This window comes from Uloborus diversus, chromosome 5, assembly GCF_026930045.1.
Source record: "Uloborus diversus isolate 005 chromosome 5, Udiv.v.3.1, whole genome shotgun sequence".
NCBI lineage: Eukaryota > Metazoa > Arthropoda > Arachnida > Araneae > Uloboridae > Uloborus > Uloborus diversus.
In genome coordinates, this window is record NC_072735.1 from 16,429,313 (window position 1) to 16,491,151 (window position 61,839).

The 61,839-nt window shown below is 34.5% G+C and overlaps 1 protein-coding gene across 1 annotated transcript; it reads left to right on the forward strand.

Moving 5' to 3' along the window:
• Positions 1–23,899: 23,899 nt before the first annotated feature.
• LOC129222463 (stathmin-1-A-like) lies at positions 23,900–58,970 on the forward strand. The gene is made up of 4 exons (XM_054856976.1): positions 23,900–24,028; positions 50,882–51,057; positions 57,541–57,732; positions 58,965–58,970. The coding sequence occupies exons 1-4, from the start codon at positions 24,019–24,021 to the stop codon at positions 58,968–58,970; spliced, it is 384 nt and encodes a 127-aa protein (XP_054712951.1). The 5' UTR covers positions 23,900–24,018.
• The last annotated feature ends 2,869 nt before the right edge of the window (positions 58,971–61,839 follow it).

Sequence of the window (61,839 nt, forward strand, 5' to 3'; positions counted from 1 at the left end):
TCAAATTAAATTGTTCAATTTAACAGTAATTTTCTGAAATTTAAAAAATTGCATAATAGAAAATCCTTGAAACTTTTCTATAAAAAACGAAAATAACTTATTCATTGATTTTATATAAATACATAAAAATAGTTACTCACAACAGAAAAAAAAATCGATCGCTATTAATGATACAAAAAAGATGGCGCATTACGAAATGGAAGGGGGGTCACCCTCTGATTTTGCAGTAACTCACACTTTGGCCCCAACCTCGGCCTAATATTTGTAGTACAGAACCGCTAAAACCAACACCTCGGAAGAGTTTCTGAATCTATTTCAGCACTTCCGAAGAAAAAATTCAAAAGTCCCTTCGATTTCCGAATTGTGCCACCATTCAAAACGTCTTTCTTTAATCAATTTCTTAAATTAATGCTCTAAATTCTTTCTAAACAATAGATAAAGTTTGAAAAAAGAAATCTCTAATTTTATGAATGGTGTTAGTTTTAAACAACTCAGGAGTATAACTAGAGTTTAATTTCAGAAATTGAGGGAGTGGGAGGAGGGGCACACAAGTGTTCTCGGAAATTCAAAATAGTCGTAAAAAATAGAGTTCAAAATAATCATAAACATTGAGCAAAAAAACCCTTCCGAAACTTGCACCCGAGTTTGTATTGACTTGCAGTGGCGGATTTAAAATACAGAGTGTTTTAAAATGAATAGCGGGGTTTTGCCATCTCATATTTGTTTCCATAGTCTCCAATTCGGCAATATATCACCAAATGACCGTCAGTCTGAGACGCTATCTTAGTTTTGCATTGAAATAAGTAATTAATAGCCACAAAAAATGAGTAAACAGGCTTTTCAGAACACCCGATCGAAAACAAAAAGGGAAGTGCACAACTGGAACGTACGCACACCCCACACGCGAAAACTTATCCTTCTACAGTTTACTATTTTGGAGTTATGACTTATGAGAGATACTACGTACATCCAGCAGCAAAAAACAACGCAATAATTAACTTGTTTGGTACCTGAATGCAGTATTAAATACTCTTTCAGGGGTGACTCAAATAAAAATTCATACTGAAATTTAGTAAACAATTTTATATGAAAACAACCTTTACTTTGTATTAAAAGGTAAAACATCAAAGGTCTTTTTTTTTTTTTTTCAAAAACATCGGCCAATTCCATCGGCTTTTCGAAGTTTTTAAGGCCGATGGGCCGATGTTTCTTGCAATTTAGCATCGGCCGCCGATGCCGATGCCGATGGCTAAATTGTTGAACCATCGGCGCCGATGCATCGGCCAGGCCGATGCATCGGTCGAGTCCTATTCTTTACACGAATTTTTTTTAACTTTATGAGTTTTTGAGCTGATTTTTAAAAAATTTTGAGCCCCCTCTCCCTTAAAATTGGAAAAAGTTAAAATGGGCTTTTTTTTTTTTTTTAAAAAAAAAGGAGGTAAGTAAGTGAATTTAGGCTAGGCTATTTTGGTGCCCCTAAATTTGTGGTGCCCAGGTCCACGGACCCACCGGACCGTGCATTAATCAGGCCCTGGGTACGGCAGAATTAGAGATCATTCTTGATGTTTGCAGCTACTTTGATAAATGATCTGTAACGGAACTCGTTTAGGGACTTTTCTGTGGCTAGAGCACAGAACCGGCTAGAACACACCATGAGAGATACATATGACCCTAGCAGCCTCAATGGATTCAGGGGAAGAAGAACTGTTGCACTGTTGATATACCTTATATAAGTGTTGTATGATTTCGGATTTCTGCTATATTTTGACAGCAAAATGTTGTGATCAGTTAGAGATTTGGCTATCAAGAGAACAACCAGGAGGACTTCCCCTCCAATAATAGCTACCGAAGAATTTTGCCATCTGATGATAGCCGTCTTCGCAATATCAGCATCACCTAAAGCTCGGAGCATATTTGTCCCGTTTTTCAACAGCTTCATCATTAGCGGGTTTGTCAGCTGACTGTTACTATGAAAGTTGGACAGAAACCTTCTTGTTTGACCGTTGTTTCAATTTTCTAACTGACATTGATGTTCATATGGTCTATACTCTCGTCTCATTTTGCCTAACAGTTTTGTAGACTATATGTGACTTCAGTAACAACAAATTCAAATTAAATCAATGTCGTTATCATTTTCCTTAAACAGCATGTATTGCTGACTTTCTGCACGTCATCAGTCCACCAATTCATACTGCATATACGTAAATTTGGAAATATTCGTCCGATTCCTCGGTAAAGGGCTGTCTATAAATGCTAAAATTTTTTTCAACATGTTTAGCCCCCCCTCCCTCCCTTTGTCACAAAGTTCGTTTTACAAGCTACTTTTCATAAATGTATTCGTATTAAAAAATGCTTGATGTCACACTTCTTACTCTTTACTTTCCCCTTGTCACAAAGTCACAATTTCACAACCCCCTCCCCTTAAACATCAATTGCGTTGTAGTAATCCCTAAATACTTCTTTATTGTCCATCAGGGTTGTCGAATTAAGTGAAGAAAGAGAAAGTGCGCGATTTTTTCGAGTCGGTTTGAAATTTGTGAATGGCAAATGTTCCATTTTTTGCCATGAAAGTGCTTGTTTAAAATTCTGTAACTTTTGATTGGTTGAATGAAATATAACAAAATAGCATACCAAATTGAAGGAAATTTAAAGCTCTACAACTTTGTCAATGACAATTTTCATGAATATTGATCCTTGGAGGCACAAGGGGCAAATTTTTGACAAAAAGAGAGAATTTTTCCAAAAATCATCGATTTTTCATAACATATACCCGGAAAATTATTGGAAATTTGACAAGTATGTGTAGAAACAGTTTCATAGAAAGTTTACTTAGCTTGAATTTTTTTTTAAACTCATTTTTTCCGCCGTTTCCGACATTTTCTGGAAAAAACACAAAATTTTTTCCCCTCCTCCCTTCCACCTTTAGCTCACCCCCTAGGGGCGGGAACTTTTAGTATGTATACTTACTAACTACTCCTAACAATATTCTGTAGTCAAAAATTATCGCATATTCAATGCACGCTATAATGTGTTCAGTGGCGGATTGGTTGAAAAAATCGGCCCTGGCATTAAGAGGTGTAGCGGCCCCATAGCTCTTATCGATATTAAATTTTACCAAATGATTGGGATGTCACTTAAATATGAGGAAATTATTCTTAACAACTAAATGTGTTTTATTCATACAAAATTTAACATATATGAACACTTCTGCTCTTTAATGGTGAATAAATTGATACAGTATTAGCTTAACCTTATTTTGGGGGGAAATTGTGATTGTAAAGTATTTTTATAAGCCCGGAACTTGATAGAATAGTTCCTTAATGATAATACTGCTTGGCTAGTATGTCCTTTTCAGCAGTCATAACAAGTAACTTAATTGGCCTGTTATATGAAACTGATCTACCGATGTTCACATGGGTGAAAGACTGGGGCCGTCTTAGAACGTGATGGGTCCCTCGACACAAACATACATTACTGGGCCCTGTCATAAACATTCCCTTTTTTATGCTGCCATATCCTGGCGACTTCCGAACTCGATGCGAGGTCAAAAACCTGGTGGGAGGGGTCGGGTACGAGTTTGGCAGCCCCTTAATATTTTTTCAAACGCATGTATTACAAAAAATATGATAGAGTGGATTTAGCTTTCTGGCTTCTGGGAGTCATTAAAGTATTAGCAATATAAACTTAATGGAAAGATCAACTTTGAGTCTGAAATAGGGGGTCTAGGGGGCCTCTCCCCCGGAAAATTTTTGAAATTGTAGTCTTAAAAACTCAATTTTAGACAATATTTGGTGATATTAGGGGAACGTAGGTTCAGGGTTTCTCCTGCTGCAATTTTTCAGAAGTGGAAATCCAAAAACAGAATTGTAAATTATCTTCGATTAAATGGTATGAAGAGAGGTTTCGGGGGCTCTCCTCTGAAATTTTTAAAAATATATTAATATATTAGTTCTGAAAATGCAGTCTTAGAAGATCTTTGGTGATTTTTAGTGGAGATAGATTCCAAGCCATCCACCAGAAATTTTTCAAATTGAAGTCTTAAAAGCCTTTTTTGGTAAAGACTAGGAAACCGGCAGTTACTCGAAAGTTAAGTTCCAAAAACGAAATTTTTGCTGACCTTCAGTGATGTTAGGAAAAGGAGTTTTCAGAAGGCTCACCCCGGAAATTTTTCGAAATTGAAGCACTAAAAACGCGATTTAAAAACGTTCTTCATTGATGATGCCGAGAGAGAGGAGGGGACGGGGCACTTTCCCAGAAAATTTGTGATACTGTTAATTTAAAAACAGTTTTAGACCATCTTTGGGAATGTTAAAAAAATGGGAGAGGATCGAGTACTTTCCTCCAGCAAATTTTCGAAACTGGATGCTCCTCAATGGTATTTTAAAATTGCATATTTTTAAATAATTTTACGGAAAAAATATTGTGTCACTTTTATTCCAATTGTTATAAACAAAGGGCAAAAGCGGATCCGGGAAAAAAATGACAAAGGTCAATTTTTTCACAAGCCTCTTTCTACACCGTTCACCATTACGATATTTTACCCTCTGCACGAGTTCTATTCCGAGCCGGGCCCCTATTCTCCAACTGAACTGACATGACCTCACGTCGACCCTTGTTGTAAGTTGCATTTTGGATTTTATAGCAATTGTGAACTGTCATTTATAAATAAAAGCGCCAAAGAGACCAAAAGTATTTTAACTTTTTACGACTGCTAAGGTTTCCCTGTTTTTTTTTTTTTTAATTTATTCATTTATTTTTTATTGTACCACTAAAAATATATTGGCAGCCCAAGGGCCAGACTAGCTAAAAGTAAAGCCCTAAGCCCACATTAATTTGGAGGCCCCCTGAAGACTATGCAGTGTTTGATTTAAATTTTTAAAGCACGAATGCACTTTTGGAAGCCTCTTTGTCTAATCACACAACTATGTATAAATCACTTATTTGCATTTAGGAATCCTCTTTGGGCCCCCTCATAATCGTGACCAAGTAAATTCGTTACGGGCAGAATGATTAAAAATTCCCCTTTAAAGAATTTTCCAATTAATAAGTCATAATTTTTATTTTTTTAAAAATACATGTATTTTTCAGATCATTGCAATGCTATGCATAATTCTTCAAAAAAAAAAAAAAAAAAAAAAAAATGTGGGACCCCTTAAGAACATGGGGCCCCAGGCCTAGACCTAGTCAGCCTGTGTGGTAATCAGCCCCTGGGCAGCCCCATTTCAGAAATCCCCCTCTCACCCTCTTGTGGTGACGGCCCTACCTTCCTCCACCCGCAAGCTTTAGTCCATGCATAAAGAGGAGCTGAGGTTATGTTTTGCGAATTTGCGATATTCCAAACACATGCGCACAAAATTTACATTTTGCTGTTAGTAGACAGGCCCGAAAGATTTTGCTGTTAGTTGATCGGCCCCAAGCATGGCCGGCCCACCGGGCAAATGCCCGGTTGCCCGCCGGCTGTATCCGCCACTGAATGTGTTCATTGACTGAACTGTAATAACATGAAGATCTCGGAGTTGATCCCTCTTGGGTCGGAAAATCGTATTTTAAATGCTTGATCTCAGGGGGTTAATTTTGATCCATTAAAATTAGAAAAAAAAACATTAAATTTTGCAATAAAAATCGCAGTATCATATATAATATTTTTTTTTTCGGGGAGCTAGGGGGGGGGGGGGGAGGGAGTGCTTTAATAACACTTCATACTAGAAAAGTAAGGTACCATTTTAAAGTTTTTTTCATCACCACCAGTTAAAGATAAAATGCAATTTATCCTTTGTGTGACTTTCGAATAACTACGCTTCATAAAACTTGGATTTTTGGAGCACAGCTATCGAGTGCGAATGCTTCGCGCGGGCCAGATAGTACATTTTATTTTTCATACGTGTTTTTTTTTCTGTAGAAATACAATGACTTTCTCAATACTTTATCAAACTTCGAATGAAATATATTATTTTGAAGCTTTTTTTTCACCGCTTTTGGCGAAAATAAATACAGAATTACATTTCTTTTTTGCAAAAAAAAAAACTGTTTTTCATTTTTCATTGCATTTGTTCAATCCATTGCATCCCGAGATGCAAACCCATTGCTTCAGTTATGTAGAGCGTTGCGCTAATAATGCAAATATAGTGAGTTCAAATCCCGAAAGTCCGAAAAATATTGTTTTTAACGAACGACTTATTTTCTCCAGAAGGACCAGAATTATTCTGGTCTGGCGCTAGTTATTACCTTACAGTTTTTATTTTCAAGATGTTTCGCGTTACTCGATAGATGGCAGCACAAGTAATCATCTACAGAGCAGTAACTTGTTTTTCATTTTTCTCCGCAATACTTGTTTTTCAGTATAAGCTTATCTCAGCTGTTCTTAAAGGATAATAATAAAAAAAAAGTTTCCTTTCTATTGAAAAAATAATAATTTTTCTTCTTTAAGCTTTATTTTATCCTTCGTGCTAAAATTCTTATTTATTGTACACTGGTCCTCCCCAAACCACCGCCCCCCCCCCCCCCACAAGAACGAGAACCCCTAAAAAAGAAAGAAACTCAAAAAAAAAAAAAGATCCCCAAAATATTTGAATGGGTAAGTGAATCCCTAAAAGTTCGTGGCGCTAACTGCTCCAGGAACCCACTTCACCCTCATGGACCTCCCCCCCCCCCGCATTCAAGATGTTGCTGGCAAACGAATTTAAGTAAACTATTCAAACTATTATTAAGAATTTATTTTATTAAGAATATACAGTAAAACCTGTAAAGTTGACCACCTTCGTAAGTTGATCCTGTCTATCTTGACCACCAATATGAACCAAATTTGGCTGAGAATCATACAACAAACCTTTTGTAAGTTGACCACCTGCCTAAAGTTGACCACCAAAAACTGCACCACAAGTAGTCAACTTACACAGGTTTCACTGTATTATTAAGTATAACGAAGTAAACTATATAGTGATTGAGAAATGGTGTCGGAATAAATTGTAAAATGGAAGAGAGAAATGAACGCCATGGGAAAAGAGAACTTTTTACACTCTTAATAATACGAGCGCAGGAAAACTACTTTTGTAACCTTAAAAATGTCATCTCAGCACACGAGACAAGATTGTAAGTAAGAGCATGAAAAGCCTATAAAACCTGCCTAGTAAGCAAAATCTAAAGCGTTAATCATCTGCGATGGTGATTTTTTTTATTTGTCGCTTCTCGCTTATTTAGGTGTTAAAAATTGTTTTTAATGCATATTTATTTTTAAACACACATACTATTAATATGCACACGTATTTTATTAGGTAACTGTTATCTATTTTCGTCTTAAATATTCTTTAATTAATTTACTTAGCATAAATTACTAGAAAAGCAGAAAATATCAACACCCAGCCATTGGAAAAAGAACGCCAAGCGCGCAAAACATAAATGTCTTCGTGTGCCAAAAAGTCTTCGGAAAACGAGATGACAGATTAGGTAATCAGATTCAATGTAAACTACAAACTCAGCGAACCATAATATGTATTATCGTATTTCTTCAAGAATAACATCTGGTGTTTCTATAAATTTCTTTCTCCAAAAGAAGCATTAATGTTCAGCTATTCGAATTATTAGCCTGCGGTATGATCGAAATACAATGTTAAGCTTTCAAAAAATTTAAAATACTTATAAATACAGTCGACTCCCCACAACTCGAAGCCTTATAACTCGAATATTCTGTTATCTCGTAGTTTTCGTTCGGTCCCGAAATAATTTAGTGTTTTCAATGCAAAGTTGTCCCTATATCTCGAATGTACTCCTTTTAAGTCAAAGTTTTAATGACAGTTTCATTTCCATTTTATGCATATAAAAATGCAGCCAAAATAAAAAAAAAATAAAGTTATTTTTCCTTTAACGAAAATCGAAAGCATTGCTTTGCTTATCAGCTTGTGTGAGGGGGATAATTTATTTACAATAGTGATCAAATGCACACAATGTAGCAAGATTAGGTGAAGAAGTAGCCGATTTGAGCACTGTGGTAGTGCTCTAGTGGCTGACGACCTAAAATTTTATTGCTGGCGAAACTTTGAGATTTGGATTTGGTTTTTGGATGACTCAAATAATCTGCTTTCAGGACAAAATGCATTTAAAAGCAATACGAACTGAAATCATCAAGAAATTAATCCTATGACATACAAACTTAATGACGTTTCAAGACGCGATAAAAAATGTAAGCTGTCAAAAATCACTTCCTTTTTAGAAGTATCTTAATAAAGTTCATTCCTTATGAAGACATTTTTACTTAGTACTAATAATTAATTTTATCAAAACTATAAGTGTAACAAGAGAAAATAAAAATTATTCTTCAGGAGACTGGGAAAGGAACTTCCGACAGGAAGGTTTTAGCTGGTCCTGTGGAACTTCGAGTTATTATGAGTTGTTTGTAGTTGCCTCACACGAGAATCTCACGACAACGCAGAAACAATGTGTAACACCGCATTCACGTTTAAATTGTTTTACTATTACAAAAATGAAGGTTATATAGCCTTAAAAACATAAAGCATCATTTTCTGCATTTTTGTACTCCACAGGCAGTGGCGACTATTGGGGAGTATAAGTAAGTTAGGGTAGGGGGGGGGGGAGACAACTTAAAACCGTTGGACTTTTCGCGGCAGACAAAAAAAAAAAAAAAAAAAAAACGAGCTGATGTGGGCATCACATGACTTCCTTTTACTCCAATTTAATGTCATTTCCACATTATTGACAATTTTAATGTGATTCAATTGTTTTTTTTTCTAAATATCACCAACAGTGGCCAAAGTGAAACCAAATTAAAAAAAAAAATCCCCAAATTTATCGCCAAGTTGGCGACAAAACTTGGCGACCAAAAGACTGGCGATATATTGCCAAGTATCCGACAAATTATAACACTACTTGAGCTTACATCGAAATTAACAATGATTTTCTCCCCAAAAAGGGGCAAAAGATCCCCTTAGGAACATCCAAATGCAACTAAAAGAGAAGGTTCACAACTAGACTCCACTAGGAGTCTACGTGCCAAATTTTAACTTTCTAGGACATACCGTTTTTGAGTTATGCGAGATACATACACACATACACACATACGCACGTACATACATACGTACATACGGACGTCACGAGAAAATTCGTTGTAATTAACTCGGGGGTCGTCAAAATGGATATTTCGGGTGTCTGTACGTTTCAAGGCATATATCCACGTGTGGTCGAGTTGGAAAAAAAAAAAACTCAACATTTTTTCGGGGGTGAGAAAAATGGAAATTAATGCCGAATTTTTGAGTGAAAATTTTTTTGCGACTACAATACTTCCTTTTTTGTAAAAGGAAGTAAAAAAGAGAGAGAGAGAGAGAAAAGTACACAAAATTTTGTTGGGCTGGTTTTGAGAGCATGTAAGTGGAAATTGGTGTAAATCCAACAACTTAACTCAAGCTTTTTTTGAGATTTTGATGAATTATCTAGGCAAAAACTTACCCCGAAGAAACACATAGACATGAATTAGACTTACATTATTTACTCCAAAGTATTTTGTGATGTCACAAACACTTAGTAATAATTTCATTTAACAAGTATGGCTTATTTAAGTAAAACAATTGATTTACTGATATCTAAACAATGAATACACGAACGAGAAGTTGCTATTTAAGAGCCATTGTCTGTAAGGATCGGGCAGGTTGTGATTGTAGACATTTTTAATTTTCTTTATTTTTTCAAATGTTGTTCCTTATCATGAATGTAATGTTTGTGCAAAATATGAGCTTTGTCTGCCTTACCGTTTTTGGGAAATTAAATTTTTAAATTTAGGGGGCGTGGCACATTTTTGCGTGTTTTTCAAATTTGCAGATTTTAAACTTCTTGTTACTTTAAAGGCCCCTGTAATGACATGGATTTTTAAATTCTATACTATTATATGGTCTTCTTAGATACTATTACAGCTGTCAAATCGGTGTCACTACGAGGGCGACGGCCACAAAAATGACAGAAAATGAATTTTTTTGCTACATTTAATGCCAATTTTCTCAAAACGCCTTCATGATGACACCAACGTTTTTACATAAATTCCTAGCTACACTTGCATGCATCAAAAATCCATTATAATATTAAAATCTGTTCGCGTCCGTCTGTCTGTCTGTCTGAAGATCGATCTTCTCGAGAACCGCTGCGAATCGAGAGTCAAACAAGATACCGATCAATTCGAAATTTTCCAAAGAAAAAACAATAAACCAATCTCGTAATTGTGCGACTTTAATTAGCGGAGATATTAATTAAAACGTTAATTAACATAACGTTGTTCAGGAATTTTTATTTCTTTCATGTTGCCATTTTGCATATGGGTGAGCAAGTAAAATTCTGATAATTGTTTTAAAAAAGATTTTTTTGGCTGCTATCCAAATCTTAAAACAACGTTTCCATCCAGAATTTCATTTTAAATTAGTTTAAAATTGGTTGATCTATTCGAACATAGTCTTTATTTTATCGTCTGTCCTTTTTTTATTTTTTACATTCAACGTTCTTAACTCTTTTCAGCATATGAAAATTGTTTCTTTAACTATGTTTATTGATTGTAGTGAAAGTTTATCATTCACCCGCCTCATATTTTGGTACAATTAGGATGTGCGACTAATGATGTTTATTTTGTTGGACTTTTTCCCGTCACTTAAGTGAGTTTTCAAATTGTAATAACTCTCTTTATCCTTCCTGTTTCTATTTTTGAAATACAGTTTGTATCGTCAAAAGAACATGTTAAATTAAGATTGTTTGGATTTCTTTAAGTGAAACAGAGTTGAACAAAAAAGATTGTTTTTAAGGATTTTAACCAAAGCTAAATTGGAATCTGATGACTTTGTATTAAATTAATGCTTATTGGTAGTTATTTAGTCTTGGTGCTTTAGTTTCACGTAATCAACCAAAAAGTATGTATCATTCTATGTAAAAAGCTGATTGTAATTCTACATAAATAGTTCAGATATAGTCTATCAGATTTAATTCATTTTAACGTGAGCACAGATTATAGTTGATAATGCATATATTTTCATCTTTTGTGCTAATTGAAAATACTCATAACTTGTATCATTGATAACTATGATTAACGTTAAAGAGATTTTTGACAAAAATATGCTCTACTGGTGTTTTGTAAACCTTGCATTACGCGTATTTATTTACTCCTTAGCGCTTTAGAAACTGATGTCAGAGTAATACAAAAACATCAATTTTACATCTCTTTCATTTTTTAAGTAGCCCGTGCAATGCCGGGCACGCAGCTAGTATGTAATAAAATTGGTGTCACTATAAGGGCGCCCGAAGATATTGGAACTTTTATGTGATAAATTTCACAAAAATGCAAATGTTTAAAATCTAACTACTACTCTCGCCCTCATAGCAGAGATCTGAAACTAATTAAATTTGATAACCAACATGTTCGTCTAACATATGAACTATAAAAATCGGTGTCACTCAGTGTATATAAAAATTATTTGTTTGTCTATATTTATAAAAAGGTCATTCGCATATACAGGTGCATTTTTCTTGAAGAAAAATAATAGTTTTACTGCTTTAATATTTGCATGATAGATAATAATGTATGAAGATAGTTATGTATGAAGTCTCCACATTTAATGCGAATAAGAATAGAAGTGTAATTATATCACAAAATTTATTGAATGCCACAGTAAATAAGATGTGAAAGCAATTTGCACCCGTAACAGACTTGATCCAAAACAAACACAAACAACGAATCAACTGCATCAGTTGAAAGTTAGTCGAACTCGTTTATAACCAGATCTAATTAAACGAGAACTCGGATTTAGCGAGGGAATCATAAGTACTTGAAATACACCCCATGCTCAGTCATTTCAGCCAAGGACTGCAGTTTCGTGCTTATTAGCACTCATCAGCCCGGCATAGGAAGTGACTGAGCTGGAGGTGGAAAACCTATTAAGGAAGCCTAGAGTGCCAATCGAACTGGTAGCTAATATAGAATTAGCACTGACCAGACGCGTGACCGAAGCAGTGGTTCCAGCTACCAGTTTGATTGGCACTGTTGGCTTCCTCAAGAGGTTTTCCACCTCCAGCTCAGTCACTTCCTATGCCGGGCCGATGAGTGCTAATAAGCACGAAACTGCAGACCTCGGCTGGAATGACTGAGCTGGCGGTGTATTTTATGTATTTCTGCCTTAGCCCTGGCTATAGGGCGGTAACTTACCAAAAAAACCATGCCTTGCCTTCAATCTTCGTGTTGAACCGAACCATTGCTTCGGTCACACGTCTGGTCAGTGCTGATTCTATATTAGCTACCAGTTTGTTTGGCACTCTTGGCTTCCTTAAAAAGTTTTCCACCTCCAACTCAGTCACTTCCTATGCCGGGCTGATGAGTGCTAATAAGCACGAAACTGCAGTCCTCGGCATGAATGACTGAGCTGGTGGTGTGTTTTATGTATTTCTGCCTTAGCTCAGGCCATAGGGCGGTGGCTTACTAGAAATAAGTACTTGGTTGGTGCAATGTTAAGACTATGGGATCATAATTCGCTTTCAACGAGAAAACCCCACTTAAAATGAGCCATACTTAATATTTCATAAAATTTGCATTGACTTCCAGTTCAGTTTATCCTTTCTTGGGAAAATTCCTATAACTTTCCAAAGTGAACCGAAAGATAGGGATGAGCCATTACTACTCCTTAGAAGACATGTTGAGAGCTCTTTTTTTTTCTTCCTTTTACAAAAAAGAAAGTATTGTATTCGCGAAAAAATTTTCACTCAAAAATAGACTTTAACTTACATTTATACACCCCCGAATGAATGTTGAGTTTTTTTTTCGACTCGACTACACGTGAATAAGTGCCTAAGAACGTATAGACACACGAAATATCCATTTCAACGATTCCCGAGTTAATTACAAGTTTTCTCGTGACATCTGTATGTACGTATGTGCTTATGTATGTCGCATAACTCAAGAACGGTATGCCCTAGAAAGTTGAAATTTGGTACGTAGACTCCTAGTAAGGTCTAGTTATGCACCTCCCCTTTTGGTTGCATTCAGGTGTTTCTAAAGGGGTCTTTTGCTCCTTTTTGGGGGGAAACCAATGTTAATTTCGATGTAAACTCAAGTGGTGTTATCATTTGGCGGACATTTGGCGATACATCGTCAGTATTTTAGTCGCCAACTTTCAACTTTTGTCGCCAATTTGGCGACAAATTCGGCGACTTTTTTTTATGTTTCAGTTTGGTCACTGTTGGTGATATTTAGAGAGTAAACTATTGAATCACATTAAAATTGCCAGTAATGGGGAAATGACATTAAATTGGAGTAAAAGGAAGTCATGTGATGCACAAATCAGCTAGTTTTAATTTGTGGAGTAGAGAAGCGTTTGTGAACATAGGGTAACGGCACCAGTTACAGGCATATACTTAAGACATCGCTCTCAGGTTAACTCATTTCTCTGAGCCTTTCAATGTATTTAGACTTTTGAAACTATTTTTTTTCTCATGCAACTACACCTCATCTAACGTTTGGCTGCTTCTGAATCCTTTGAACTAGTTAATTCTGTTTTTATTTGCTCAATTTCAAAAAAAGATGCTACCTCCAATAACAGATACCGAAAAATCCGGTGGAGATCAGACACCGATCTGATGATACTCAGCAACAGAAGAAGGGATACAGAATAAGTATCAGAGATAAAATCCCCCCTTTCTCTTCAAAATGTACAAATGTTCTTAATTTTTAGAACTAAAGCCTTAATAAATTCAAATGAACATGAAACACCAGCTGACCTCGTGGTAGCTGTTACCTTACGCCACTGGCTTGTAAGTACCAACTGGCTCATAAAATTCAATCTGATAACACTAGATGCTAGATTGTGGCACCGTATTCGTGGATCACAACAACATCAGTTTTACCCGCCTTAAAGGCTTGTAATTTAAATCCAAACTTATGGCTGTCTGTTACTGGACCCTTGTCTGTAACTGGTGACCTTACCCTATTTGTTGACTAAACATAATCACTTCAGAGGAAAATGCAACTCTAATTCAAACTGACGCAGGTGAAAACGAGCTAATGTGTGCATCACATGACTTCCTTTCACTCCAATTTAAACGTAATAGTGCCTCGGAGTTAGCAAAAAACCACTTTAAATACTTTCATTCCAAGTCTGCTCCGAACCGAAGCAAAAAAACATTTTATACAGATAATTTTTCCCAATATTTTCAGTTTTAATGAGATTCAATGGTTAACTCTCTAAATATGGCCAAATTGAAACCAGATTAAAAAAAAAAAAAAAAAAAACAAAAAAAAAAACCGCCAAATTCGTCACCAGGTTGGTGACAAAACTGGGAGACCAAAAGCTTGGCGATATATTGCCAAGTGTTTGCCAAATCATAGCACCGCTTGAGTTTACATTGAAATTATTGATTTTACCCCAAAAAGGTGTAAAAGACCCCCTTTGGAACATCCGAATGCAACCAAAAGAGAAGGTGCACAACTAGACCTTACTTGGAGTCTATGTGTCAAATTTCAACTTTCTAGAACATACCGTTCTTAAGTTATGCGAGATACATACACACATACACACATATGCACATACGCACATACATACGTACATACAGACGTCACAAGAAAACTCGTTGTAATTAATTCTGGGAACGTCAAAATCGATATTTCGGATGTCTGTACGTTCCTAGGCACATATCCACGTGTGATCGGGTTGAAAAAAAAAAAAAAAAAAACTCAACACCTATTTGGGGGTGAGAAAATTGGAAATTAAGGCCGATTTTTGGGTGAAAATTTTTTCGCGAATACAACCTTTTTTGTAAAAGGAAGTAAAAATATGAAAGTGACAACGTTGACGACGAATTTGAAGAATTTCAAGCTGAACCACACTTAACACAGTCAATGGTTTTCGATATGCAGAAAAGCTTCAAAATATTTTCGACGCCAGGGGTGCCAATGACGACGTATTTTTCGAGGCACGAGTATTTTTTGAGAAACACAGCTCAGGAAAGATACAATAAAACAGTTCAAAGAAAATTTATCAACTTCTTAGTTATTGCGCAGAATAATAAGTACAACTAGGCAAGTGTGTTTAAATTTCATGATTTTTACCACCAACCCGTTCTTTACGAGCACTCGGTTATAACGAACAAATATCGTGGCCCCTTCGCGCTCATTATAAGCGAATTCGACTACATGAACATTTGCTTTTTAATTTCAAGTCATTCAGGTGTGGAAAAACGGACGTAACTAACGTTCTACAAAGCAGCGATGATCAACCTGCGACACACGGGCTGCCGACTTCATGCGGTCCGCCAAATTTTTTTCGATCCGGTCGATATAACGGAACATTATTAGCTTAAAATTGCTTGATATCAAAAGGCTTTTAAAAATTTCTTTGATATTATTGGGGGGGGGAGGGGAAAGAGGGGGAGTCATATGCTGGAGCTGCAATGCGCCCACCAGATTGAGAAATTCGTTTACATTACACGCTCACTCACAAATTCAAATGTTTTATTGATTTATTTCTTTATTTTTTGACCACATTTTTGTTCACGTGTTAAATTTTTCTTTTTTCATTTTTTAACCTTCATCACGCGAAGAAGGGCAATGCCATTTGCTGGATTGAAAGAGTGAGAGAGGAAAAAATGTGTGGTCTGGTCAATAACTCACGCGCTCTGAATAAGACTGGCACAAGACAATCGAGTAGATTTATGCGTGATACAGTTCAAACTGCAGTTTAGAGAAAATATAAAATAATGAATATGTAGGCTCAAAAAATGTCGTTTTTGTTAACAAATGGATCAATAGAAAATATTTTGGAAAACTTGCTTTTTGAGATATTTATAGTAATGTACTGGGTTGGAATAACAATCAACCATTGGAAACGTTTCTTTTGATAGCTTGTTTCCTAGACTATGTTTCAACTACTTCTACATGTAATTCAGGATTAAGAAATGAACTGAAGTTATAATAAGAGAAACAAAAGCCAATATAAAAGGTAAAAAAATAGATAAGTTAAACACAAAAGAAAAACATATACAACAAATGAAGGACTACTCTCAAAACACTTCTGAGTTTCAATCAAATTCTTAAAACGGGATAGATCTCATATTAAAACGTACATACATGGTTAATAACATTCAAAAACTTGTTTTTCTAGCTAAGACTTTTTTTCTTATTGGACAATTACTTGCATTATTAAGGTTTCATTAGTTCCAGTATGTATGTCAGCACTTAATTTTTAACGGAAGAAGAGCAGGAGATATGTACTGCCGTGATTAAATATTCAGGTGGTTTGATACATAGTTTGCAGAGAAATTTGTTCACCGAATTACAAAAGTTCGCCCAGAAAGCTGCAGATTTGAAGTAATAACAGCTGCAATTCGGCTAACCAACCGTAACTACGTCTCTCAGCAAACCATAACTAAAATTTTTCAATGGTTTCACACCGTTTACACACACAGTAGGGTAGATTGAAAAAAAAACTATTTTTTTTTAAAAATTTTAAGTCGCTATAGTGCGGAAAAGTTGCAATCGGGAAAGACTATCGTTTATTTGTGATTTTTTAAAAAAAAAAGAATTCTTCAGATTTTTTTTTTTTTTTTTGATGCTGTAAAAAGGCGAAGTTGCAATTGGAAAAGACCTTAGTAAATTTGAAGTTGGATAGTATCTTTTGATGACGAAAAAAGCCGGAAAATTTAAAAAAAAAAAAAGGAAAGTAACTGCTAAGTGATTTTTTTTTCAAAACTTTTCCTCAATGTTTCTTTATTTATATTTCTTTTTTTTTAATGCTATAGGACAAAAAAAGTTACCACGGGTACTGCAACATAAGAAAAATAATTAATTTCCTGATTTACAGGTGACCTTAAATTGCCATCACCCATTAATGCAAACGAAAGTAATATTTTTTTATATTTTTCGTGAATTTAGCACACTAATATTAACTTTCAATGAATAGCTACGATGCCAGTAAAAAAAATGTTCTGGATAGGCCGCAATTGATGCATGGGCCGACTGGATCCAGGCAAAAGAACTCCCGATGTTAGTCCCTCCCCCCCGTCACATTGAGTTCCTTTTTCTAAAAATATTGATCGGACTATTTTTTTAAATTCTTATTTTATGTCTTTTGATCATTTTTAAACAATATTTCATTAGCAGGGTGTATAAAGAAAAATAATCTTTTATTTTCAAATTAAATACCCAAGTAAATGGCACTTTCTTCTTCATTTACTTTTGTTTTCATTTACTTTCATTTTCATTTACTTTCTTTTCATTACTTTTTTTTGAGCAATCACGACTGCTTATTGTTCTCATTTGACTGTTTTTGGCGTTACGCTGATTTTATTTTCCCACCAGCACCCTTTGCCAGCACCACCGTCACGTCGACCGGCCTCACGATGCTGCTCCTCTTGCTAAAAGCGTCTCCAGGTTGCGTCCATATCCTACACACACGCATACACTCACACACCTACACACACTCATGCCTGCGCACAGACACAAACACATATGCCTACATACATACATACACACACACACATAAACACATACACACACGCACGTACACACACAGCACTGCATACACAACACGCTCACACATGCATACACACACATACACGCACACCCACACACATGCGCCTACACAAACACACGCGCATTCATACACACACACGCTCGTGATTGCGAAAAACATAATTTGTATTCAAGATGCCAAAAATTCAAATTAATATATATATTTTTTTATTTTGCAACAGTTTTTTTTGTGATATGAAAACGGAAGTTATTTAACTGTCACTGAAATACCGAAAGCTCACCACAGTTTGATCTGGTTCTGGGAACTAACTTAGTAGAGTGTATATAACTCAGTTTTTGCTTTTTTTTTGCCAAATTTTATTTTCGAGTTGCTATAAAGCAGAAAAATTGTGATGGTTAAATTACAAAGCTAGTAAAAATAGTTATTAAAACGAAATAATATCTTCAGATCTCGTAACGAGCGCATGTCAAAAAAAAAAAAAAAAAGAAGAACTTCAACTTTTTTTGTGTATGATTTCTCCCCCCAAAGTTTTACTGTGATTTTACTTATTTATTTATTGTTTTAAAGCTATATGGCAAATGCGCTGCAAAAAGAACGTTACAAAAATAATAGTTTAGAGGATTTAATCAGAGAGCAATATTGACAAGGAATCTTACATTCGCACTAAAATTTTCATTTCTTACAAACAAGAATCGTTTCAGACAATTTTCGAGAATTTTGAAAGTCAAACAAGTTGTGAATCATCAGTTGCTTACTAAACAAATTCTTCTCCAGAATTATAGACATTTTAACGTCACTGCAGATCTTTAACAATTGGCAAAATTTGTTTTGAATTTACGAAAATAAAAAAAAGGAATTTTTTAAAAATTAATTTTTATGGATTTGGGGTATCGAAAGACGATTTTTAAGCAGGAAAAACAACTAATTTTCTTACATGGTAGTTCCCGTTGTAACTCTTGTCCTATAGCATTAAAAAAAAACATTTAAGTGTTTTTTTTTTTTCAATCTCAAAGAAAAAATGAAATTCTCCCTTTTTTCGAACTTTTCGGCTTTTTGTAGGATTGGAAGAAATTATCCGATTTCAATATATTTGTTTTAAAAGTCAAATAACATATCCTTTTACAGCATTAAAAAAAAGCTGAAGCGAAATTTTAAAGAAATCACACTCACATCGACGGAAAAAAAACGAGAGGATTTCCATTTTTTCTAAATTTTTGGCTAGTTTTGCAAGATATTTTCCGATTTCTACATACATATGTATTTGTTTTTAAGTCTCCGCCAATATCAACTTTTTCGCGCCATAGCGACTCCAAAAAAAAAAAAAACTTTATTTTCGCTTTTCCCTAAAATACAACCGTCTTCAAATTTAAAGATTTAAGAAGGTATTATGAACATTTTGTATTTTTTTTCTCCATTACATTTCAGTCGATCTCAAAACGGGCCCTCCAGACTGACGCCTAGGGCCTTTTCTCACCCCCTCCACCCCCCACACACGATATCTGGCTCTGCTCACGGATTCCGCATCTTATCCGAGATGGAATCGAATAATCCATCTTGCAGAGACCATTAAGGAGGCCCAGACGACTGCAGTGAAAGTGCCTTGCCAGGTGAAGGTGGGATGGGGGAGGGGGGAAGCACTCTTCCCAGTGCCCACCCCAGCTTCGGTTCGATGAAGAGCTCGACGAGAAATTCGTTCCCTCGGGCAGACTGCCGCCCTTTAGCCTGACGTCCTTCACAAACTCTTGGCGATGGACAGGAGCCCAATCAATGTTTGGTCCTGTGCCCAAATGAATTTTTGTTCTTTCTTTGGTGCAGTGTGATTTCATTCTGAGGAAGAAAAATGGGCTGGGATACCTGGTGTGAATGTATTTTAGAATCTATCCAAATTAAGGAAATTCTGCGTGCATGATAAATAATCAGCAAATTACTGTACTTAAAGATGCACTGTGAAGTAAAACATACTACGCAATTTATATCGTGACCACTGATTATGGCAGTACATAAACTGTAGCATGTTATCGAGATAATTTATTCATATCATATTTTGAAATTGTATAGGCAACTATAACATTTAATACGCATTCATATCTATCTTCATTTTTGTTTACACATACTCAAGCACACACAGTTATTTTATTAAAGGTGAAAATTTTCATTTTATTCTACTTCTAATGTAAATTTTAATTTAATTCTTCTTCTTCTTTTTTTTTGGAGGAGGTAGAATTTTTGTTTTATTCTAATTGTAATGCGTATTTAAATTGCGTGGGGTTTTCTCCGGGAAGGGGAGCTTTTAGAGACAGTTTCTGCTGTTATAATAGGGCTTTTTATTGCTGTACGAAATACGCTTGAAGGTTTGGTTAAACTAGTATACGTAATTTAGTTTAAAAAAAATTAATATTTTTTCTTTGAAGGGAAAGGGGGCAGAGAGATTTTATTAACTCTATAACTTCTTTTAAACTCTTAACACGGGCACCGCAGTGCAGATACAGAAATAATTTCTTCATAAAAGGGAAAAACAAAACAAAAAAATGTAAGCTATTTATTAGTTGTGAGCAAATAGCATTTTAGTATGACATTTTAGCATAGCAAGCTAAAAAGTCATAAAAATGCTAATGCCAGTTTAAACGGCTTATCCTTTTCAAAATTAAATGATACGTCAAATTGGAGAAAGTAAGTTGTTTCATATCGTCATTGCAATTTCTATGAAAAAAAAATAATTGCCTTCCGTTTTTCAAAATTACATCTTTTAGAGATTAATGGACATCTGAAATTTAAAATTTACAATGTTGTACTTCAAATTCAAAATCTTTAAAAATAATAAAGCTGAAAGTCTGGATCTCTGTTTGGAAGTCCGTTACGCGCATAGCGCCAAGACCGTACGGCCGATTTTCATAAAATTTGGCACAAAATTAGTTTGTATCATACCAAAGAGCACCTATAAGTGAAATTCGATTTTGTTCTTTTTCTATGATTTTATTTGTACCACCATTGGTCTATTTAATTCCTCTGCACCGAGCCAATCATCATAACATGGGCGAGTAAAAACATGGGCGAGCAAATTAACATTGCATATTGGCGAGAAATTCCTCATCCATTATTTGTAAATATACAGGCTAACGAAACCAAATGATCTTTTAATTTTCTACTATGGGCAAAGCCGTGCGGGTACCGCTAGTAAATAAGTAAATAAATAATGAATAGCATTGTTGAAGTGTTCAAAGGGGTTTTAAAATCGAACTAAGTATTTCATTAATTAATCGAGAAGAGCTTGGGTTGTATTGAAATGCGATAAGGGTTTTTAGAATTCTTTTCTTCTTCCAAAAAACAAGGTACATTTAGGGTGAGGCAAAAACAAATTCAGCAGCAGCACAAATGTCATGATTTGAAATATTTTTGATCAGTAAAATTGGTCATTGGTTTTCCGACACTGAATTATTCGGGGTTCGGGGATGAAATCCTCAAGAAATTTTAAAGGATAAATTAAGAAAATAAGCATGATTTCTTTTCCGCGAAAATAGTACCTTCGTAAGAAAACCTAATTTACAGTAAGTCTCTACTCTTTCAACTCCCACAGGAAATTTCTTATTTTCCCCTCCATGTTGTACTTTTCTCTATCTTCGTCTCTCTCGTTTTCCTTATAATAAGCTGCTTGTTTCAGATTTTAAAATCGTGCCATGTTGAATATTACCTGAATAAATGATCTTTTTACTTATAATAAAGCTCAAAGTCTCTCTGTCTGGATGTCTGTGACGCACATAGCGCCTAGACAGTTCGGCCGATTTTCATGAAATTTGACACAAAGTTAGTTTGTAGCACGGGGGTGTGCACCTCAAAGCGATTTTTCGAAAATTTGATTTTGTTCTTTTTCTATTTCAATTTTAAGAACACTTTCTGGAGCAAAATTATCATAAGATGGACGAGTAAATTACGAAATTATCATGACGTGGAATGGGAGAGCGAATGAACATAGCCAATTGGCGAGAAATTCGTCATCCATTATTTGTAAATATACAGGCGAACCGAATGACCTTTTAATTTTTAACTACGGGCAAAGCCGTGCCGGTACCACTAGTGTTTGAATAAAAATAAAAGTTTCGCTTCGCACTGGATGCGCTTATTGATTAACTTATGACGTTATATTACGATAAGTGAGCACCTTTTTAGCGATTAACTCTATTGATGCAAATTAATTTTTTTTCTTTGACAGTCCAGTATTAATTGTTCTGAAGTTTTTGGGCTGTTTTAAGCTTTAAAAGGGCTTTAAATCAATAGAAAACTTGTATTTTCTGTATAAAATCTTTATTATTTTATTTCAAAGCAACGAAATCCACCCTTGTAATTTTTTCTACATAGCAAGAGGGTGACTTAAACATGCTACAGTAAAAACTTGATGCAGATCATAGTTGGTACTTCGAAGATGTGACTTATTTAATCTCCAAATTGAAAAAAGCATAAAAACTGATTTTAGATACGGAGTGACAACTCCCAACTATTCACAGCATACTTTCTGTTGTTTACACTGAAAGAGAAAAGTATTAGCTTGAAATTGATACCGAATTCAGCTTAATTGGTTGAAAAATAAAGAATTAGAGAGATTTTTCTAAATTCATGCCAGTACGGTGACTCAGAAAAATGACCAAAAATCGAATTTTTGAAAAAAATCTCCAAAGCGTAGTTTTTATTCAACTGAACTAAAAAAAAATAATTTGGGCTTATCTCAGAGATATCTTTTTGTAGAAAAATAATGGACAAAATCGGTGACATGACGGCACATAGTTGATGATAGGCGAGTTGACGTGAAATGACTCTAATCTTAATTTTTCACAAATAATTTTTTCGCTGTTCATTTCAGACCGAATAATCTTTATTATTACTAGTAATAAAGCTGAAAGTCTCTCTGTCTGGATGTCCGGAGGATGTCTGGATGTCCAGAGGATGTCTGGATGTCTGGATCTCTGTGACGCGCATAGCGCCTAGATCGTTCTGCCGATTTTCATGAAATTTGGCACAAAGTTAGTTTGTAGCATGGGGGTGTGCATCTCGAAGCGATATTTCGAAAATTTGATGTGGTTCTTTTTCTATTCCAATTTTAAGAACAAAACTATCATAAGATGGACGAGTAAATTACGAAATTATCATAACGTGGAACCGTAACATGGGCACAAGCCAATTGGCGAGATACGAAATTATCATAACGTGGAACCGTAACATGGGTACAAGCCAATTGAAGAGGAAATTCATCGTACATTATTTGTAAATATACAGGCGAACCAAAAGACCTTTTAATTTTTCTATTACGGGCAAAGCCATGCGGGTACCAATAGTTTCAAATAAAGTAAGAAATTAATGATCCCTGACTTTTTTACATCTTGCCGTATTTAAAAGTTATCCTTTTTTACGCTCGCGAATTTTTCTTTCTTTGGTAAAGGCTTCATTTTTGCCTTTTTCGACCTTTTACAATTCCAAATTCTTAGAAAAATAATCGTGTCAGGTAACAGAAAATTTGTAACAAATAAACCAAAGAATGTATGAGCCCTCCTCTTTGCTTTAATTAATTTGTATATTGCCTGCATTTGTATTACATTTAAAAATTTGTAAAACGCTTATTTTTGTTGTATGCTTGTATCTTTATGTTAAAAAATATTTTCGAGTGAATTTTTTTCTTCTGTTTTTGAAAGTGTCAATATCTTTTAATTCGCTATTAATAGTATTACCAATTGCGAATAGGTTTTTTACTTTTTACACTTTTTCTAATAATGGCTACCATAAGTGCTTAAAGAGGCTACCATTTTTTTTTTGTGATTTTGGTAAACAGTGTCTAGTTCAAAATTCCTTGTCTAGAAGATTACTATCGGAGGATTATACTCTTTTTTTTAAAAAAATATTTTGAACCAGAGAAAGTTACAACCTCACTTTAAGATGACTTTGATTTAAAAGGAGAGAAAGGATTTAAAGTTAAAAAAAATATATTATTTATGAATGAATTTTTAAAGATATTTTTTTGAAAACAATTTTTGCACATAAAATTTATTCCGCCTTCTTTATTTGATAAAAGCAATTTATTATCGAATCTCTGTAAGCAGAGGTAGAATGTTAGTGTTACATAATTTATTTCTTTAATTTACTGTTCCTTCGTCTCATACCGTTACAGGCTGAAGTCAAAAACCCTTACTTAAAAACGCAGTGAGGAATTCCGCAAAAAACAATTCCAACAGCGCTTGATTCCTGAAACCCATCAGACAACCATGAAAAATCACGCAACTGGGAATAAAATTGCGGCTGGAAGGAGAGAGGGGATATTTTTTGGCAAAAGTGTGCTCTGGAGGGAGGGGACTGGGGCTAGAAATGGCGTCGATGTGTCTATGTTGGCCACAAATGCCGGGGCGTTGGACGAACTGTGCTGCCCTCTGTCGAACCCGCCGTTATACGGATTCTCGTTTTCTACCGCAGCAGCTTTAACTACTTGGTCCATAGGTAACCATAAGAGTTAGCGTTCGTTACTACTAGAAGAAAAAAAGAGATGTGCGATTGTAAGTACTGGTTAAATTTGTTCAATATTTATTTTTTGCGACTCGTTGGTTTGTTGTTAAAACGTGTTGATATCTTAAATTTTGGTCGTGGAGTTTGCTCTTAATTTATCGATTTTTCGGAGGGTGTATAAATTTTTACAGCAGCTTGTTTAGGCGTGGTCATGCAAAAAATATTGAATTGTTTTTCCGTATTTTTTTGTGCGCATTGCAAATCTTTAATTGTATTTAGCTGTAAGAATGTATTGTTTTGATACATGTTTCTAAAAATGCGCTTTATTCGCGACTGCACTAGGCTTTATGATATTTATGCAAAATAAAAAGCAATATCTTGTTTTTTTTGACGCATGATTTTAGTTAAATTCAGTAAACATAACTGTTATATGTTTCGCATAAAGTAAAACTACTAAAAACGCGCATGAGATATTTTTGACATGTGTTTTCCGTTAAACAGATAATTACTAAAAATGTAACAGTCACGGAATATTTGAATTAATGTAGTTTTTTATGCGCATATTTTATTTGCATAGTGATTTTACAGTGATAAAGATATGAATTAAAAAAAAAAGTTTTAAATTAATGTTTTCATATTAAATGTTAGTCATTTTACTTTCCAGTGTGCTCATTTCGTTTGTTATTGTTTTCAATTATTGTTATTGTTTTCATTTTATTTGTATTTGTATTTGTATTCAAAATGTATTGCTAAAACAGATAGTATTTTAAAGTAAGCTCTGCAAGTCATGTTTAGAAAATGTTTTTATATAATTATTTCGAGAATTCAACGTAAAAATTTGAATTTACTAATTGACATTTTTTAAAAAGTATTTCGAAAGAATAAATGCTTTTAATCTCTTCAGTCGGAATTATGAAATATTGGACCAAAAATGTTGATATTTGGTACACAGTGTACTATGGTAAAGGGTATCTTATAGACAAAATTTTGAGTTAGTAGGAGAAATATTAAAAGAGTTATGGCACGTCCAATATTCCGGACTTATATTTTTGAAATCAATATTTCCTATACAAAAACGATAAAATACCGAACAAACTTCATTATAAAATGTTCTACAAACAATTATAAAACATAATATAAGCGTTTGAAACGAGTAATTAAAGATTATATATTTTTGAAAAAATCAGGAAAAAAACCTCGCTTTTCAGACAAAAATCCATGATTAAAAAAATGAGCCACTCTCTATCTCTCAATCCTTATGTGTCAGTTTTGTCAATCCAAAAACGAAAAATTATTTCACAGATTATAATAAGTAGAATGTAAAGAGTCAACTACAAAATAAATCATCAAATTAAATCAATTATTAAATGATTAGCAGCTGTTTAAAGTGTATATCCGGTATACCGGACACCAGGTCTGAAGGGGTTAATATCGTGTTAGATTTATAGAGAAAAAAAGTTTTATTTTTCAAGCATGCTTCAAGCATGTGAATAATTTAGTTTATTTGTGTGAAAAATTAAAAAAAAAAAAATTTGAATTTTGGCTTCTTGAATTCAAATAATGTTTTTCGAAAATCACGAGTGTGTGTGTATGTGTGTATGTAGGGGTGTGTGTTTGTGCCCAGGCATGAGTGTGTGGGTATGTATGCGCGTGTGTTTGTGTCTCTATGCAGGCATGAGTGTGTGTAGGTGTGTGTGTATGTATGCGTGTGTGTAGGTGTGTACGTGAGTATTGTGTGTGTGTGTGTGCAGGCATGAGTGTGTGAAGGTGTGTGTATGTATGTGTGCTTGCAGGTGAGTGTGTGAAGGTGTGTATATGTATGTGTGCTTGCAGGTGAGTGTATGTATGCGTGTGAGTGTAGGATATGGGCGCAACCTGGAGATGGTTTTCGCTAGAGGAGCAGCATCGTGAGGCCGGTCGACTGTGGTGCTGCAGGGGGTGCTGCTGGTGGGAAAATAAAATGACAGGACGCCAAAACAGTCAAATGAAAGCAAAAAGCAATCGTGATTGCTCAAAAAAAAAAAAAAAAAAGAAGAAGAAAGAAAGAATCATTTTCAGATACTGCACTTTGCTTACCCACGGCAGAACGATTTTTAAAAGGTTTGTGTTTGTGACAATTTCTGACTTACGCAAAAATACTATCATATTCTTTGCATCCAAAAAACAGAAAAAAGTCACCAATGGTTATTTTAATTGAATTATCATTCATTTTGTGTTAGTAAATTTCCCAAAAACAGCAAATTGTGTTAACTGCAGTCTGCGTAGTAGGTAAAAGCAGCGACAGTAAAAGTCTCTTAAAAGGGGATATATTATAGTGATTTTTATAAATGTTTAATAAATAAATTTCATGCATTCTGCACACTTTATTTAAATCATTTATTAAGCAGAAATTTCTCTGAAATCTTCTCTGTTTTAGAGTAAGAGATGGTTGTAATAAATTAATAGCCCTTACTCGTTCTCTAGTTCTACTGTTACTCTATGATCTCAAGTATCGTCGCTTCGACAGTTGGTACCGACTCCATGTTATTAATAGCTAAATAAAATCGAATGAAAAGTATCTATATGGTATCCAATGAGAAAAGTATTAACTCAAGCTTTCATTAGTTTGTTAGTTAACTAACATAATAACAAAATAAAGGTAATTAATAATTACAAATACTGATAAAAATAACTAATTATTTTTAATAAGTTATTGCTTTGATAACTAGCCTAGAAATTTCTGAAGCGTAAGAACTACTGCGAAAGAAAAAGAAATTTAAAAAAAAAATCTTTAAAAGGAAATTTAAAAAATAAATGAAAAGACTTTCTGGAAATTTTATGAAAGAAAACCATTTTTCAGAAAATGAAAGAGTTAAACAGCATGAACTTTCATTTTAATTAATAAAAGGCAATCGTAAAGTAAACGAGCTGATGTGTGCGTCACATGACTTCCTTTTACTCCAATTTTAATATCATTTTGCCATTATTGGCAATTTTGATGTGATTGAATAGTTTACTCTCTAAATATCAACACGAGTGGCCAAATTGAAACAGGATTTAAAAAAAAAAACATCGCCAAATTTGTCGTCAACTTGGCGACTAAAAGACTGGCGATATATCGCCAAGTGTCCGCTAAATTATAACACCACTTGAGTATACATCGAAATTAACAATGATTTCCCCCTAAAAAGGGGCAAAAGACCCCTTTAAAAGCACCTGAATGCAACCAAAAGGGGAGGTGCACAACTAGACCTCACTAGGAGCCTACGTACCAAGTTTCAACTTTCTAGGACATACCGTTCTTGAGTTATGCGACATACATACGCACATACATACATACGGACGTTACGAGAAAAGTAGTTGTAATTAACTCGGTTAATATCAAAATGGATATTTCGGGCGTTTATACGTTCTTAGGCACTTATCCGCGTGTGGTCGGGTTGAAAAAAAAACTTAACATTGATTCGGCGGTGAGCAAAATGGAAATTAAGGCCGAATTTTGAGTGAAATTTTTTTTGCGAATACAATATACTTCCTTTTTTGTAAAAGGAAGTAAAAACTAGGTAATTTATACACTGCAGCGTTTTTGAAAAAGTTATTAACTGAGACTGAATTCACAGCATTCTTTGAATTAATTCAGTTTTCTTTTAATCTTTTAAAACGCGATTCCAAATTGACGAGAAGATGTTCACAACCAAAAATACTTAACACTCTTAAATGTAACCTAAATTTGAAAAACTGTTATCAAAATAATATCCTCCGTTATATCCTGTTGCAACTGCTCTGGAGACTGGTCAACCGTGCCTTATGAGTCATTTTTTAAAAGAATAAGAAACCTTTTCAGGGAAAACTACAATAATAAGATTCTTGTTAAAGCAGGTTAAAAAAGAAAGATACGCTTCTTTGAGTTTACCAGTTACGGTTTTCAGATGCGAGATTTGGTCGAACCAGTCGGTGAATCATTTGATGACATCACATTAGAGGTCATGTGATTCACATGGAGGAAAAGTTAATGGGTAAACGGTAACAAACAAATATTTTCTTCAACGATTTGCTTCAACCTCCTCATTGTCACGGGAACGCCTCCCACGCACTTGTTTTTTTTTTCTTACTATTTTTTTAAGTGGTGTTCATTCAAATGGGAAGAACTTTATTTTAGATGTTGAGGGAACTGAACAATAATCGCTGTCTCCTCAGCAGGCTTGGCAAAAGTTTTGACTGTCAGGATTTTCATCTGGCATATTGTTTCTCTGATTTGTTTATTATTTTTATGTTCGCGTTCGCATTGCAGTTTGTATTCTGACTTTCCAATCGGAAAAGTTGTTTACCAAAACAGGAGAATAACCAGGCCCGGATCTGCGTACCCGCAAACCCTGCAGTGCGGGGGAGGGGGAGGGGCACGTCGTTAAGAAGCCCAACAGCCCAATAAATGGAAAAACTAGGACTAAGACTTATTAACGTTGTGAATAAGACTTATTGACGTTGCTGGCCTCTGGGGAAAAGCCCTACAGATTTTGTTGTAGGAAGATCCGAAATTTAAAGATCCGAGCTTGAGAATAACTTTTTGGATCAGGAACCTCAGAATTAGTGTGGTTTACGTTGAACAACATAAGTTGCTTCTGCAAATTTTTAGAGGAACACATAAAAGGTAAAGAAAATGAAAGAAAAGAAAAGGAAAGAAACACAATAAAATAAAATCTTTAAGAACGTTTTGAAGTTTTGTTTCAGTTCCTTTTGAGGCTTTGATACACATTGCCGTTGTCTTATACTAAATTATACAGTTAGGGGAAGCGAGTCCATGGGATCAAGCGGGAGAATATTTAAAAACATCCACTTTTTCCTTTTTGAAAAAGATAATTAGTTTTTTTTTAGAAACGCAGATAAAACTAAAAAACAAATTTTTTTTATTTATTTATTTAATTTTTTTTAATTTTTAGAATTGAAAACCAAGTTAAATGTTTAAAAACTATGTTTATGCCGATTGCATATGTTGCGTAAAAGTAAGCGTTGGTGAACCTTTCTCTAAAGTTTTTATTAACTAACAATTAACTAAACTATTAATTATAGTATAGACTTGCAGCAGAACATCTGTACAGGAACAGATGTACAAAGAAAAGTAAGAATTAAGTTTATAATTATGTTTATTATGGTTTGTTTTCAGAGATGGCGTAATTTGGGGGTCTGGTGAGGTTTAACTAAACGTTACATGTTACAATTACAAATTTTGAAAACAGATGTTATTTTACGCCTTTATGCGCATAATTTGTGGTTATCTGGCTAAGTTTGGAGTTTCTTCTGCTAATTTTCATTAAAAAATATCTTAATTTTTGAAGCACCACTCTTCTGGTGTGTTTCCTACTTAGCATCATCTGACAAGACAGTATGTTGGTTTGACGAGAAATTAACGATGTGGGTCACCTAGTTGCCCTCATGGCAACTTATTATGATACTGAATAATATAAACTAAATATTAAGAAATCAGAGAAGTTACTAAATGTTCCCAAAATTAACGATGTTTGACTAATTTAGCAGTTTGCGTGGCATACTAATTGAACCTAATTTCGAGAATCGGTGACATTATTCCTTGAATTGAATAATACGTTTCTTACACGCATTTGCACCTTAATATAAAATCAAGATCTATTTATTAGACTTGATTCTTATTTTAAAGACAATATTTACATATTTTTGTCTGAATATATATTATTTTTGTACTACCCCTATTTTAACTTACCATGGGGTGAAGTCGGGGTATCAAAACATGCTGTTTAAAATGTTTTTTAACAAATTTAATGTTTTTGCTTTGTGTGTAATCAATGAGGATCTAATATGAACTTAATACACTTGACACTTGACACCCTCAGAGACCACCCGCACCTACCATTTGCTCGGTTTATCGGTTTTAAATGCTCAGATAAATCTGAGCAAGTGGGTCTCTGAGGAACTTTATTTAAATACATAAAAAAATACATTATTATCTGTTACAATTTTGATTTACTCTTGCCAAAAATTTGGTAATTTAACATCAATATATGTAATAAAGTAGAGAAAACCAATGCATAAAAGCTTGCAATGTGCAATAAGACATAAACGACACTAGAGAGTTGTTGCTTTACAAAAGATAAAGTGTTAAAGTGCAGAAAAAAAACTGAATTTAAACGATATTAACTATTGAAAATAGAAAAAATATGTGTACTAGTCAACGCCTTGAAACGTGAAGCCTTCATTAGCCAAGAGATGGAAAATCGAGTTAAGTCTGATGCGGGTATGATGTTGTGAAAAGGCGATTAATATGTTTTTATTGAGTGAAAAACTATGTTTACGTCTGATATGCAAATGCGATGTTAGTGGAAGTCGAAGAAAATAATGTTCCGGAGAACCTAATTCCCCGCAATAGCAATTAGCAGAATCAGAAAGGTTAAATCTGTGAAGATATTGTGGGATGGTCCATGGCCAGAAAAGAAAATTGTCTCAAACCTGCTTTTAATGCGGGGAGAAAAACGAACGGTGGGGAAGAATTCGAAGATGAACTGAATACATAAATTGTTTCATTAACACTGGTCTTCTCTATAAAAAGCTGGATTTTAACCCCATTTCCCTCATACGGCTGTGTTTAATACTAATGCGCTTTTCAAGAGACCAAAATCTCCCACTTGGACTTACTGAACTGAATTACTGCTCTTTTTAGAGACACTAAATTACGCACAACCGGGTACTGTCTCTGAGGACTGTCTGTCTTAATTTCCATAAACGTTCAAAAATAGTTGTCAAAGATGTGACAACCATTTTATATCGTTTATGAAATGTTGAAACGTTGCGTGTGCTACCTGGGTAACTACATTATCGCCGTGACTGACATATTAAAGCGTAGTATAATAAGTTGTCGTCCTTTTAAAATGATACTAATTGCATTATTCCTCCCTTTGAAATATTGAATAAAATTTTATTACATGGATTATTTTACTTTGTTTTTTTTCGAGAAATTACGATTGCTTATTGTTCTCAACACGGTCCTTGTCGTTGTGGTTCCTTTTTCAGCTTGGACCAGGGGTCTCTGCAGCACCATCGCCCACAGGCTTCTCTGGTCCTGAGCACTGGCAAACGGAATCGGTTTCTCCTGGTTGGTGGCGTCCATGTCCTACACACACACGCAGGCTCACACCATATACCCGCTCACACACGCGCGTTACACACATACACAAACGCCTTTGTGCATACACACAGGTGTACGCACAAACACAAATTTACACATGCACACAAAACTATACACACGGAACCGCACAGGAGAAGGGGGCAGGCTTGAGGGGACAGGAGCCGTTTCTAGAAACAATAACTGTAATGAGTAGGGTCCTGTTGTGACTGCGAAAAACATAATTTGAATTAAAAATTTCAGAATTCAAATTAATATATATTTTTATTTATTTATTTATTTTATTTTGTTTTGATTAATCGCTTTCTCTTCCATTTTCAATTTCAGCTCCGCTTTTCTTAAAAAAAAAAAAAAAAAATTGTTATTGCTCTGACTTTGTAATTTTCTCCATTATTAACCCATTCTCAAAATAAACAGCACACGTCTGATTTTATTAAATAAACTTCATTATCCCTCTCTCAAAGATTGATAAACACAGGTCAACAAAAAAATTTCTTTCACTGCTGCTCAGAGTTCCAGAACTGATTTTAACTGTATTTGGGGCACTGAGTCCAAACATGAGTTCAGTTTTTCTCTATCAGCTTCACTTTTTTCAATCAGTACTTAAATCAGTACTACAGTGTTATAAACAACATATGCAGTTTTAACTACATTTTGTGCACTTCTAAACCAACTATAGGATTTTAAAACAAGGATTGCTTCCGGCAAATTTGCTCTATTGTCACTATAAAGTACAGTTACCTAAATTAAAAGTCAATTAGTGGAGTAAATGTCTGTCATGTTTAGTAACAACGCTTCAGTGAGTTAAAGTCGATTGTTGAGTTCTTACCTTACATAATGTTCGCTTCACGCGATGTGTAATGAGTTAGATCTTTGTATATAATATTTGCAGAGCCCGAGTAATGTATCGATTGACGATCCTAGTCCAAACATTTTTTTCGGGGCCCTCTGTAGTCAGACCATACAAACACGGGGTATTTGAGAAGTTCGTCCACTACTAGTTCAAAATATTTGCTGGAGTAGAGATCATCCCACACCATAAATGCAGACAAGGAAAGGTAAATAAATAAAGGAAAACATTAATTTACTTTCCTTCTCTTAAATAATAAACAAAAGAAATTTTAGCCATTTAGTTGCCGAAGACTGCGTTCCAGTTGGCCCTGTTTAGTAATCAAGCTCTGAATGCTTGTATGATATAATAGCAATGAAAATAACGTTTTGTATTTTGTTTGATTTGGGGTTTTAACGTAAACTCTTGTCAAGTATATATTTCACAAAAATATTATATCTTAGAAATTTGAGCTCTTATAGGCAAAAACTTGTGTCATATTTGAATTCAGAACACCAATAATAAAGGAAATCAGTTTCAGACATTCAGGCACTAAAATGACCTTTGCCTTGTGTAATTGATAGTCTAAAAGTTTTGTAACAAATTAGTGTTATACTCAGTAAAATAGTGGCAATCTTTACTAATTATAAAGTTCTAAATCTCTCTGTCTGGATGTCTATACACTGTTAAAACTACAGGATGCATTCGGCACCTTTCAGGGGAGAAACGCTTGTTCACCAGCGACACCCAATACGGAGCCGAAATCGCACCTCTAAATAGGGTGAAAAACAGGCACCTTTTAAAAACTAGACAGCCGGGGTGAAAAAAAGAAGTTCTGTCTAGAACTAGACGAGCCTACTTTCCCGTATACCCATACTACTTTCTAGTACCTGATCAATGTTCTCAAAATAGCTAACATCGCAAATTGTTTCAAACATATTTTTCCAATATTTTAAGCTACTTTCTAGGAATAAAATATTCCTCACTCATCTAAAAAAATTAGATGTGTAAAAAAAAGAAAAAAAAAACAAAACGAACAAATAAAATAGCAGCAACTTTTAAACAAAGCAGCTAATACACTTTTTTTCATTTAAAAAAAAATTCTTCAACAGCTTTCAAAACGAAAAAAAAATAATAAAAATTAATAAGCTCATTAAAATAAATACATCCTATCAAAAAAAAAAAAAAAATCGTTTCTTTTCCCCTGTTGCCAAAAATAATTTTTTAAATGAATTAATGCACTTATCAAGATAAATAAAAACAATAAAATGTCAACGTAAAGAAATACTTTTCATTGTCAAAAAAAAAAAAATCGTCTGCGCGTATCTTTTTGTAGAAACATAAATGACTTCGAGTTTATTCACCGAAAACTGAATACCTAAATAAAAACTTTAGCGTTGAAATAAAAACAAATCACATCAACAATAATTATTTCACAGTTAAAACCATAGCGTCGGAGTCGGAGTCAATCTAATTTTGGGATGAAGGAGTCGGAGTCGAATATCCAAGAATCGGAGTCAGTCATTTGTCCGTGTATAAATTTTTGCCAAAGCTAGGAAGTCATAGTCGAAGTCGGGGAGTCGGAGTCCGATTAATTGTCGGGCACAGGAGTCGGATTCGGATTCAGGTGCCCCTAAATTCTCGGAGTCGGAGTCTGGAGTTCGGCGTCAAGAGCTATTTCCAACAAAATTTGTTTGAAGTAAATCCGCCTTCAAGTACGGAATCTACATTGACTTTCAGTTTCCCCTAGGCGCTAATGTTAAGGGATTTGAACTGTTCAAAATTGAACAGAAAATTGTTCAAATCAAAAAGATATTTTATATACAAGTTTTTCATCAAAAGCTTTTTCCTACAAAGTTTGTTTGAAGCAAATTCGCCTCACAGTTCGGAATTGCCTTGAATTTCCCCGTAGGCGATAATGTTAAGTTTTTTTGAACTGTTCAAAATTGAACAAAAAATGGTTCAAATCAAAAAGTGAAATATGGGAATGAGGTGTCCTTGCCGAGATCTTTCGAACAAAAAAAAGTTTGTTCGAATCGGACTATTCATTCAAAAGTTATTAGGGGGGGACAGACAGACAGACCGACAGACAGACCGACAGACAGACAGACCGACAGACATTTTTCCCCATCTCAATACCCTACTTTCCAATTTTTAATTTTTCGATATTTATTTAATTATTTTTTTTATTTTTGACTTTTTTTTGTTTTTCGGGATATTTTTAAGATGCATTAAGCCTTCTTTCATGCTTTTTTCTTCTTTTTCTGACTTTTACTGGGAAAGTAGGCTAAAAAGGATCCTTCGAAGAGAGAAATGGCACCCTTACTACAGATCCTCCCCCCCCCCTCCCCCGTATTGTGTGCGTTTTTGAATACAGTTGTGTATTTTTTTTTTTTTTTAGTTTTGTTTTGATTTATGATATTCTACGTTTTGGACATTTTTCACATTGAACTCGGTATTGGAAATGATTAAAACATGTAATTACAGCATTTGATCATATTTCAGAGTTTTCAACATAGTTAAGAAGTGCTCATAGCGTTAATTCATCTGATCGTGCTCTAACTCAGTGTTTCTCAACCTCTTTTGACCCACGGGCGCGGTAAAAGCAAATGAAAAACTTTGCGGACCGGTGAAATCTTTATCGTTTTCTTAAAAAATCATAAAATAAATAATATGAATAATAACTCTGGGGTCGTTAAAAAACATGCGAAAAAAATTCAGGGTTCTGATGTTTTTTTTTTCTTTTTTTACAAAAAGTAATGTTAAAAATTAATAAAACAATAAATATCTACCCCTTCACTTGGTATCTAAGATATGTCACAAATACGTTATAATTTAAAAACGAGTTATTATTTAAAACATGTGAGAAATTATACATTTACTAAAACTTGACGTATTCCGAAAATGAAGCATAGCTTGTACTTATGGATTACTTACATGATGAGCCAAAAATATTCAGGGATATTACAATTACGGAAAAACAAAATCGTTTCATAAACGTTAATCAAGAGTAACAAAATAAAAAATGCACATGAAGTTTTTCAACAGTTAAATAAAAAACCAAAAGAAAGTTCTAACGCTATCGAGGACCGCTAACAGGAAATGATTCTAACACTTGAATGAAAAAGCAAAAAAAAAAAAAAAAAAAAGAGCTAGACTGAGAGAGATTTTTTTTCCGCTAACTTTCTGCTATAATCTACGAGCACAAGAAACATTTTTATTAAGGTTTTTTTGGTGACTAATAAAAGCTGCTTATCGAGTATTCAAGAAAATAATGACAGATATTTTTAGTAGCGTTTTGAATGATGGAAATTTCACGATAGTAACGGTAAACGGGAACTAGAAGACTAACGGTTACTGAAAAGCAATAAATGCACTTTTAAACACTTAACTATGTTTGAAAGCCCTAAAAGCTACAAAGTGATCAAAAGCTGTACTTACTTGTAATTTCGGATAATTAATCCTAGAAAAGTTGTGTTTTAATCCAATAGTGTACTTCATTCAATGTGAAAGACATACAAACGCAATCATCATTTGTCCGCCATATTGAGGTGGTTGAATGTATGTCTAAGGCAAAAAGCGCATGCGCAATGAGTCTTTCTGCGATTGCATGCTGTTTTCGCTCCTCTGCTCTATTTTCTGGCCTGCGTTGCACTTTCAGGCACTATGCTTTCACCTTAGAGGGAATATTTTCACTCGTCTGGAACCCCTGGTTTTAACAGTGTAGGATGTCTGTGGCGCGCATAGCAATTAGACCGTTCGGCCGATGTTCATGAAATTTGGCACAGAGTTAGTTTGTAGCATGGGGGTGTGCATCTCAAAGCGATTTTTCGAAAATTCGATTTGTTCTTTTTCTATTTTAATTTTAAAAACGCTTTCCGGAGCAAAATTACCATAAGATGGACAAGTAAATTACGAAATTATCATGACGTGGAATGGGAGAGTGAATGAACATAGCCAATAGGCGAGAAATTCGTCATCCATTATTTGTAAATATACAGGCGAACCGAATGTCCTTTTAATTTTTAACTACGAGCAAAGCCGTGCGTGTACCGCTAGTTTCAAATAATTATGCGCTATATTTGCCTCTAGAATGTCAAAATTAAATCATTGCTAGTTTTAAAGAGCCCCTTTCCTTCGTTCTGGCTTATTTGTTTATGGTTTTCTCTTTCACTTGACCTTATATTGCGACCTTTGCTCTATAAATCAAATTGCTCTCATTAAAAATGAAATGAGTCTGATCAACGTTCTCCTCCTCATCACTTTTCAGAATAGATAAATTAATTTCGTGTGATTAACTTGGAGGTCACTGACTAGATTAACAAAGAAAGTGATTTCAATTAATCTTGTTTATTTATTGTTATTTTTTAATTACTCAATCTAGCTTAAGGAAAGTGAAACAAAATGAAATTATAAGTGTCCTAATTCAAAAAAAGCTTTCTGGTGTGATATTTTTTGAAAATTAACGCCACTGATTGAGATTGTGTGGACTATTTTGACATTTTAACGAAAGGAAATCACGTTTCTTCAAACTTATTTATTGCACTATTTTTATATGTGCAGCTGTCAGTTAATCGTGTATTAGCTTTACCTGGATCAAATCTGCAAAAGATAAGGTTTCAACCAACTCTTATCTTACAAAGAAACCACACCTGAAACTTAGTGTTACAAAAAAAAAATCAAGCAAGCAGCAGTTAAAAGAGTTGTGTGAAATGACAAAACGCGGAAAGAGAAAGAAAATTGCAAACCAAGAATAGTTGTTTTCATTACTGCCTCATACAAAGTTTTCGTCTGTTTTCCAAGAAACGGATTTTTGACTATTTGTCTCTGAATTTGCAACATTCGTTTTCAAATGAAGATGATCGATTGTTTTGGAAAGTTCGAGAACATAACAACGGGCAGATTGATCAGCATTGCGGTCTTCATTTGGCCCGCAGGCCATATATTGGGCACCGCAAACTTATGGTAACGTGTGCACAGACTCTTCATTTCAAAATTTTCCAGGAGGGACAAAGGGAATGTGCTTGATGCATAGTATTATACCCCCCCCCCCCCCCCAAAAAAAAAGAAACAAGCATAACCACGTCCACGTATATGGAAATACATTGATTTTTCAAAATCGGGGGGGGGGAGGTAATTGTCCTCCCCTCCAGACTCCCCCCTCCCTAAATGACGGGCCTGTGTGTGTAGTTTCGAAAGTATGATTTTTTCAAATCGGGTCCACCATTTCTTATCACCCTATATGAATGAAATCTTTTTGTGCTTATGAAACTCTGAGCTGCTAAAATGGCTCTGCTTAAAACACTACAATTCATATGTATACAATGTAGATTCAATTCCTTTATTGATCATGGAATACAAAGCAGATAAATATAACGCATTGGAGCAAAGTCCTATTTATTGGCAGCTATACAAACTAGCAAAGAATACCAGTAGCCATGACACTAACTTAATAAACAGCACCCTACGAAAACAAAAGATTCGCCCATCTGTACACAAAATACGAAACTGTACCGAGAGGAGAGCAAACAATGTTCAGACGACTATTTGCCATTCCCGGTTATTGACCGTCTGCCTGCAATGGCGAAGGGTTGTCATGACAACGTAGAGGAATGAAAGGAGAGGTGACTTTAGGAGAAACAAAGGAATATCTTCCCGCAACCGAGACCGTTTCTCCTGACAAGGCTGAAAACCTTTTCTGTTGGGCCAGTGAATTATGCCATAACGGCTGGGAATGTTTATCAGAGGATGCGAAGATGGGATCTTTATTGTGTCGAAACTTTGGGAGAGACTTGTTGGAGAGAGTTACCCCAAAACGTTCGGAATTTTGTTCCATCTTGTTTTTCTTTTTCTGAATGATGCATCTATGAAGCAAAATATGTACAATAGAACCTTGTTTGTCCAGTCCCCGTTTATCAGGACCCCTTTGGTTAATTCAGATCAAATTTGTAGAGATTAAATTTGTAGGGTTTTTAAAAAGTTGTAGGAGTTGTAGTACGAGAGACTTGTTGGAGAGGGTTTTCCTAAAGCGTTCAAAATTTTGTTTCATCCTATTTTTACTTCCTTTTACAAAAAAAGGAAGTATTGTATTCGCGAAAAATTTTTCACTCAAAATTCGGCATTAATTTCCATTTTGCTCTCCCCCGAATTAATGTTGAGTTTTTTTTCAACCCGACCACACGTGGATAAGTGCCTAAGAACGTATAAACACTCGAAATATCCATTTTGACATTCCGCGAGTTAATTACAAAGACTTCTCGTGACGTCCGTATGTACGTATGTATGTGCGTATGTGCGGATGTGCGCTTATGCAAAAATCAAGAACGATATCTCTTAGAAAGTTGAAATTTGGTACGTAGACTCCTAGTGGGGTCTAGTTGTGCACCTCCCCTTTTGGTTTCTAAAGAGGTCTTGCGTCCCTTTTTGTGGGGAAATCATTGTTAATTTCGATGTATACTCAAGTGGTGTTATAATTTGGCGGATACTTGGCGATATAGAGCCAGTTTTTTGGTCGCTAAGTTTTGTCGCCGACGATAAATTGGCGACAAATTTGGCGATTTTTCTTTTTTTTTAATCTGGTTTCAATTTGGCCACTGGTGTGATATTTAGAGAATAAACCATTGAATCACATTAATATTGCCAATAATGGGAAAATGACATTAAAATTGGAGTAAAAGGAAGTCATGTGATGCACACATCAGCTCGTTCTTTTTTCAAATGATGCATCTATGAAGCAAAATATGTACAGTAGAACCTCATTTGTCTGCCGCCGTTTATCGGGATCTCCGGTTAGTTCGGATCAAATTTGTAGAGATAGAATTTGTAGGGTTTTTAAACAGTTGTAGGAGTTGTAGTAGGAGGAAGTTGTAGGAGAGACTTGTTGAAAAGAGTGTTCCTAAAACGTTCGAAATTTTGTTCCATCTTGTTTTTCTTTTTCTGAATGATGCATCTATGAAGCAAAATATGTACAATAGAACGTTGTCTGTTCAGTCCTTGTTTATCAGGATCTCCAGTTAATTCGGATCAAATTTGTAGAGATAGAATTTGTAGGGTTTTTAAACAGTTGTAGGAGTTGTAGTAGGAGAAAGATGTAGGAGAGACTTGTTGGAGAGAGTTTTCCTAAAGCGTCCGAAATTTTGTTTCATCCTATTTTTCTTTTTTCAAATGATGCATCTATGATGCAAAATATGTACAGTAGAACCTCATTTGTCCGCCACCGTTTATCGAGATCTCCGGTTAATTCGGATCAAATTCGTAAAGATAGAATTTGTAGGGTTTTTAAACAGTTGTAGGAGTTGTAGTAGGAGAAAGTTGTAGGAGAAACTTGTTGGAGAGAGTGTTCCTAAAACGTTCGAAATTTTGTTATATCTTACTTTTCTTTTTTCGAATAATGCATCTCTGATGCGAAATATGTACAGTAGAACCTCGTTTGTCTGGCCGCCGTTAATCGGAATCTCCGGTTAATTCGGATCAAATTTGTCGAGTTTTTAAAAAGTTGTAAGAGTTGTAGTCATTGGAGAAAGTTGTACGAGAGACTTGTTGGGGAGAGTTTTCCCAAAGTGTTCAAAATTTTGTTTCATTCTATTTTTCTTTTTTCAAATTATGCATTTCTGAAGCAAAATATGTACAGCAGAGCCTCTTTTCTCCGGCCGCCGTTTATCGGGATCTCCGATTAATTCGGATCAAATTTGTAGAGTTTTTAAAAAGTTGCACGAGACACACAGTTGTAGGAAAAAACTGTAGGAGAAACTTGTTGGAGAGAGTTTTTCTAAAACGCTCGAAATTGTGTTTTTTCTTATTTTTCTTCATTCAAATAATACATCTATGAAGCAAAATATGTACAGCAGAGCCTCTTTTCTCCGGCCACCGTTTATTGGTATCTCCAGTTAATTCGGATCAAATTTGTAGAGTTTTTAAAAATTTGCATATTCACATAATAAAAAATTCAAGTTGTGATATTTGAACCATAAGTACGCCAAACATTCCTTTTTGTTATGCTAGAAGTTAGAAGTTATTCTATTCGAATTTATCCTGGAAGTTATGCATGCCATTTGAATTTTAAAACTTCAGCCCAGTTTTCTTTTTTTTTTTTCTCAAATAATCATGGGAAAGAATTCAATGACAAATATAATAATAGTTCGATTAGTATGTGAAATAGAATATTTCTTTCTCGTGTAAAGATTTGGGGAAAATCTAACATTGAATAATGTGAAACCCAATTTTGATCTTAGTTTAGGAAATACATTTCAAATGAGAACGTTTTGAATGTCAGAAAGTTAAGAGAGAGAAAACTTATTGAAAAGGGGAAACAATTTTTTTTTTCAACATTTCCAAAGCTATCAAAATTTTTTTGTATTTATTAATTTATTTTTGAATTAAGTTTTTTTTTTTTTCTCAATAGATGAACACTGAAATTTTGTCTTAGAATGGCACGTCATCGGAAAAAAAATTGAACAATTTCTGAAAAACATCAGCTACAGTTCAACCACAAATTGTATGGAATTAGCAAACGTCCAGTTACGACGAGTCTATCTGAATGAGGGGGGGGGGGGTGGAGTAAAAGTTTGATGCGCATGCTCCGCTCATTTTAATGATATTCTGCTTAATTTAAAGGCCAACATGCATCTACAAAATGCTGATATCCCTGAAAACTAATAGATGTGTCCATTTCAGCTAGTAAACGGTATTTAGTTTGCGCATCTACTTCCGTTTTAAGGGTTTTACAAACTAACAGCCTTTGATTTAATTTTAAGAGAATTAGTCCAGTTTTTCCTGAACTGATAATCTCAAACAGAATACCTTGCTCTTAGCTATTAGACCCCTAATAGGAATACAAATCAGATAAGCTTTGGAGGAACATTAGAGATTAAATAAAGAAATAATCACTGCTCTGTAATATCATTAAAAACAAATTTGGTTAACGACAAACTTGCATTAACTACACAAATAACATCAAACTTAATAATAATAATGTACGTAAACTCAATTCATGAAAAAATACTAAATTTAATAATTATAATGATTATCTTATCTTTGATAGTTTGTTTGAATGACATCTTTAGTTCATGATCTACTTTATCATTAGAGTAAACACTTGAATCTAACAGTCTTAGTGACATCTGTCTTTAACGTTATATTTCGTTAAAAGATGAACACTTCTTTCAACTGAGTCTGTGTGAGAGACACTATCTTTAGCAGACCTACTTCGATCCCTCGATATAGCATCGATTATTTCATGTAGTACCTCTACCGGTGGATGCCATATCCACGAGAATTTTGACTTTCGTTTCCGACTGGAGCCGGATTCAAACCTGCACCTTTGGGAGTAAGAAACCAGTGGTTAGATGAGCACTTGAATTCGACAAAGTGAATGACATCGTTGGCTAACGTGATATTTCGTCATTGGACGAGCACTTGAAATTGACAATTTGAATGACATCTTTGGTATCGTGATATTTCATCATAAGATAAACAATTGAGGCAGTGAGAAGCAAAGGGATGTAAGTGGACATTTTCAAGTTTTGAGTTTAATGTGTTTAAAGATAACATCCTAGGTAGGCTTTCGTTGAATTTTCTTTCTAAATCATGCTGCATAGCAGCAACTACCAGGGCTACTAGTAAAGACAGAGGGGAGGTTAACCTACCATGTGTACTGGTTATCTCCAAATTTTTAATTTTGCCACATACATCCCTTTGCTTCTCTGAGCCTCAATTGAATCTGAGTAAATCATCTCGGCTTTAATAATATTATTAACCTTTTTTGAGGATATATGCACAATTAGCTGCAAGAAAACTTGCATTTTTTTTGCTGTTAGAACAGAAGAAATCTGACGATTTATAACTGTACAAATGTTGTTTAAATTTATTAAAATGAAAGATGTTACGGGACTGAAGTTTAGCACTAAAAACAGGACAAGAGGTCATTGTTTTAAGCTATTTAAATCTCAGGCTAACATGGATATTAGGAAAAATTATTATTATAACAGGGTAGTGGAACCTCGGAACAGCTTACTGGAACAGGTGGTAATGAGCAAGAGAGTAGGTAGTTTTAAGAGGGCTATTGATCTTCATTGGGGTTTGTAAATTGACTAGGACCAGTCTAGCTGGGCCCAGAGCCTGTTGCTGGTCGTCACTTTTGTATTTGTATTTGTAAATTGCTGAGGAATTTTAGCGTCAAAACACCGTAAAATAACTGTTATTGCATATTTACCAACCGAAATACGTTTGCATAAAAATATTTCGATTTTTAGATTGCATTCGCATTCCAAACTTAATAAACACTCGCCGCCAATAAAATATGAGCACATCTCATTACGTCTTATCGGGTACCAGGCAGCGTTTTGAAAAGCACATTTAGTGAGACGACAAATGCTGGGATTGGACGATCTTTATCCCCAGGGCAATCAATTTCTACGAGTGCCTTAGGCGTAGAAAATCATTAATAACCTGGCAACTGATAGCTGCTATCGATTTCTTGACTTTTGACCCCCTGGGGAGCAGAGGTGGCAAACGATGAAGATGAAGACGACACGGAGAATCGATAAGTCTCAAGGAGAGCCAAGGAGAAGGGGGAATTAATTTCCCCGGAGGATTGGGATGAATGGTTCCGTTTCCTAAGACTATCGGTAACTTTTAAGAGATTTAATACAACCCTGGAAAATAAATGTTGATAGAGTTGTTTCGAATCCCTCTCTTTGTAAACATCACTGAAAATTTTGGAACCGTTAGTGTAGAATCTGTATATTAAAACTTGACGTTAAATGTGACTTGGAGTTTGCTTTTCACAATCAGCAGTGTTTTCGAAAGAAAATTGAATTTGATGCTCTTGGAATTGATTGCAGTCACTTTGTTCAAGGTTACTGTTTCTTTTTATAGTCTTTAAAAAAGGAGCATTTTAAGAACCTCTTGAGAATCGAGGGCGATTGATGAATGTATTCAAAGTAAAACAGTTAGAGCAACGTAAAAAAGTTGGATTTTTGTTATTTTATTGGAAATAAACAGGGCCCGACTAACTGAAAGTAAAAACCAAGGCCCACAATGCTTTGGAGGGGCCCCTCTCCATTCTCTCACTTTTTAGTCAACGCAAAATAATGTTTAACATTTACTTAAAATAGAATTTTTTATTATTTCAAAAAAAAAAAAAATCCATGTTTTTTTAATGCTATGCATAAGCTTTAAAAAAAATTCGGAGCCCTTTAGGAAGATGGGGCCCCAGGCCGAGGGCTAGTAGTCCTGTGCCTTAATCAGGCCCTGGAAAAAGAGGGTGTCCCAAAATTAACTCAAGATTTGAATTTGCCGCCGTTGTTGCAGTAAATTGTTGGCAACCCTGAAAAAAGAACAATTTGACAGTTGAGAGTTCAGGTTTAGTAAAAATAGAGCGTTATACGATGTAACAACGTGTTTTTATTATTGAATATGATTATTTCCAAAATGATGAAAGTTGAGGCTGGTCATCCAGTAACTGGAACTGGGGCTCCTTATTTTACGTGATAACATTTCTTTTTGTTGATTTTGGATGCTGTTTATATGGTCAATATGTGGTTTCAACAAGACAGTGCCATATGCCATGTAAGCAATGAAACAATTCATTTACTGCATGATATATTTCCTGGTCGCGTACTTTCTCCTTCCGATTATCAGAATTGGTCCCTTAGATTGTGTGATTTAACACCATAATAGTCGTATAATGCTTCATTTTTACTAACCCTAAATTCTCAACTGTCAAATTGTTCTTTTTTTCAGTGTTACCAACAAATTACTGCAAGAATGGTGGCAAAGTCAAATCTTGCATCAACTTTGGGACACTTTACAGCAGAGAGATTTGATTTTATAAGTAACGATGAAAAAAAACGAAACTTACGTGCGATATTTTAATTATTTCTGTTTCTGAAACATTTCTATATGATTGCTGACGCAATAATTCTATTTGTGGAAATTTGTCTAAAAAAAGTATCTTAATTTTAAGAGACTTATTCTAGAGTCTAATGAACAGATGACCTAATTAAAAACCTTCTCTTCACTGTAACCGTTTTAAATATTTTCTATGATGGATTTCAAGTAATCGATTACCTAAACTTTAAATAAGTGAATCAGAGATTATTTTGATGTTTCTACGTGTATTATGACATAAATTTTTCAAATACTACGATTTATCTATATATTCTATTATTAATTAGTGTCAGCAAACAGTATAAAAAGATATTTTGAAATTTATACAAAATTATAAATTATGATATATCTGTATTTTTTTTTGTATTAATTAGTATAAGTAAACAATCCAAAAAGATTTTAAAATTCATGCAAAATTATAAATTTTCTTAAACATGGAGGAATCAACTATTAAGCGTAAGGACCAGAAAATAAAAAAAGGAGTGTCAAAAACACTAAAAAACAATAGTGTTATAGTATCTAAAATTTTATTTATTCCTTATTTGCTAGTTTTAATCTTTACCACTCCTGTATTAAAATTATTGAAGTACTGCTATAATTGCATGCTTTAACTATTCAAAAGGTGCATCCAATCAAATCAGTCACTCCTAATGACAAGCGAAGCTATTTCTGGGGCTTATAAAAACTAGTAGTGTTCTTTTACTATTCCGTAACTATATATTTCACCTTGAAAAGAATGATCATTTTGTTCCTGTGACTAATAATCGTAGATCTCTGTCTGTTTTGATTAACAACACTTGATTTAACCCAGTTTCTATGATTGACGTATGTCACGATAGATTATTGTATTCCTCTCATTGTCGTATCACTCATTCTTTTGATTGAAGCAGTGGGTTTTTAGGATTTATGTTTTTATATCACTTGAAGTTGAAAGATAAACGATTATTAACTCAATTTCTTTAAAATTGTTTTTGCTTGTTATTCGCAACTCCAATAAACTATAGAGGGCGCTGCAGCCACTGTCTAATGGCAGATGAAAAAGGTAAAACAAACAGATGCCGTAACTTATAACTTGCTTTGAAGCTTAATGAATGACAGTAATTTTTCATCGTGTTTGTAGGAAACTTTCTTTTCTACTGCTTTGAAATTGCATTACATCACAAACTGTCTGAAGCCTGTAATTTTCCCCAAAGAAAACACGTGGAACGGAATGTTTTACCTTTTTCCTTAGTATTGTTAATCACCGCAAGGTAGCGTATTCGAGCTCTGGAGTTGCGAATTAGCTAAGTCCTAAAATTGGTGCTGGGCATGTAGCAACCAACAGTTTAGTAATTCGCAACTCCAGAGCTCGAATACGCTACCTTGCGGTGATTAACAATACTAAAGAAAAAGGTAAAACATTCCATTCCACGTGTTTTCTTTGGGGTAAAGTACAGGCTTCAGACAGTTTGTGGTGTAATGTAGTTTAAGAAGAATAGAAAAGAAAGCTTCCCACAAATACGATGAGAAATTACTGCCATTCACTAAGCGTCAAAGCAGGTTATAAATTACGGCATTTTTTTGTTTTACCTTTTTCATCCGCCATTAGACAGTGACTGCAGTGCCCCCTATAGTTTATTGGAGTTGCGAATATTATTGTGAAAAATATCGGATGTTAACTGAAAGTAATTTTATAAGATAAATAAAAATATAAAAAGGATTATTCTATTTCTGCATTTTTTATTAATCGTCTGTCAAAACTCCGCCTATGTTATTTTGTAACTCGCAGTTCTATGTACAGCTTAAATCATGGACTAATTATAAAAGTAGACCGAGCTTTCCCAGACTTGCTGATGAAAAAATTGGTTCATGGATACATCATGTGACTGGTAGGAGGCTTGACGAAAACTTTGGCAGCATGGTTGCTAAATGGCAACATTATCTATAGTTTGGCACTCGACATGTATTTTAAGGCGTAATGTGTTTTCATTATATTTTTTCCCAGGTGCAGAGATTGAACTGTTTTTCTTTTAGTTATGCATTATTTTGACATTAGTAATTAGTTTTTGATCACAGTTTTCAGTAACTTTTATTTCATTTAGAACTGCTACGTCAGCGTTGGCGTGAATGTAATGTACTAATCGGTATCTTAAATTGAAATTGTAGGTAAAAAACTTACCGTTTGCCGATTTTTTTTTAACGCTTGCATAATTAATTGCTTAAAGAGTTATTGAAATATACTGAAGAAAATGCACAATAATATCTAAAGCAAAAACTCACTATATTAACAAAATATTTACAACTTAAAATAACAAATTTACAAATCGGACTCCATAAAAGATTATTCTTCCGTGTTCCATCAATTCTATTTATTTTATTTCTCGCGGGCGTTGATCGTCTGCTACGATCAACGCCCGCTGTTGCTAGGATATCCACCAGTCACATGGTTTGGTTTATGAGCAGCAAAAGGGTTGCCATAGCTCGATCTATTCTTATTATTAGTCAATGGCTTGAATACTCCACTTTGCGGTGATTTAAGAAATTAGCCAAAGAGGTTAAACATTTATATTTTGAGCGGATATTTTGCTCTTTCAGCAGTCATTAGCCAGAGACAGCAGTGTCTCCTATAGTTTATTTGAATTGTGATCTATGTATTAACAACTTTAGTACATTAAATAAATTGTAGATAGTGCTAGAGCCTCTGGCTTTTTTTTTTTTTTTTGATGTATAAGTTCGAGATATTAGTAAAGCCTCTTTCAGCAACCATTAGCTACAGAGCCTCTTGTAGTTTATTTGAATTGTGAACTATATGTTAACAACTTTTGTAATTCATATAAACTATAGAAGTCGCTGCATTCTCTAGCTAACGAGTTTTGTTTAAAATTAAGGCATAAGTGCGATGTCAGTAAAGCCTCTTTGAGCAGCCTTTAGCCAGAGACTGCAGCGCCTCCTACAGTTAACTTGAATTTGCGAATTACGTATTAACATTCGTAGTTCAAATGTACTGTAGGAGTTTGGAGGTGCTACAGTCTCCCGCTATTGGTGGTTGAAGGAGGTAAACCAAAAGCCACTTACTTAGGATATGATTTGTCTAATGAGAATAATAAATCGTCTACTTGAAATTGAAATGTTTTCTCTCTTTGGCTAGTTTCTTAAGTTGAAAAGGTGGCTTATTAAAGCTCTGGAATTGCGAATATAGTTTTGTATTTTATGGTTGTAAAACGGGGAGAAGAAAAATAAATAAAGTTTTAAAAAAAATAAATAAAAATAAAAATCCATGTTAGTAAATGGAAAACGTCTTTTCAATATTCATTGGAAATGAAGTATGATCATCATTTCCTAAATGTATATTTGAGTATCTCTTTCCACTACTATAAGTATAAGACTAAATTTCATGTTTGAAAACTCAAGTCAATAGGTATGAAAACGGCAAGGAGCCGTAACTTTAACTCATTAGAAGCAAGGAAATAAAAAGCAATTAGGAATACTAATAACCAGACGCCAGTTCAAATTTGGCTCCAGTTGGTGGATTTTCAAGGTGCAAAAAATTAACAGCTTCCGTGTCGTAGAGTATGTGGCATATAAAAGATCCCTTGATTATTCTTATGTCATGAAGTACTCTCGGCAAAATAGAACTCCTGGTGCAGTTCCGCATTCAATAGAGCCCCAGGTGTTTTTATCTGTTAGGGAAACTGGGTACATAATTCTCGTGCTTATGGGGCTATGGTCCGATAGAGGTTCTACTTGAAAAAATGGATGCCGTTCTTTTCATTAGGTCTAAAAATGGTAGAATACCAATGCGTAGCTCAATTATAAGAAAAAACAAAACGTATCAATAATCATCAGGTAGGTAACAATTCGAACTAGCAATGTTTATGTCAACATCTTTTGCATTTCAGCATTTACAGGTAGTTATCGAAATGATGGAAACACTGAGACAAGTGTGGTGTTGGGAATCGCTACTCTGCCGTAAATGTTCTGTTAATAAAGGTGCCTTCTGACTGTAATCACTCACACTGGTGAACCCAGTTGGTGATTGAGTACTGTGGTCACTTTTGCTGCTATTGTTCGTTTTTTAGACATTACAATCCGCTTCAATACCCGTCGGTTTCTTTCACTGAGCTTCTTTTTCCATCTACTATTTTTCTTGGCCGAACTTGTCTTAGCGTGCTGTGCGTATGCTGTCATGACTTTAGATACTGTACCTCTAGAAACACCAAAAAATTGAGATGTTTCAGTTACACTTGCTCCAGCTAGACGCGCTCCAACAATTTGGCCTCTTTTAAAGTTTGAGAAGTCCGACATTTCACGTGCTTGAAAAAAATTCAAGACTTCCAGAACTTCAATTGAGCCACCATATACTATCTGAATATGTACATTGCTACTTATAAAAAACCAGACATCTAGTTTTATTCTTTACTACTTACGAAGTACAGTCAAAAATGTCACTTTTATTCACAGGTGTTTCCATTATTTTTATAACTACCTGTATATGAAGACAATCAGTTTAATGTATCAGTCTGCAAAATTATCCAGGTAGAATGAAATCATGTCGTGGACATTCGGTTTAATTTCCCACCCTAGCTAGAGATGGATAAAACATGAGGTAGTAATTATGGAAGGGAAGACAGCATAAGGGGTTTTCCGCAAATGATGTCACACTTTGATGGGGGAGGGATGTTCATGAAATTGTGAGTTTGTGACAAGGGGGAGGGAGGGGAATACAAGAAGTGTGACATCATGCATTTTAATGAGAATGTGCTCATTATAAACAACGTGACAAGTGATTAGGGGAGAGGGGCTGCAGACCCGGCTCCTGGGTTAGGCGGCCTAGGCGGCAGCCTAGGGCGGCAGATTTTGGGGGCGGCAAAATTTGAAGTAGATTTTTTTTTTTTAATATCAATATATGTTTAAGCGCCATAAGATTCACTGCTTTATTGCTAAAAAAGAAAAGAATTTAGAGAGTGTACCAGTGCTTGGATAGGCAAAAAATGGTTCAGAATTTAGCTAGAATTCAATTTACTTTTAGATGCGGCAAATTGCGTGATTTAAAAGTATTTTGAAAATATTAATATCTGTTTCAGTGTCATAAGATGCACAACTCTAGTGTTAAGAAAGGTAATTTAAAGTGTGTACCATAGTGTTTGGATATGCAAAACCCAGTCTTAAATTGAAGGAGAAACTCCCTTTAATTTTAAGCACTTTAGAATTATTTTTATTTTATCAATATAGAATTGTTTTAGATTATTACTTCCTTTTACAATAAAGGAAGTAGTGTATTCGCGAAAAAATTTCACCCAAAAATCGGCCTTAATTTCCATTTTGTCCACCCCCGAATGAATGTTGAGTTTTTTTTTCAACCCGACCACACGTGGATATGTGCCTAGGAACTTACAGACACCCGAAATATCCATTTTGACGATCCTCGAGTTAATAACAAGGAGTTTTCTCGTGACGTCTGTATGTACGTATGTATGTGCGTATGTGTGTATGTGTTATGTATGTCACATAACTCAAGAGCGGAATGTCCTAGAAAGTTGGAATTTGGTACGTAGACTCCTAGTGGGGTCTAGATGTGCACCTTCCTTTTTGGTTGCATTCGTATGCTCCAAAGGGGGTCTTTAGCCCCATTTTGAAAGGAAATCATTGTTAATTTCGATGTAAACCCACGTAGTGGTATAATCTGGCGAATACTTGGCCATATATCACCAGTCTTTTGGTCGCCAACTTGGCGACAAATTTGGCGATTTTTTTTTAAAAAATCTGGTTTTAATTTGGCCACTGTTGGTGATATTTTGAGAGTAAACTGTTGAATCATATTAAAACTGCCAGTAATGAGAAAATGACATTAAATTGGAGTAGAAGGAAGTCATGTGATGCACACATCAGCTCGTTATTATTAATCTTATTATTGAAGGGGTGGGGCGGCACATGTCAATATCGCCTTGGGCGGTATAACTGCTAGAGTCGGCCCTGGGATGATGTTAAGTAACATATGACATCACACATGTTTAGTGAGAACAGCTCATGATAAATAGCGTTACTTGTGACAATGGAAAGGGAAGTGGTTAAAGTGAAGTGTGGCACTTTGTGACAAAGGGTAGGAAAGGGAGGGGGGCTGCAAAAATTTTGAAAACGAGCTGATCTGTGCATCACATGACTTCCTTTTATTCCAATTTAATGTCATTTTCTCATTATTGGCAGTTTTAATATGATTCAATAGTTTACTCTCTAAATATCACCAACAGTGGCCAAATTGAAACCAGATTTTTGAAAAAAAAATTAAAACAAAATCGCCAAATTTGTCGTTAAGTTGGCGACAAAACTTGGCTCCCAAAAGACTGGCGATATATCGCCAATTGTCCGCCAAATTATAACACCACTTTAGTTTGCATCGAAATTAACAGTGATTTCCCCCCATAAAGGGGCAAAAGACCCCCTTTGGAGCATATGAATGCAACCAAAAAGGAAGGTGCAGAACTAAACCCCACTAGGAGTATGCGTAGCAAATTTCAACTTTCTAGGACTTTCCGTTCTTGAGTTATGCGACATACATACACACATACGCACATATACATACGTACATACAGGCGTCACGAGAAAAGTTGTTGTAATTAACTCGGGGATCGTCAAAATGGATATTTCGAGTGTCTGTACGTTCCTAGGCACATATTCACGTGTGATCGAGTTGAAAAAAAAACTCAATATTCATTTGTGGGTGAGCAAAATGGAAATTAAGGCCGATTTTTGGGTGAAAATTTTTCTGCGAATACAATATTTCCTTTACTTCGTAAAAGGAAGTAAAAAGTGTAACATCGCTTATATGTAAAGTCAGAACAAACAGCGTAAGTAGAAGCACAAATTTGTAAATTACAGCAGACACGTGTTTCGGCGTTACAGGGAACGCCTTTTTCAATGCAAAAAATAATGAGCTTATGGATGAAAAGTACTTACGTTGTTTGTTCTGACTTTACTATTCAGCACAAAGGTATTTATTTATCTTTTTATCTTATCGCTTATATGGTCAACTCCTAAAAAGAAATTTGTCGGTGTACTTATTTTAGTTTTCTTTTCCAGCCGCTGAAACCGTTCGCGCCACAGAGACCGCTAAAGGGGGTATCAAGTACGAGCTGGTTCTGTCGGAGCCATCTGTGAATGATCCCCCGAAGAAAGATCAGATCACCTCACCACCGAAAACCATGTCTGTGGAAGAGATCGAGCAGAAGCTCAAAGCCGCCGAGGAAAGAAGGCTTGTAAGTACCCAAAACTATCATAAGCTCCTTCAATTTGAAGATTTAATAGCTCATAAAAGTATAGGGGGTGTGGTTGTCCAAAAACCTGACATCCTCTAACCACAACTTCTTTAAAAATAAAAATGATTTATAACATTTTTTGAGCAATCACGATTCCTTATTGTTCTCACTTGACTGTTTTTGACGTTCCTTTGATTTTTCCCACTGCCACCCTCCGCACCATCACCGTCGACCGGGTCCTCACGATGCTGCACCTCTAGCGAAAGCCGTCTCCAGGTTGCATCCATGTCCTACACACACGCGCATACATACACAACTACGCACACACACACGCACACATACACACACACAAACACATACACACATACACCTACATACACATACACACACGCATACATACAGACACCTACACATACACGCACAAAAACATACACACACATACACACAACTACCCACACATTCAAGCCTACACACAGACACAAACACATATGCCTACACACATACACACACCTACACCTGCTCACACCTACACACACATACACACACCTACACACACATACACCTGCACACACATACACATACACACATGCATACATACAGACACCTACACATACACACACAAAAACATACACACACACATACACACAACTACCCACACATTCATGCCTGCACACAGACACAAACATATGCCTAGACACACATACACATACCCCCACAGACAAACACACACGCCTACATACACACACTCGTGATTGCGAAAAACGTAATTTGAATTCAAGATGTCAAAATTCAAATTAATTTTTTTTTTTTTACATTTTATGCTGTGTTTTTTTTTTTTTTTTTTTTGGAGGTGCTAAATATAGAGAGCGAAAACAGGGTGAGTCGTACACTATAAAAACGATTCAGAAACGTTCCTGGAAAATAATGGGCAGCTGATGTGCCTAATTTCTTCCAGTAATATATCTTGGAAAACCAGGAACGCTTTCCGCTAAAAGTCAGTAACCTTTCTGAAATTGATCTTGAAACTTTCTGAAGAAGTGCGAAATCGCCCCTGTTAAAGCCAGCCACGTCTCTAGACCATTCTAGAAAAATTAAGTAGGTTTAGTGTAATTGATTAGAACCTTCTTGATTTACCAAGAAGGCTCCATAAAAATCAGAACGACCGCGGCCAAAGCTATGCAAGAAGGAACCAAAACTATCTCTTGTCTGCAATTCCTGCCTTGCAAGGCTGTAGCTATTCATTGACTTTTTCACTTTCATTGGGAGCTTAGTCAATCTGGACAGGCCGTAAACAATCTTAGGCCGATAAACTTAATAAAAACGCTCATTCAATCTTTCTTTAAACTGGTTGCTAAAAATATTTTCCACAACAGTGTAAAGTCTGCACGCGTGCAACTTGTCGCGATTCAGGAAACTTTTTTGTGAAGATACTTGTTTTTACGGGGAAATAGGTGAAAACGTGTGAAATCCCGATACGTTCCACGGAAATAACCAGAAACGTTTCGGCATTTTTTTACAGTGTAAAGACGCACGGTAGAAATGAAACTTTTGTACTGCAGGGAAACAATTTAATCCTTCATCAATAACTTTTGAATAGCATACATTGTATCCATCATCCATTTATTTATATAAAAATACTAGAGGACCCGACAGACGTTGTTCTGTTCAAATTTTGTAAATTGAAAAATTTCAATAAACTATCAAGTGTTTGAACCGTTCTTCTGAAAAAAAAAAAAGTTTAAAAAATGTTTTAAGCTGCTTGTTGTCAGAATGCGTGCATTTATTACAACTTGATTTATCTAATGCCCACTGAGCCGTTGTTTTATTAACTATTTTTACTCCCGTACTTGATGGTTTGTTCCTTCAGCCATACTCAAAGGATAAAAAGCGTCCTCATGTATTAAGTGTAAAAAACTAACTACCCATCTACACCAAACGGGAAATCCCGCTGCAACATCCACTATGCGAAAAAAAGGAAACAATAGAAAGGATATCATTTTAAAAAATGATAAAGGTAAAAACAGTTATCTGAATATGCGAAAATCACTCATCCCCCCCTCCCGAAGTAAAATAAATACATTCTTCAACTAAAATGACTAAAAACTCTTTAAAAACGAAAATTTCCTTTAATAATGTACTGATTAGTTTGATAATCCTTAAAGTGCTCTTGACATTGGTGCCAAAACTCAGATGGATTTGAGCCGAGAAAGAAATGTTGCTAGGTACGGTACTTTTTAACCGACTTCAAAAAGGAGGCGGTTATCAATTCATACCGTATGTATGTTTTTTTTTGTTTGTTTGTCCACTCATAGCGTCTCACCTAGTGAACCGATTTTGATGATTCTTTTTTTAATGGATAGGGGATGGCTCAACTTAGGTCCCATTACTTTGTTTGACCATATTTGTTCTTTAGAAAAAAAGTTATGGGCAAAAAACAGTAAATTTTATGCACTTTCCCTATTAAATGATTTTGTAGCGAAGTTCGCACTTTTCATCTGTGGATAACGGTGGTTCAGTGGTAGAATTCTCGCCTCCCACACGAGTGACCCGGGTTCAAATCCCGACTAGGACAAAGTGAATTTTACTAAAATTTCGTTTCTACTGTTTCCCGTATTTTCTCGAATCTTCTATTAATTTTTGTATCTTTCCAAGTCTGGAAAGTTTCAGCACTTTCTCAAGTTGTATATAAGGAGATGTAACGTTCATTCGTGGTTCTAAATAAAGATCTCGAGTTGAGACTAACGAGTATTCGCTTCATTTGGCTTTCACATTGTCTTCGCTATCTTCATCTACGCGACAATAGGAAACTCATTGTTATAAAAGTTTGGTGCCATATAACAGTAACATTAATAGTAATTGTAATGATAATTTTGAATGAAGGCTTCTCTGAAGCAAGCATCAAATTTCTTCAAGGGATATATCGATAATGAGGAATCTGGCGCTGTCGTCTCATTTTTGGCGTAAATAATTTTATTTTAGTAACCCTGCTAATTTATAGTAACCCTATGTGAATTATCAAAATCTTCCTTTCTTCAGTGCTATTGCTCCATAGTAGGGGTAAACCTAACCTGGAAGCGAGGTGATGCAGTGATTAGGATCTGCTTAGCTTTTACAATGCTACCATTAGGTTTGACTCAACTACTCTGTAGTATTTTTATCGTTATCATCTATGCCGATAACAATGATCGGGGCTAAGTAAGAAAATACAGGATTGCATCATGAGCAACTTAGATGCTGTGGAATGTAAATTAGTTAGGCAAAACGTAATACTTAAATGGTTATAATTAAATTAACTACGCATGATTTCCAGAGAGGAACAAAGATGAGTTTTTAGTGCCAATCGCTTAAAGTTTAACGCGTGTCAAATTTTTTTTTAGTATGGAGCATTTTTAAGAAAAAAATGTGAAGTTTCGAGATGGTATTATTTCTGAAATACCTACATTTACACTAAAAAGAATGAAATAAAAAAATTTTGAAAAAAAATATAGAACCGACTTCAAAATTGCTCTAAAAAGTGAAAAATAATTTTATTCTTTAAACACCATCGATAATGCTTTTAAACATAATTTTTGAAGTTGGCGCAAAAACGATAGATAAAATCATTCACAGTCATAACTCAAATACAACTGTAAATTTAACCAGGACCAGTTTCTTCACTATCACATACATTATGCATTGATGACAGCATATTTGAATAGCGATATAAATGTTTCGTTCGTAACTTTGGATGCTTTTCTGAAAAAAAAATATGAACGAAGCATGGTTACACTGGATTTTACGTTTTGTTTTTGCGCCAACTTCAAAAATTATGTTTAAAAGCATTATCGATGGTGTTTAAAGAATAAAATTATTTTTCACTTTTTAGAGCAATTTTGAAGTCGGTTCTATTTTTTTTTTCAAAATTTTTTTATTGATCATTTGGTTAGGTCAACCTGAAGCACCGATCCGGTCACATGGTTCAACTACACACGTTTTGCGTGAACCTTCCAGTACTTTACTTTGAAATATATCACGGGAGCTAAATTCGTTGCTTTCAAGAGAAATGAAGGCTTCTCTCTCTCTCTCTCTCTCTACGTTTTATCTATTCTCAATTGACATATCACAGTAGGAAATTTCATTACAAAAATTAGAGCTGGCTTTCTTATTGTCCTTTGGCAACGGGTTAAATATTTTTTTCATTTCTCGTTCAACAATAGGTTAAGATAAATATTAATCATTTGGGAGAAATAACCATCCAAAGTTTTAATTAATTAATTAATTAACAAAGACATTTCCGATTTGATCCATCGCGCTTCAAAACCATGCTTGCCACAACTTAATTGCACACAAAAAATTTTATCAAAATCGATCCAGCCGTTTAAAAGCCTTATGGTGACAAACGTCCGCACAGAAGATTTTTATATATTAAGATGTACATTTGTTTCACGGAATCATATTCTTCGTTCTTAAGAGAAATTGATGTTTTCGTACACACAGAGGAAAAGATGTAAATACGGGCATAAGTGTAAATATGGGCATCCCTCCCCAGTGACTAAGGGAGATACGGAAGACTGGCGAGCCATTTACTGATATAAGATAGAAGAGTGCAGTTGGAAACATTCTACTAAGTAGTGTGAATGCAGCGTGAGTTTCTGTGCAAATTGGTGTTTTTTTGGACTGCTAATTTCATGTTCTTACGTTGAGTTAAAAACAATTTCACAGTGCTATCTAGAAAGCGGAGATCTTAAGCTACTTTTAGAAGCACACCTTTAGTCACGCACGCTTTTACGTTTCGTGTGATAGTGGCCATTTGTCTTAGGTGTAGTTGGTGTAAATAAGGGCCCCCATTTAAAGAGTGCCGATAACTACACCACCTCTTTTTTTAACAACAAAGTGTCTGCTATGGTGTCCTATATCCAGGATTCGAAAATATCCGATATTTTAATATATATATATATATATCTAATATTTTCAATCAGCACAAACTAACCTTCAAAATAGTAAATACATCCTTAAATCACTCGTTTTTTGTATTATTACAATATATAGACTTACAATTAAAGTTTCTTTCATTATTTAGATCTAATATTTCATTTTACCTTTTAATCAATTTTAATGGACTTAATTTAGCTTTAGCTCTTTACTCATTTTTCTTTTGTAAGCTACTTTTGCACAGTTATATGATTCAGTAATAAAACATATGCATTAGTCGGTGCACAGTCATAAACGATTTTCTTTTTTTCTGGCCAATGTTTAATATTTAATTAGATACTTTTAATGTGAATTAAAATTGTTACATCACTCCTAATTTTATGAATATAAAATACAAGTGAAAAAAAGAATATTATATTACTTTGTTATGTGAATGATGTATTAATACATCATAAAAATTTTGTTCAGAACTTTTGGGTATTTTTAATAATAAATGAACAATAACTATGATTCATATAATTTTTGTATTAAAAATACCGTAGTTGGAAATATAAATATCGAAAATATCAAAATATCATGATATTTTCAAAATAAATATGGGGTATATATCCTGATATATATCAGGATACATATCGACTGATATATATCGGCGAATCCTGCCTATATCAAAATTCCTATGTCTGTTATGATGAAGTAGCGTATTTTGCTTCTTGATTGTGATTTCTCATTAACTCTACTGTCTGACCACGGATTGTATGGAAAGACAAACATCTGTTTTACAGCCGGAAATGGACGAATCTATTATTTTTTTGCGATGCCAGTTTTTGCAGAAGCAGAAACTCATTCAAATGAGCGGAATACCGTCATTAAATTTTTACTTTTTCCCTTCATTCAGATGGATTTGTCTTACCTGGACGTTTGAAAATTCCATACAATCCGTGGTTGGACAGTATGTTAATGAACAATGAAGAAGCACCATAACCTAGATGCAAACCATGCTAGACATAAGAAGAAAGCGACGTTTAGCCCCAAGATGGCGGGCGTGTCGCTACTTTATGGAAGGTGACTTCCCTTCCAAAAAGTAACATCAACATTGCTCTTCCTCTTTTCCACATTCCACTTATGCTCTCAGCTCATCTGAGTGCAAGCAAGATGTAATTAAACTTTTATTCATGTTTTCCATGTTCTGTACTGTGCTTATTGCTTTCATAGGTTTAAATACGGAATCATGTGTCTGTAATGGTTCAATTCAATTTACATTATATGTGTAGGTAAGAAATGATTTGCCATTCGTACAAATCGCAGTTTGAACTGCCTTCTGGAACGAATTGTGTACGAATATGGAAGTTTCACTTTGCAGTGTTTTCAAATGTTTGTGCACTCGTGTAAATAATTCTAATAATTATTTTTTAATTTTCAGAACTGTTATAACAGTTCTGACACCATGTAGTCTACCATGTAACCTACATAAATGTAGGTTACATAGTTGTTGCACAGTTGAGTGCATCTTTATACCACATTACTGTTGTTACAACTTTTCCCATTAATTGGCTTTTGTTCTTCATATTTTAGATGTTGGAAGCTGAGAGACTGAACCAAATAAACGAAAAGAAAAACAAACTTCAAGAAGCCAGCCAGAAGCGTCAAGAATTCAACAACAATTTTATCCAATCCACGAAGGAATCTCTGGAGCAAAAGATGGAGACTTTTGAAAATAACAGGGAAGCCAAACTTAAGGCTTTGCAAGAAAAGCTTAAGGAACATGTAAGAAAACCTACGTCTTCATCTTTCAAATCACTCGCGCAGATTCAATGGAGTAGTTTTCAAAATTTTAAAAGTATTTTTTTCTGAAAGAGCATGCTTAAAAACATAGGATCTGACTATTTTTTTAAATAATTTGTTTAAGTTTAATATTAAAAAAAAAAAAAAAATACTTAAATCGGTGTGCTTTCATTGTTTATGTTTCTGCCAATGACATCACAAATGAAGAAATGCCATTCAGTGCTGCCACCCATTCACAGAGCAAAATATTTAATTCGCAACTTTACTCTCGTGCATTGGCAATGATATGGTTGATAGCAAGCGTAGAGCGCAATATGTAATTCGCTTTTTGATTATCACAACGTGATAGAAAGATGTGCCTAAGTGCATCATTTGTGATGTCATCAAGACCATGCTTTGTTTGAAAAATCGGACATTTTGAAAAATTAATAAAAAAAGAACTGTTGGGGAAATGAAAGTATTTTCTGGATCCATGTTATTTTTTTTTTGTTCATTATATCAATTTCAATGACTAAAAGTAGTACTTTTGACTGAAGGAAACCACCCCATTATACTGTCGTATGTATTGATTGTTTTTGGTTTAAATCTGGATTTAAGAACGAATGCATTATTTATATAGCTTTAAAAAATGTACAGATTTTTTGGAAGCTTGATCTTACGTCCTACATTACGCTAGGATGTAGCTACAGTTTGGTTCCAAATACGAGTCATTCGTGTGAAATCAGTACAAATTAGACTTAATTTCAATTACTCTCACCAATTAACCGCAATTTTTTATTGCATCTTTACTTGTTTGTATATAATTAAGTATCAATGGTTTGAACATAAGTTATTTGATATGGATTTAAAAATATTAGGATCCCTCATGGAGTTACATATTTTTATGGAGTTACGTATTTTTATTCATATTTCTAAGCGTCCAGCAACAAATTAATCTTGAAACTACCGTTCTATTCCCAAAGAAAAAGATACAGTAACACAGAACAAACACAAAATGAAACAATGATCCTAAAATTGTAATTCTGTTTTCAATTTGAAGACAAAAAACTTTTTTTCCCATCATTAATACAAATGTAACATAGTGAACATTCAGTAACCCAAATTAACTATCAGAAATAAAGAATAAGACGCACCTTGTTTGTCGACCGTAAAATTTAATGTGGCTAACTGGGAACATAAAATGTACTTCTTATTCTTCTTAAAAATATTACCAGGTTTAATGTAATAACTTCCTTTTTATTTCACTTTCAGAATAGTTTTTATGGACAATATAAACCATAGAAAATGTTAAAACTGTTTTTATGTGAAATTTAATATTCAACTTTTACTTTGTCTTGTTGCTGCATTTCATCAATCTTAAACCACTTTTTAAAACTAGGAGACCTAATATTCTTCTTTTTCCTATAAAGCAAAACATTTTAGAGCCTTTGCTAAAAAATGTGTACACTCAAACCTGTTTTTGTGCTGTAGATAAGGACCGCATGAAAAAAATTGCATAAAAAATAGTTCAAAATTACACTATTAAGCACTCGTTTTAAAGCTAGGTAAATCAATTAAGTCCCAATTTGTGTGAAATTTTCAAAGACCGCACAAAAAAAAAAAAAAAAAAAAAAAAAGAAAGAAAGAAAAAGGAAAAAAAACCCGCACAAAAACAAGTCTGGGTGCAGGGTGTAGTTTTTTTATTTTTGATTATACACATCAGCTAAAATAATCAATAACTAAATGTGTTTACTTCGATGCAAGAATTAAAGTTAAGAACAAAGATCAAAAGTGACGGAGATTGGTTGTACGCTTTTTACGAGAATGACCTATATCCATCATACAGGGTCACAATAAATAACTTGAACACACATAATACATTATAATTTTAAGGCTAATGAAAATATTACGACCCAACTTCAAAGTAGAGTGCTGGCCAAATCATTAGACTGAAGAGTTTTTTATTTTGTTTTTTTGTACACTATTTATACTAAAAAATTATTTATTTTACTGTTAAAGTACAATACATACTGTACACTGATTATTACGTCATTTTAGCATAATTTAATGATTGCAGGATGCAGGTGGCAGCACTGTCTGCTTTGTTTATGTTCTTTATTTATCTACCTACCAGGAACATAACCTCAATCAGCTTAAACAGTTCACTAGTTCTTTTTATTAACGTGTTCTGTATATTTAAAGTTAGTTTTAGGTAATTAGTGAGTGTGTATGTGATTATATATAATAGTGAGTATAAACAATTTCTTACCTCCTTTTTTAAAAAGTTAAGAAATAGTGTAAACCTTGTGAAAAATATGCCGAAAAGACTTAAAATGCTCATCAAGAACAAGGGAATGCATACTAAATATTAGATAATTATTTCACTGTTCGTTAATGTGTCTATAGTTATGTAATCAATAAAGAATTTACTTTTAAAACAGTCTTAGTCTAATAATATGGCCAGTACTGTAATATGAATGCATTATGTCATCTACTGTATTTACAAATTTTCTTTCCTTTAGCCTAAATGCAGAGGTTTAAATGTGTCACAAAATTTTCGGCTATTTGCCGCAACTGACTTGATTATATTTTATCCCATTCCTTGCATAAGGATTTCTATAGGGATGCCAAAGTTTTATGCGGTTCGGTTCAGCACACATCCTTGCTTCTAAGACCTTACATTGTTGAACGGCATCAAGGACTCCAATCTAATGGTTTGGGGTGGGATTTGTCCCAGTGGAAAAACATCACTTGTTTTTGTTGAACAAGGGATTAAGATTAATCAAGAAACATATCACAAACGCATTGTGGAAGATTTTGTCTTACCGTGGTTGCAAAAGTTCTTTGGAAACAAAAGATGGAAAGACAGGATTCCTCACACTTGCACACAGAGTAAAGGCACTCAAGATTGGTGCAAAACACATTCCCTGGACTTCATCGGAGCTCAAGATTGGCCCCCGTATTCCACAGATTTGAACCTAACTTATTATTCTGTTTACTTAATTTGAAGCTCTAGATATTTCGCTCATGTGCTTTTTACAATATTATGTATTAAGTTTCCTCAGAAATTAAGTTCGAACTGGAAAGAAAATAAATAAGCAGCACCTCGACTCTCTAAATCTTGCTCTGTGATGTTTTGACTGTGCAGTGCACTAGCTACTAGGGTGGGCCGAAAAAAGGAAATTTTTGATAAGCAACTTCTAATAGCAAAGAAAAGTTGTGTATTGCCATCCTAAACATGGGAAACATAATAAAAAAAATTAATATTTATGTCTTCAGATCGCGCATTGGCAGCAAAGCTTGAAAAAAAGGTAAAAAAAGGTCAATTTTCTAATATTTTTATAAAAATCTAAATGTTCAAAAAAAAAAAAAAAAAAAAATCTAAACGCTTTTAAAAGCTTTCTTTCAATAGTCTTTTAATATATCTTTGAAAATATTTGCATTCCTTTACAGTTTTAATTGTAAAGAAATGCAAATATTTTCAAAGATATATTAAAAGACAGCATTTAATAGTGTTTAGAACAAAAGTTTTGAACATTTAGATTTTTATAAAAATATTTGAAAATTGACCATTCTTTAACTTTTTCTCAAACTTTGCTGCCAATGCGCGATCTGAAGACATAAATATTAATTTTTTGATTATTTTTCCCATGTTTAAGATGGAAATACACAACTTTTTTTTTGCTATTAGAAGTTGCTTATCAGAAATTTCTTTTTTTCGGCCCACCCTACTAGCCACTCTTGTGGTTAGCTGATATACAAACTGAAATGAGAAAAAAAACCTGTTATCTGTAACTGTTAACTTGTACAATATCCCTGTTCTTGTTTTATACATAAACTAGCCACCTTCGTCTGCTAGACCTTTCACCTTTTAGCACAATTCGCTTTTTAGGCCAATCAGCATCCTACGTCAAGAATGTCGGCTGCTCAAATTCTCTATTAGAGTGAAAATTTTAACCTGTTTCAACTAGAGCCGCTATATAGATAGGCCGACGCATCAGCTTAAGATCAGCCTTTTGGATCGGAGCGCGTGTTTGAGTGGTTGTCTTTTCTGGCGAGTTATCGCATTGGTGATTGTTCATTGTAAGCAATTATTAGCCACGTGAATTT

What these genes read in the sequence shown, in the direction of transcription:
- LOC129222463 (XM_054856976.1), top strand. An exon ending in CCGCCGAGGAAAGAAGGCTT is followed by an intron (nt 51,058 to 57,540) that starts GTAAGTACCCAA and finishes TTCATATTTTAG; the next exon opens with ATGTTGGAAGCTGAGAGACT.